General features: G+C 36.2%; 4 protein-coding genes across 8 annotated transcripts; 2 read left to right on the plus strand and 2 right to left on the minus strand.

Moving 5' to 3' along the window:
• Positions 10444–14148, plus strand: LOC18782925. The gene is made up of 6 exons (XM_007216152.2): positions 10444–10942; positions 11065–11115; positions 12222–12469; positions 13398–13520; positions 13613–13666; positions 13753–14148. Exons 1-6 carry the CDS (start codon positions 10768–10770, stop codon positions 13810–13812), a joined length of 711 nt encoding a protein of 236 aa, XP_007216214.2. The 5' UTR covers positions 10444–10767; the 3' UTR covers positions 13813–14148.
• LOC18782861 (histone chaperone ASF1B) lies at positions 14665–17419 on the minus strand. The gene is made up of 3 exons (XM_007214973.2): positions 17123–17419; positions 15582–15697; positions 14665–15483 (listed from the first exon to the last, which is right to left on the minus strand). Exons 1-3 carry the CDS (start codon positions 17229–17231, stop codon positions 15139–15141), a joined length of 570 nt encoding a protein of 189 aa, XP_007215035.1. The 5' UTR covers positions 17232–17419; the 3' UTR covers positions 14665–15138.
• On the minus strand, positions 18069–32026 carry LOC18781757 (DNA ligase 6). 5 transcript variants are annotated; one of them, XM_020559186.1, is made up of 19 exons: positions 29587–31991; positions 29370–29487; positions 29175–29256; positions 28427–28529; positions 28169–28265; positions 27127–27229; positions 26020–26148; positions 25789–25836; positions 24554–24651; positions 24384–24449; positions 23594–23753; positions 23358–23465; positions 23013–23062; positions 21726–21760; positions 21556–21617; positions 21287–21448; positions 21099–21187; positions 20743–20842; positions 18069–18591 (listed from the first exon to the last, which is right to left on the minus strand). In XM_020559186.1, the coding sequence occupies exons 1-19, from the start codon at positions 31805–31807 to the stop codon at positions 18286–18288; spliced, it is 4137 nt and encodes a 1378-aa protein (XP_020414775.1). In that variant the 5' UTR covers positions 31808–31991; the 3' UTR covers positions 18069–18285. The 5 variants fall into 5 exon arrangements, with proteins under 5 accessions (XP_020414775.1, XP_020414778.1, XP_020414776.1 ...); XM_020559189.1 differs by lacking the exons at positions 18069–18591; positions 20743–20842; positions 21099–21187; positions 21287–21448; positions 21556–21617 and adding an exon at positions 21852–21940 and having other exon boundaries at positions 29587–32024; XM_020559187.1 differs by lacking the exons at positions 18069–18591; positions 20743–20842; positions 21099–21187; ... (1 more) ...; positions 21556–21617; positions 21726–21760 and adding an exon at positions 21947–22375 and having other exon boundaries at positions 29587–32026.
• Positions 19277–20717, plus strand: LOC18783731. The gene has a single exon (XM_020559191.1). It carries the CDS (start codon positions 19385–19387, stop codon positions 19970–19972), a length of 588 nt encoding a protein of 195 aa, XP_020414780.1. The 5' UTR covers positions 19277–19384; the 3' UTR covers positions 19973–20717.

Consider the following 58029-nt stretch of genomic DNA (forward strand, 5'->3'; position numbering starts at 1 on the left):
CATATGTATTCCACGACTCAACCACCGTCGTTAAAAATTAATACCCTAACCCTTAAAACTAAATTATATAATTTAAAATTTTAAGTTTATAAAAGGTTTATGGTTTTACAGCCTAATATATACCCTAGACTACCCAAAAATTATACTTTAAAAATAAACCCCAATAAATAACAACCCTAATCTCTAAACCCTAGACTCTAAACCCTAAACCATAAAACTAGAAGTGATTTTATGACTCATCAAAACAATTTTATTTTGGATGGTCATTTTAAATTTTTGTTATTCAAAATGAATTTTTTCAAGGTTTAGGGGGAAGAAAATATATCAATGACTTCATAGGAGTTGACTTTGCATTTTTCTGATTTATTTTAAATTTATTTTGAATGCTTTGATATAAAAATAATAAAATATTCTTATCACAATAACAAACCACGTCGGGGGTTAAGAAATTGAAGACGTTGTAAATTATAATAGACGACTTACATATTAAAATGACGTCGTTTAAAGTAGAAACCATGTCGGATATTTTACTGCACGACGTAACATATTTATTCCACGACTCAACCACCGTCGTTAAAAATTAATACCCTAAACCCTTAAAACTAAATTATATAATTTAAAAATTTAAGTTTATAAAAGGGTTTATGGTTTTACAGCCTAATATATACCCTATACTACCCAAAAATTATACTTTAAAAATAAACCCCAATAAATAACAACCCTAATCTCTAAACCCTGGACTCTAAACCCTAAACCATAAAACTAGAAGTGATTTTATGACTCATCAAAACAATTTTGTTTTGGATGGTCATTTTAAATTTTTGTTATTCAAAATGAATTTTTTCAAGGTTTAGGGGGAAGAAAATATATCAATGACTTCATAGGAGTTGACTTTGCATTTTTCTGATTTATTTTAAATTTATTTTGAATATTTTGATATAAAAATAATAAAATATTCTTATCACAACAACAAACCACGTCGGTGTTAATAAATTGTAGACGTTGTAAATTGTAATACACGACTAAGTTGTTAAAATGACGTCGTTTAAATGAGAAACCATGGCGGATATTTAACTATGCGACGTAAAATATATATTCCACGACTTAACCGCTGTCGTTACAAAGTACTACCCTGAACCCTTAAGAAATTGAAGACGTTGTAAACCATAAACGACTCAATTGTTCAAAGAACGTCGTCTAAATATCCTTTTACGTCGGATTTGTTTAAAACGAAACAACAAAAAACGACGGTTTTTGACTTTATTAGGTCGTTGGAAAAGTATTACACGTCGGTTACGCAATTTGTATGTTTGTTTTTTTTTTTTAAATTTAAGAAAACCTCAACAAATTTTTACATTATATATTATAGACAAAATTTGTACATTATACATAAATATCAAGTGTTCAATAATTCCCCTACTCCAGGTGAAGGCAAACAAACTCTGCCCATTCATTCCGGACTTCATCAATTGCTTCTTGGGGGTATGGCGCTTCCTGTTTTCTCTTGGCATACTGCATAAACAATGACTATTAGGGTTTATAAATAAAAAGAAATTCAATCACAGACGACGATATTTTTCATAACCGACGTAGTATATCTATTCAACGACGGTAATTTTACATGACCGTCGTTGATAATACAAAAAACGACGTAAAATGTATGAAGGTAATTTCTTCTTACCTTCTTCTCAAACGCCAAGGAAGGATCCATGATGATGTCCCTCATGAAGCGCATCACATAATACCCGCATTCGACACTGCTGGGTTGCTTTGGTGTGCCTGACAGAGTTTTCCAAATTACTGCTTTACGGCCTGATCTGGCTATGTGAGAATTATATATTTTTATAGCACTGTTCACGATGTTTTTGGCCTCTTCATCGACCACACGATTTCCGGGCAGAGGATCTAGAAAATAGACGGTTTCCCTCTTTGCTCTCACAATCAGCAAGATCCAATGACGGCTGCACAAAATTAATATAAAAACGACGGTTATTTACAAAAACGACGTATTATAATATTTCACACGACGAAATAAAGTAGCAATCGACGACATTATATATCTATCACGACGATAAATAACTACCGACGTGGTTAGTAGTTTCAAACGACTCAATAAAATAAAACACCGACGTGGTTAGTTTATACGCTGTCATTTATTGAAAATCATAAAAACAAAATCCTGTTAAGGAGACTAACCCTGGATTGTAAGGCATCATGAAACTCTGTTCACCATCAGTCTTCTGAAGTCAAGCTGCTACCAATCGTGATCTGTCAGCTATTGACCCAGAGTTGGCACTAACTGTAGCAGGGTCGATAAAGCCAACCATGCTGCACATATTTGCTTGTTTCAAAAGATCATGTAAGTACCTAAATATATAAAATAATATAAACAAGTCAGCACAAAAAAACACACGACGGTTATGTATAACAAAATGACGTATTATAATATATTTATCACGACGGTACATACTAACGACATGGTTAGTTAGTTAAGACGACGCAATAAATAAACCAACGACGTATTATTTTAGAATGACAAACCTCATATATACAGCAACCACAGTAGCTCCTATTTCTTCCATACCTGCAAATTGTGTAATATCTTCAGGCAGGACGAAGGTATCGCGTTCTAGACCAAACACCTCCTTATCAATTGTAAAGTTCAGGGTCTTATCCTGAGGCACGAGTGTCGTTTCCGCATAACAAAAAACGTAAAATGATTTTGGCCAGAAAAAAGGTAAAAAGATTTTTCAAACAAAAAACGTATGAGCATGCAAAACAGCAACCAAAATAGTGAAAATGAAAGCTTACCTTTTGCGTGCAATGAAAGCAAGAGGAAGACGATGTTTAAGTTCAGAGACGACGAAGAAGACGAGAGGAAGACGATGAGATACTCTGACAGTGCTCTGACAAGGAAAAAAGTCAAAAAGTTTTCTCTGGGAGATTGAAATTTTTAATCGGGTTTGGAAACAGTGCATGTGTAAGTCAGGTAGACGAAAAGTTGCTTACATATAAAATCATTTCAAAAAAATAATACGGCGGTTACATATAACTACGACGTATAAATTACAAAATACGACGGTACATTTAACTTCGGACGTGGTAAATAAATACGACAGTAGTGTTGTAGGTACCGTCGTAGTAAACTCAAAAATTAAAGTACATAAGTAATAACTAGCGTCATGGTAGATTATTTAACACGTCGTTTTTATTAATGTACCGACGTGGATTTCTGTAATATACGTCGGTCATACCGACGTTGATTTTACAATTTAAACGGCAGTTTTTTTGTAAGGACCGCTGTTGGTTTTAAAAATTTATTCTATAAATTTGTCGCTTTCATTCATTTTCGGTTTACATTTAGGGTTCCAAGTTCTTCCTCTCTCAGAGACACTGTCTCTCACATCTCAAAGACAATAATTTGGATGTCTTTCTCAAAGAGAAATTGAGCTTACTCGCATCAAATATATGTCCACAACAAGAAGCTTGTCAACTAGCCTTCTCACTTCCTTGATCAAGCCTGATAGGACACTTAGTGCTTCTGAATACTCCTTGCTTTCCATCAAAAGAGATGCAAGCCTGGCCTCCACTCGCTGTCGAAGGAAAGTTCGCTTCTCAGGGAAATCTGAAGATCAGATGTGCCTGATCCTCTGCTTGATTTTCTTGGCTAAAAAGATCCGTCAGATTTGTGATAGCCTCTTCCTTTATCAGTAGAGCTTCAAAAGAAGAAGATGGGTTTCAAGAATGCGATAAAGAATAAAAATGGCTTCAGATGGCCTCTAAAGCATGAGCAATCGAATCAGTAGTTGCTGGGAGATATGATGAAGACATTGTCAATGCTTTGAACTATACAAGTCCTGCAGAAAGATAAAGGACCAAACTGTTAAAGAAACTGAAACAACGGCGGTTTTCTGTTCTACCGTCGTCTTTTCTCGTCGTCTATATTAAGGTAAGATGGCGGTAGATTTATAATTACCGACGTAGATTATTTTGTTAAACGTCGTTAAGTGTAATACAACCGACGTGGATTTTATTTTTAAATTATAAATAGAGTTTTTTTTCCCGAATTCTTTCAGTTTTAGTTTTCAATTACAAAGCGTGATAAATAGATTTTTCTTTCTTGAGGAAATTTAAAATTAGGGAAATTAATGTTCTAGAATTTGTAAACTAACACGACGCAATATTACTAACCCGAGGAAATTATAAATAGATTTTGCTTTCCCGAAGAAATTTTAAATTAATTCAGTTTGAAACAACGACGGTTTTTTGTTATGCCGTCGTTTTTAACTAACACGACGCAATATTTGTTTTACGACGTGGAATCTTTTCATTTAACGTCGTTAGGTTTAATATAACCGACGTGAATTTGAATTTTTAAATTATGAATAGAATTTTTTTTCCCGTGACCTTTCAGTTTATTTTTCAATTACAGTGCGTTATAAATAGAGTTTTTTTTTCCGGAGGAATTTTAAAATGAAGGAAATTAATGTTCTGGAATATGTAAAGTTTCTTTTTTGGATGACAGATTTAAATAAAATAAGAATATAAAAACAACGACTGTTTTTGTATTACTGTCGTCGTTTTTCGTCGTCTTAAGTAAGACTAAGACGACGTAATATATTTGTTGAGCGACGTTGATTTGTTTTTTAAACGTCGTTAGGTATAATATAACCGTCGTTGAAAATTGTCTCTCTGATTGCAAATTTGCAACGACGTTAGGTATAATATTTGTAGATACACAAACGCACACACATCATCAACTTCCAAAAAATTGTCTCTCTGATTGCAAATCTGTGTCATCTGTTAAGATTATGATGTGGAACAGAGTTCCATCTGGTAAGATTTCGTAACCCTTGGGATCTCAGACAAATCTGATTATGTCGGTGGTTTTCTATATAAACCGTCGTGGTTATTTCAATTCTTGTCATTAAGTAGATCTACCGACGTAGGATAAGAAAATCAAAGAAAAAAATTGTTAACAAAAATTCTTATTAAGACGACGGTTTAAATTAAAGGTACGACGTATAAAATGAATAAATACGACGTTAAATTTTATAGTACGATTTAAAGATAACGTCGTAGAACTATACGAGAATGACGTCGATATATTTATATTTTCCGTCGTTGTACATTAATTTAATACGGCGATATTTTGTATTTTAAAGCCGTGGATTTGTTTGTAATTATACGGCGTCTTATACGAAAACCTCGTCGTGTTATTTTATGAGTAAAAACGGCGGTTTTTATTGAAATCGTCGTCTTTACTTTCTACGTCAGTCGATTCATAACTTCTGCCGTTCTTTGTTGGCTTTGATTTTACACTGCGGAAATCTGTTTCAAATAGACGTCGGTTGTTTAATTAGGTACGTCGTTGTTTTTGAACAGCCATTTGAATCTCCATTTTTTAGTTGTCTAAGGTGGTATTACACGACGGTGTTTTTAGAACCGTCGTCTTTTTAAAAACCACGACGGTTTTCACTTAGACCGTCGTTGTTTTCTGGTCGTCTTTTTCACTTTTTGTAGTAGTGTAAGAACGAGGGGATGTTATGAGAAGAAGGTTTTTCCGTGACGATGCAACACGAATTGGTTAAATGATGAAAACCATTAAATTGTATTGATAGAGTTGCTATTTCTTAATTAATTGTATTGCTTGTCTTTTATTGAATAAAGAAAGCATTCAATAATATAGCTATTTATTTAAAACATTGCATATATCAAAACAAAGCATAATTCAATACAAAACACAAAGAAAGCATCATTCAAAACAAAACACAAACAAAACATAATGCAAAACTAAGCATTAAACTTGACTTCATTGATAGTGATTGTCTCTCGAAGCCCATAAGTGCTCCATCACGTCAACTTGACTTATTTCGTGAACATAAGAAGATTGCATTTCCATATAACGGTTAATCATACGGTTGTTGTAACGACCGTCCCTAATCAAGGGTTCGTGTTCCAGTGGTTGTCCATTTGCTCCCACGAGCCATTCATTTATTCTTGTCAATGTCGTGCTTATAGGATCGGGTTCGAACATCTTTGGTTCATCATAATCATACTCATCCTCCACAATCATGTTATGGAGGATGATGCACGTCATCATAATACTCCGAAGTACCTCTTCATCAAACATACACCCAGCACCCCTAATAATTGCCCACTGAGCTTGGAGGATACCAAAATACCTTTCCACATCTTTCCTATAACCCTCTTGATAGCAACAAAGTATTTTTCCTTCTTCGATTGGGGATGCAGAATTGTTTTGACGAATGTCGTCCACCTCGGGTAAATTTCGTCTGCTAGGTAGTACCTACCCGAATAGATGGTATTGTTGATTTTATACGTGATCTGAGGGGATTGACCTCTCAATACATTGTTGAACATCGAGGATTGATCGAGCACGTTAAGTTCATTTTGAGATCCCTCAACTCGAAAAAGGCATGCCAAACCCAAGTATTGAATGATGCAACGACTTCCAGAATGATACCTTTTTTGCCCTTCCTATTACCATAATCTCCTTGCTAGGCAATTGGCCAATTCTTCCACTGCTAGTGCATGCAGTCGATGCTTTCAATCATACCTGGGAAACCTCGATCCTCGGCTTTTTGTAGAAGCCTTTGGAGGTCCCTAGGCGTAGGTTTTCGGAGTTAATCCCTCATGTAGATAGTTTCAATTGCATCACATAATCTGCCTAAGTTATCTAGGATAGTGGATTTCCCCATCTTAGCAATCTCATCCACCTAGTATGCACATGCGCCAAATGCTAGCATCCTTAAATAAGCTATAAGTTTTTGCTCCAGAAGAAAACCCAAAACCCCAGTAGCATTGTACTTCTGAATGAAGTATGCATCGTAATTGCAAACATCATGCATGATTTTATTGAACAAATCAGGCTACATTCTATATCACTCTTGAAAATCAAAACTAGAGTATAAAGAAATTTGGGATAAAGTAATCTTCCAAGAGATTCTTACGTCGAGAATGCCTGTGTCTGTCCACATTCAGGCCATGGCCGGGTTGTGAACCACGGTGGTGTTAGCTTGATTGATCGAGCGTCCCACTGTCATGGCAACTTGATCATCATCTGTTTCCCACTCCCTTTCTTCTTCAACATGTTTGCACATTCTTTCTTCATTTTCTTGCTCGGCCCTCTCCAACAACCTTCTCGTGTAAGACATTGGAAGTATAATGTGTTTTGTAAAATCTAAGCGATTAAGTATATAGAGGATATGGATGATTGCTGTAAGTTGAGGGTGTGGTTTTATAGAGGGATTTAGAAGATAGAGATGACATGTGGCACAATTGTAGCACTAAAAGTCTTATCCGAAATATGAGATGTGAATTTTATAATAAATATGGACATGTGGCAACCGAAAATCTTATCCGAAATACAAATATGATATGTGAATTTTATAATAAATATTAACACGTGTTGATCAAAAATCTTATTCGAAAATCTTATCCAAATTAATCGTTTAAGTATAAAAAATTATTTGTTTAAAGTGAATAGTAATTGCCCTTTGCCATGGCAATGGGTGCCTTTTTCAAGGGCTGGCACTACAGCCCTCGCCTCTCTTTTCCCCTTGTCATGACAAATGGGTGAAAATGCTTTAATAGTTGGACTCTTGGAATTGGGTTTAGGTAATGAATGGTAAGGCTTGGTAATATACAAATATATAATAAAATATAAAATAATATTGCCACTAGTTTGGTTTTCTTAATGTTTCGATATCTAAAATTGGAACCAAAGCGATCTGAATCGGTCTGATTGGTTCTTGATCCTAGGTTGACTTTTTTTTTACTCAGTTAAGCTCAGTTCACCGATGCAAATACCTATACCTAATTCTTACTTCAATGAAACATGTTTTAATAATATATTATTTAATTTTAAGAAAAAAAATATTTTTAATTAATCTATTAATTATTAATGTGAGAAAATAATTAAAATTCTGAAAAGATAATTTTTATCAAATATTGTGTTGTGTTTATGTTGGTTTAAAAAATCGATTTTTAAACTAAAAATTTGTATACAAAATATTTTATTTAAAATAAGGGCATTTTGGTAATTAAATTGGTTTCAATTTTGATTGAGGGAAATTTAGCAAACAACTTATAAGAATCCATATCCTTCCCACTCATTCCAAATAGTTTAGTAAACAACTTTGACCCAAAAAAAAAATTTGCTATTATAAATATGAGTAATGCTATTTAGACACACAACATTGACCAACTTAGCTGACCACCATATGTGGCAGCTGATGTGTCATGCCATGTCAATTAATGAATGTTTCCATGTGTATTCTATTTTTTATTTATTCTCTTTTCAATAATCCTTATAAATAAATAAAAAAACTGAAAAAACAAATTAAAAAACCCTAACGTCCCTGGTAAGTGGCCGCACATCTGTTCTCAACTCTTCCTCATGTCTCCACAGCACTCCCTTCCTTCATTGTTGTTGCACTGTGATATGAGTATCGCTAGAATGTGGCTGTGATAGGAGTATCGTGTCTCCATAGCACTCCCTTCCTAATCTAGGTAGATCCTAGATTTTACCCAGGTATATAATATATATTATTGTGGTAATCCTTCCAAGGTCAGTCTCTTTGTCTCAACAATGGAGTTGTTAATCCTTCCAAGGTCAGTTGCTTTGTCTCAGCCATACAATACTAAATAGTAGGATGTAGAAAACCATGTTGCATGAGGGATTGCTTATTTAAACAACCAACCTTGTTCTTGTCTATCATAATTGTTCTTGTATAAGTGCTCTTAAATTACATACACATACATATATACAATCTTAAATTTATTGGTATTATACTGCATATGTATTACAGGAAGTTTATATTAATATTTGGAATTATTTAGGATGGAAGAATCTTCAAGAAGCCATTCAAATTTGGAGATAAGTGAAGAAAATGATGAGTTTGAGATTGGTGAGACTAGACTGGAGAATACAATGAATCTAGAAGAAACAACACAAGAACCTAAGGTAAATATGATTTTTAACACAGCTGATGAGGTTCTTGATTATTATAAAAGAAAAATATATGCAAATCGAGTAGGTTTCTCAATGAAGAAGAGATCATCGAAGAAAGGAGATTGTGGGGAGTTGAAATATGCAAGCTCAAAATGTCCTAAAGCCATATCCAAGCATAAAATGCAATTGCAAGGCTTAACTTAGGGTAGGTATATGCTTGGATGGAAGGTGGAAAGTGAACTTGGGTCAAACTTGATCATAATCATGGATTGAATCAGACAATGCTCGATATTTTCGAATGAATCGTGCAATAAGTTCGTATATGAAAAGGAAGATTGAAATGAATGATAGAGTTGGAATAAAAGTAAATAAGAATTATAATTCAATGGTAGTTGAAGCTGGAGGGATTGAGAATGTGCCATTCATGGAAAAGGATGGTAGAAATTACACTAACAAAGTTAGAAGATTACAGCTTAGGGAAGGAGTTGCAACTGCAATTCAAAAGTATTTCTTTAAGATGCAAGCTCAAAATGCAAATTTCTTTTATTCAATTAATCTAGATGAAAGTGGTCGATTACGGAATGTGTTTTGGGCAGATTCCAAGAGTAATTTGGTGATGCCATTACATTTGATACGACCTACTTGACAAATACTTTTGTAGGTGTCAATCATCACAGGCATTCAATTTTCCTTGGATCAGGACTAATTTCAAGTGAAGATACTGAGACATTTGTTTGGCTATTTAAAGTGTGGCTAGCATGCATGTCTGGGCATGCTCCATATGGGATAATTACCAATCAAGACAGGGCCATGAAAAATGCTATTGGGATTGTCTTTCCTAACACTAGGCATCGTTGGTGCTTATGGCATATAATGAAGAAGCTTCATAAAAAGCTTAAGAGTTACAAGCACTATGAATCTATTAAATTTGCCTTGGAGAACATCGTGTATGATTCATTGACCAATATTGAGTTTGAAGATCGTTGGAAAGAGATGATTGAGAAGTATGAGTTACAGAATAATGATTGATTACGAGTCCTATATGATGAAAGACGTCGTTGGGTGCCAAGCTTTGTGAAAGGAAGTTTTTGGACGGGCATGTCTACCACACAACGAAGTGAGAGCATAAATGCTTTTTTTTTTTTTTTTGGTCAAAATGGTTTTTTTTTATATACTCAGTTAAGCTCAGTTCACTGATGCAAATACCTATACTTAATTCTTACTTCATTGAAACATGTTTAAATAATATATTATTTAATTTTAAGAAAAAAATAATATTTTTATATGTGATTAAACAATAAAAATTCTGAAAATATAATTTTTATAAAATATTGTATTGTGTTTATGTTAGTTTTAAAAAATTGATTTTTTAAAACTAAAATTTTGTATGTAAAATATTTTATTTAAAATAAGGGCATTTTAGTTATTAAATTAGTTTCAATTTTGATTAAGGGAAACTTGGCAAACAACTTATCCTTCCCGCTCATTTCAAATAGTTTAATAAACAACTTTTACCCCAAAAAAAATGCTATTATAAATATATAAAAAAGCCTGTTGTCCAAAAAAATATTAACATTAATGCTTATGCCACATCATGTAGCTGACGGGGTTAGAAGTGTAATATTCAAGGATTTCTTCCTTTCTCATACCGCTAAGCCCTCCCTCCCTCCTTTCTCTCCGCTCAGCCGCCGTCACTCACTCTGTTCTCTCTCTTTCGGTCTCTGTCTGTCTCTTCTCTCTCCCTCTCTATCTATCTCTTTGCGTGCGCACAGTTACACTTGCGAAGCAAAATGATAAAGCGGCGATTCTACAAGCTAGAACATGGCGACAGAGATGGTCCCTCGAATTCATCTTCATCCTCCTCGGATTCTGAAATAGAACCAGAAGCCATAGAGGACTCAGATGATGATGATGATGTGGTTGAAGAACTCGAGGAGGATGCTCAGGCTTGCTCTACCTCCTCTGGTTTTTTCATCCTTTCCTGATGTTATAATTTGTTGAAATTTATATGATTTTATTTATTTGTTTATCTGGGTATTGGTTAATATTGCTGAATTGAGTTTTTCTGTTCTTTTCTTGGCTTCCAGGATATCAAAGTGAGGATAGCTCAGCAAATGAAGTTCCTGATGACTCGTTAGGTAGGGATTGTCTGAAAGCAAATAACTCTTTGTAGATTGTATCAGTGAATTTTGATTTGTTTGCATTGCTATACAGCTACCAATTTTCCTTTTTCATTGTGTTTCTGAACCTCTTATTTAAGTTAGAGACTATTGTATCTTTCCTTCTGATCCTCTTATTTAAGTTAGAGACTTTTGTATCTTTCCTAATTACCTCTACCCATGTTATTTATTTTAGGTCTTCCTCCTCCGGGGAAAAATAGAAAGAAAATAAAAAGAAAACAATAGTTTAAAAAAGGTGGAGAAAAAACAGGTCTTTATATACTCCTGCATTGATATGTTGTTGAACATGAAAATTATGTGACCCGTGGTTAGGATCAGCATAAAGTTGATATGGAAAAATGGGTTCCAATCACATAGCAGGCAACTTGTTACGCCTTTTTGCGTTGCTTAAAAGATTGGTGGAGACAACATATGTCGGGCACTCTAGTACTTTCAAGAGCTTCTTCACAAGTTAGAGGGGGTGATTGCATAGAACAGTCCTCTCTCTTCTTTATTATCTCATAAATGATCTCTTGCAGAGAAATTTTTTTTTTTCCCATAATTAGTTATCTTTTACCTCCTCATAATTTGATATAGTACTTTCACGGTTGTGATAATGGTCATGAGTGAGAGATAGGATCCAAATGGAGATTTATCAGATGTGGCTCACCAAGTTTGATGTTCTGCTAGTCTTATCATTGTGATACTAAGCACACACATCATTTGCAGTTCTTGAAATCATGGAAGCTTTTCTGCTTTAGTTGTTACAAGGTTATAGTTGGGCAATATAGTTATTTCTACCCTTCATAGCACAATGGTATATGATCACTCTCTGGAGGTTAAAAAGTGGAGGCCTTATTTGAAGTTGCTACATTTACCTCATGATCATTTGTGGAATTATGGAATCATGCAAGATACTGTTATCCTTGCAAATTAAACAAGGAAATTTTCGTTCATAAAATAATTATATTCACCTTGATTTTATTGTTGAGTGCATTTTATATCTTAATGTTTGAAAAGATGCATACTCCTATGCATCTGGAGGACTGCATTTCCTGGATATATGACATCATTTTTCATATCAGATCTGCCAATCTATGAAGATGATGCTAAAACCGGAAATGAAAGACAAGTTCCTTTGGCCAATCAGTTGTTTGGTAAAAGTGGTTCGGAAATACTAGAGGAACAATCTAACATCGTGGCCAACGAGGAATCTTTACCAGTTGATTTCCCAGACTGCGTTGTCAAATGCAAATCAGCTTTTAAATGCAGGATATGCCCTAGAGTTGTCTGTTTGAATGAGGAGACTTTAAGGGCTCATTTGAAATCCAAGGTAAGATGTGTGGCATAATTATCTTTCTCTAGAAAAAAATCATCATTTGCTGTTTGTAACTTCAATTGTTTGCCATCAAGATATGACACCTTGCCACTTTAAAAAAGAAAACGAAAGAAAATAAAATACTTGGATTGGATTGGATTGAATTGTTTATTTTCTTGTTTTATAGTTATGAAAATATGATGATACTGTCAGCCCAAAAAAAAAAAAGTTTATAATACTCCTTTTTCTTCCTTTCAACTGTTTTGAATTTGAGATTATTTCTGATATTTAAACTGGTAATGCAAAATGACAAGGAAATACATGTGATGCGACAAGTAGACTTGGAATAGGATAGAGAAAGTGGTGACCAACTATTGGTTTATTATGTACTAAAAGAATATTAAAATATTGAAAGAGAAGTTCTACAAAACTATTAACAGGTCATCTACTCTTTATCGCACAGAATGTTGGGCATTAAAGTAAAAGCAAGAGCAACACATCCATTTAGTGGGAAGGGAAAGTGAAAATGGATGATAGGAGTGAGTAGAAAGGTACAGTTAAAATAACTCTATGAGAAAAGCATTGAGATTTCACTCTATGATGGACCCCAATTTGGAATTTTTAAGTGTAGACTTTGTTTTTGACCTGCATGTAATGGGGGCTCATCTCCAAATCTTAGGGCATATATGCAGAAGCATAGAATCTGTAAGTATGCTCAGCAATTTTTGATATCTCATCAAAGTGATATGCAATCAATCCCACAAAATGTGGAGGTTCTTGAAGGGTTCCAAACTATTAGGGGTTTTGTAAGCAACAGATTAATACAGCTTTATTATTGTGTGCTAGCTGCCATTTAATTGAGGAGGTGCCAGTATTTTGTTGTGGTCTTATCAAGACCATTCACTGTTATTAATGACTAATGATATTGTTGGCATTATTGTAGAGACATGCTCGGTCTGAGAAATTATTGGACGAAGGTAGGTTGAAGACCATGCTGAACACTGATGGGAAAATTGAAGAAGAGGAGACCCCTGCTTTATATGCTAGAATTTTAGCTAATTCGCAGGTTGGTTTTTCTTATATTGCTAAAATAAACCAGCAGATTGATTATCACTTGTGTGTGCAGGAAACTAATCCATCTCTGCTACTTTATTCCAGGGTATGCCGAGAAAGAAAAGTAAAAGAGAAGAGAAGAAGGTGTCAAGAAAGAAGGTAAAAAACACCATGCCACAATGCTTGAATGAATTTAGGCTCTAAATGTATAAAAAGTCTGTTAACACACATCTTCCATTGTGCAGAGAATGAGATATGGTGCTAAGAAATCCAAAGAGAACCCAGCCAAGAGAAGTCGTAAATGAAGTACTGAGAACGTTACATTTGTTTGCCGTCCTGCGAGAAAGCAAATGCGGATTTTGCTGGTTTGTACTGAAATACTGCAGCCCCTTTGAAGATTTTCATCACTTTTGAGTAATGTAGCTAAACAATCATTTCATAATTAATTACTTTACTCTGTTGTTTTGTTGTCGCGAAATTTTGGGGTTAGCATGAAATTTTTTCCTTGCGAAGTTTTGGTATCCAGTTGCAGAGGTTTTTGTTATCAGGAGAAGACAATCAGGTTTTGCATTCCTGAAGTTGTTTATTTAGGCTACGTGGAATTTATAATAGAATGCGTTTGGATACTACAAGTTATGATACGGTCAATCTTCCATATCGCACACGAGCGGTTTCTATCCGTTATCTCTGAGACCCACAATTGACCATAGTCAGATATTATTAGCCATGCAGGCATATGACATTAGCAAATTCCGGATAATATTTCGACCCATCCCACCGGCCATTCCCTGAAACTCACAAGATTTAGATTAACTTTAACAATAGTCACAACTAAAACCATGAACAACTTGTTGGGAGACATTTTCTTGAATCAGTGAATCCACAAGCTAAAATGTAGGCTTGGTTCTTCAGTTACATCCTTAACCGGTTTTAGGGTTGTTTAAATCTACCATTATTTTTGTTAATCTATCTTATGAGCGTATCCAATTTCATATAATCCAGTAAAAGTGCCTAGAAGTTGCAGAGGTAAACATCGTCGTTTGTCTTGCGATTTTACTTTACTCTGGCATTCTGCTGACGATGCCATAACTCAAACATTACACGCTACATCTTAATATCTTAATAGAACTGAGTTCAGACCCGGAAGAAAAAAAATAGAGGCAGAAAAGATCCAAACCATTGCATTTTAGTAACCTAGTTTTTCTTTGCCAGGTCAGCACCATAAGCTCCAGCTTACTTGATTAAGCAAACATAAACTAAAGAAAAAACTGAAAAAGTGATGAAGTCCAAAAAGTTACAATCATTCACATGATGTCAAGTTAACAAAGTGAAAATCTGTCCTATTACTACAAATTTGAGAATTCCAGTCAGAGCACAGAAAGTATAAAAGTAGAAACTAAACAGATTTCCAATCACCAAAAGTCAGAATGGCTTCCTGAACCAATATTTGCCACAGCTCCAGGGCAGAAGTTGTAAACTTCAAACCCCTTCCTTGGTATGGTCAAGCCTTGGTATCATTCTCTTAATTTTTTTGGCAAAGACACAGTAAAATAGTATGCATAATGTATCCCTTGAAAGAGAATACTGGAAGTCCAAAAGGAATAAGAAGCCTGTGAGTTCAATACTTAAGGTCATTGCTCCTCTGAAGGGTTTACAGGCGCAACAAGCAAGTCTCCACTTCCATCTGCCTCGTTAGGCTGATCAGGTGCCGGTTGTTCTCCATTCTCAGTATTCTCTGGGTGGAAATTGATGGGGAACTTTGTGACCCTGGGTTTATCAGACAAAATGTTTCTTTGAACCCTATCAATTAAGACCTTTGGAGGAGGTTCTTCTCGCAGCTGTTCATCATCATAATCATTGTTAACATAGTAGCCCACTCGGATAAATTCCTGACCAAGATAAGAGCAGGTCAACAAAAGCACTGTCACTCCAATAATGTCTTCATCACGAATCTTGGATGGGTCAGGAGGATCTGCCTGCAAAATGTTCATAAAAACTTAGCGTTGATTCATATTCAAATGCACCATGTGGATCAGGTATAAAGAAACGGTACAAGAATTCGGTGGAAGCTTGCCTGTAGTACAAAACGATAGTTTCCAACATTGACAGGCCCAACAAGTACACTCTCCAATAGTTGGTCATAAGTCTCATCCTCAGCAGATCCCACATAGATGAGCTTCCATTCCAAATCTGTATTGGGATGAGAAACTGATTACTTACTTCTAACAATTAATGTTAGTCCCACACAGAACTAGCAAAAGTATTTGAAACTTGGTTCCACTTGTGCAATCTCACTTAAGAGAAATTCAGCTCCCAATTCTATTCAGATATCATACAAACAATCATCACCACCCGTGAGGGGATGACTCAACAACCTGGAATCCAAATTACCCTAAAAGTCCTCACATTTAATTTAGACTCTTTACATGGTTTAATTAAATAGGATATTACTAGTATGATTTCCAAAACATTTAAAGGAATGGCAAGAATATCTCCATGATTATTTACTTGTCTGTTTTCCTCAAAATGAGTCAATGTCCTCGCCAGAAATGAGTCCATGTTTTTCAAGTTGGTGCTACTTGTGGGTTAAAACAAAATCTGCCAATCAAACTTTCAAATTAGTACGTTCTAAATCTTCTCTTCTTTTTTTTTCTTTTTTTTTAAAAACCGCATAGTGCTACATTTTCACTCTTTGACAGAGCCTTTTTTGTTTTCTCTTAAGGGTGCTATATAGACCTCAGCATTACTAAGGCCAATGATCACTCACTAACCGGAGCACCTCATCCAGGTGCCATAATTACAGCTCGTGGATGTAAAATGTCAGGTTACATTCCATCACCAGCTGAAGTACCTCAATTTAACATCCAATGAGGCCACTTTATCTCATTCAGCAGAGGCAACTATATATATATATATATATATATGTATGTATCTATTATTTCTAACTAAATTTATTTCTGTTCCAAAATCCATTATATACATCACATTCTTGAAATGCAGACACATTACATTTTATTAGCTAAGCTGATAAATCAAACAAAGACAATGATAGAAAAGATGTCATCAATCTTTTTTCTTTTTCTTTTAGATAAGTCAGAAAAATAACTACCCAATTACAAATGCAGAAACATTACAAAACACAGTTGATTTCCTTCAGCATCACAGAATCTCCACAACATTCTCTTATATCAATTTTTTCTTATTTATATCAAGAATCCAACGGGCAACACCTTCAAACACACCACCAAATGTCCCTTTTTGCAAGTTCAAACTACATTCTGAAAAAATAAAGGTGACACTCATTCGGAAACCCCAACAACAAACACAATCAACTAGTGTATGTTCTCAGTGTCTCCCATCAACAAAACAGAATATCCTGAGCTCTCGTATATGAGCTCTTGGACACCATTTCCTTGCAAGGCAAGGAAATCTGGGTTTTGCAAGGACAAGCTATACCCATAGGCCATTACATCAAACACTTGCATTTCCTTATGTTATAATATTCTCGTGAACCAAACAGAGAAAACCCTAATTGAAATTCAAACAGTCCCAAAACAAAAACAAGAACAAGAGAAAGACCGAAAAAAGAAAAAAAGCAGAAGAGTGAATTGGTACCGTCTTTGAGAGGGGTCAAGCACTCATAAGAAATCTCGAACTGGAAAGGTGCGAGAAACAAAGCCGGATTGTCAAGCACAGCGACGTTGGTGATGTTCACCGCGCTCATTGTAACGAAGCCCCGGAGAAGAAAAACACAGTGGGTTTGTTCGCATAGGAGGATTTCGTGAACGGACCGGTTGAAACCCTAGGCTCCAGCACCTTCATCGAAATGAAGCAAACCCCAAGAATCACAAACTGTTTTTTCTTTCTCTTTCCTTTTCTGATTTTAGGGCTTTTGCGAGATTTTGATTGTTGGGTTTGGGGAAATTGATTTGTTTTCCTTTTAAAGAGCAAAAGAAAAAATCAAAACAAAATAGTTACCGGATGGGTACGGGCGATAGCCGGTTTCGATTTGGCGGGAGTTTTTTGGGTGGTTGGGTGAGAAACTGTCATTTACCGGTGGGGGTAACTTGGGGCGGGAAGAGGCATATTTTAGAGCCAAAAGAAGAAGAAAATGGATGCGATGCAATGGCAACACGTGCTATCCACGTGTCCTAAGTTGCCATGGACTTGGATAATTTTGATATTTTTTGAATTAATAGGCAACAAAGTAGAGAAAGTGGTATTCCATAAAAATTAGAAAGGAAAAAAAAAAAAAAGAAAGTGGAAGTTAACTTTTATTTGCTTCTTTTTTTTTCTTTTCTTTTTTTTTTTTTAAAAAAAAATGTACAAATAATAATCTAAACTACATAAAGAGTAGATTTTTCACACACACTACCACAGTACTACAGGGGTTCAAACCTGTTAGCACTAATCTTCAAGTCGATGTCCTTTCCATTTGCTTGTTTTACAAACAAAATTTGGTGCTTTTTTTTTTTTTTGACTTCAAATGTTCATAATTTTCTTGAATAAATTTGTTTTTATTTTCTTTATATAATATTGTCAACTGGGGCACACATTCAAATATGGTTTTAACTTTATCATTGATATTGTTGCCTAAGCTGAAATGGAGATCCTGTCTTTACAAGAGCACAAAGACAAGAAGCAAAGGGATGATTGTTGTAGTTTAGATCCCCTAACTTTTAAGCTATACATTCAAAACATTTTTCACACAAAAATATATGTACATTACAAAACTTTGGGCAGTGAAAGCAGTTTATGCACAAAACAGGAGAAAATTTTCAATCTTCAGCAATGTCCATCTTCCTTGTCTGGGAACAAAACATCGCAGCTATATCTTCAGATGTGCTACATTCATCTGGTTTTCTATCAGCCAGAGTGCGAACGTATCTTGGGAATCTGATTGAAATTCCACGTGATGGATGAACTAAACCTACGGCAGCCTGGTGAACAGGAGACACAGTAAAGTCTGCACCTCTTATTTCCCATACAAGTTCCGGAGGAAACCACATATCAGGCGCCTCAGCGGTTTTATAATAAGGTGGTTTTCTGGACAAGATCTTGTCTCCAGAAAAGAAACTTTTCATCTGCAGTTAAAAACAGAAGCGAAACCTCTTACCATGATGAGCTCGAAGGATGCATTGACTTTCAACAAGGAAAACAACTCGCACAATTTACAGCACTAATGTAAAATTCAAAGATCAGTAGCATATACTGTGGTACGGTTACATTTCTTTAATAAGAATTCACTGGTTCTAGGTATGAGATGCCAAAGTGGCTTAGGACAAGAGTGCTGAAGTGCAACACCGTCAAGCAACATGTAATAATACAAAATTGTAACACTAGTCTATATTGCCAATGAGAAGCCAATGCCAGTATAATTTTCAGAAGGTAGACATGGAGAAATGGAAAACGCACAAACAACTTTTATCCCATAAGAAAGGGGTTTTCATAACTCAAGGATTCTGAACATGAATCTGTTTTCTGTCACTGAGCCCTAAACAAAGCCTTACTACAATGTGGACATTGCTTTCCGTAACATATCAAATAGCAGTACAACCAAAGGAATAGGCACGTTACGTGTGAGCCAGTGCAAATTAAAATCCTAGATCTTGTTTTTATTAAGACAATCGTAGATCGTTTTTACTTGACCAAAAAAACTAAACCCCAATGTCTGCATCAGAAAGTGCATTTCACATTGTGAGTACTGCAAAGAAATGAACCTTGGAAGTACTCTGCAATTGGCACTTGATTTCAAATGGAAGTTAAAAATTTCACGTGAGCAACCAAATAACTTTAATCAACATCTTGACAAAATTTTATAAAATTGGAGACCACTTAGCTTCATACAGCCACGGTTCATCTTCAATTAGTCACAATATGCTTGTGGGTAAAGCAAAATCCTTTGGAGGGTTAGGGGTGGGTTCTTTGAAGGCTAGGAGTGCGGCTTTGCGGGCCAAATGGTTGTGGCGGTTTCCCAATGAACCTCACGCCCTTTGGCATAAAGTGATCAGAAGCATTTATGGAATGGATACAAATGAGTGGGATGCTAAACCCGTGATTCGAGGGTCTTGCCGTAGCCCTTGGAGAGACATTTCTAGTGGCTATAATTTGTTCCTTCAAGGCTATGTTTTCGTGGTAGGATGTGGAGTTAGGGTCAGATTTTGGGAGGACAATTGGAGCCGGGGTGGTGTTTTAAAAGAGGTGTTTCCAAGACTTTTCAATTTGTCCAGGAAGCAAAATCACAATATTTCCTCATATGTGGACTCGGATGGGTTCCCCCTCAGCTGGGATTTTGGTTTCAGGAGGAATCTCAATGATTTGGAGATTGCGGAGATGGCGGAGGTGGCTAGATTGTTGGACTTATTGGGGGGGATGAGGTTGGTCACTTCCAGATTGGATAAGAGAAGATGGACGCTAGACCCCTCCGGTCTATTCTCCTATCATTCTCTCTGTTCCCATATTTAGAATGTTGGTGAAGGGGAGGTTCTCTCCTTACACTCAAATTTGGAAGGCCAAGACTCCTTCGAAAGTTAAGATTTTTGTGTGGCAAGCGGTGTTGGGAAAACTAAATACAGATGATACATTACAGAGACACTGCACCTATATGTACCTTAGCCCTCACTGGTGTGCTCTCTGTAATAAGGCAGGGGAAAGTGCAGAACACCTCCTCCTTCATTGCCCTTTCTCTCTAAAGTTGTGGTAGACGTTACTGAAGGAAGTTAACACTCTGGGTAATACCGAAAGGCTGTTTCGAACTTTTTTCCATCAAATTTGATGCTTTGGGAAGGGGAAAGAAAGCTAAAATTCTCTGGGGCAGTCTGATGCAGGCAGTGATATGGAACCTTTGGCTGGAATGTAACAGGAGAATCTTCGAGGATTATAAGGGAGTGGGAGTGGTAGAGTCATGGGATAGAGTGAAGTTTTGGGCTGCCCTTTGGGCATCAACTTCCCTTGCTTTTAAGGATATATCCTATCCTACAATTATGCACAATCTGCTGGCTGTAGTATATTAAGGGATTGCCTTTTGATTGGCTGTTTTGTTTTCTGTGTTGCGTGGCCTTGCATTTGTTTCACTGGCTATTGCTTCATTCTTTTTGTCTGTGTTCTAAATGTCCTACTTTTTTATCCTTTCTAATTTTGAATACAAAATGTTTCTATTAAAAAATATATATATATATATATATATATATGTTCCCAAAATGACACGTTACTTTGCACATCAGAGATACACTTACCTCAGTGTAAAATGAATCTGAGAACCCAGACATGACGCGGCAGACGCTTTGGAAATCCTCAGTATCAGGGTTATAACATGCCATAAGAAATGGACTGTGCCTGCAACATAAATAGCATGCTGTAGAAATGGACTTTACATGCACCATCTATGCATATTTCATGTACCAAACAGAAAGAAAATACATCAGCTATAAATCAAGACTCTTATTTTATTTTTTTTCTCTTAAACAGGATTTGTGACCCCAATGACTTCAAACATATAAAAGTACTTTCTGATTTTGTGCATCTGTGATATAGATACTAGGTAATCACACACAAAGGAAAAGGTAAGCGGCAATGAAAATGAAGTAATTACCAGCCTGCCTTTCTCCCATTTCCATGCCAAGCTCCAATTGGGACTAAATCAAGAGAGTCATTTGATCCTTCCATGTAGTCTCGCTTGACCTAACAAAGGAACAAAAAGGTTTATACCACAGGTCAACGTTTCTCCTATGGTTTACTATATCAGGGTGTTTAATATAATAAACTTGAAGGGCATTAAACCTTTAACCATGTATCTGTACGCTTTGATGGAGAATATCCAGCGTCAACATCTAAAGATTTAACCATAATCCCTTCACATGAGGAGAGGAATGCATTTTCGAGAAAACAGTTGATCTTCGTTAACGTCGCTTCACTGGTTAAACAAGCATCATCTGCTTCGACCTACAAGCAGACAGGTTGTACAAATCAGAAATTCAAGAAAGATCCTTAATGTGAAAAGCTAAAGTTAAAGCACTAATTACATAGATAAGTAAACCAGAAGCACTTACTGTCATTTCCTTGGCATACTCAAAATAACCCAACTTCTCATCATAAAACATATCTTTCAAATCTGCAGGTTTTTGAGCACCAAAGTTTTACAATATAATTCCAGGAGAAAAGAGGTGCTCTATCAAAAAAGACAAAGAGAGACTGCAAAATAGGGTGTGGAGATGAATACATTTTCGTCTTTTCCGTAGAGGAAAGCCCAACAACCTGTGATAAAGTTTGATTAGATCCCCACATTCCTCTTAAGATAAGCAACCCGTTACAATAAATAAAAACAAAGACAGATATTATATCTTACAACTCTAGTGTGTCAACCCTGGGATATCACAAAAACTATATGAAGACTTTTAAAATGCTTGAAGATCTTTAACTCTTTTGATTTTATACCTATAATGTTTGAAAGATAGATTGTAGATTAGCAGAAGTTAACCAAATGCAGAAACCATAAAAATGTTCTAGATAAAGATCAACTGTAAAAGTTGCAAGTACATACGCTTTACAGTGCACAAAAATAATGTACACAAGGTTCAGGATAATTTACAATAGACAAAAGGACAAGTACATTTAGCAGTTGGCATTTCCAACATTGCCCTTTTTCTTGGTGCAGGGAGGGGGCGGTCAAGGCCCTCCAAACCCGACTTATAAAGATGAATCAGTGTCAATTTATATGTAACAATATTCTTTTCATGAAGTTGACTGCACAAGGACGTTGATATGGGGGTAAGGTGTTCCCAGGAACCTTCCACCATTAAGGTTATTTGACGCCCTTTATGTAGAGCCTCAGCTGACGAGAGAACTTTTTGTACTCTCTCTGATTTCTTGCTACATGGATATTAGAAGGAGAGAAGCAAGGAACCTTTTCAGAATGCACTGCAGATTAAAAAGCAAAAGCAAAAACAATACAACGCCCAGCACACAAGAAGTGTATAATTTCTGGAGTCATAGGTGCATGAAATACTTGTTCAGTTATTCAAGTTTACATACGTACAAAAATCAAGTCCAACCAACATCTTTACATCTGCACAGCACTAGCATTACAGGAAGATGTCTAAAATCAGCATGACGTTATACATGCCAAAATGCACAAAAACATTTTCAATTACCATTGTAAAAAATATGCCTTCATATACACTACCATGTATCCAAGATCATTATTATACAGCACCAAACAGATTAATTGACACTAATTTCGCTTGTTGACAAACAATATTGGAGGAAATTAGGAACATAATCTACTGAAATACTAGTAATGCTGTCCTTGACTTGGTGAACATTAAATTTCTACAGGTTATGTAGATCGATTCATTAGAACAGTGTAGATCAGGGTTTTTATCCTATTTTCGCTGCACAAAAATATACTAAATTAGTAATAAATTCGATCTGAAAGCATCTCTACACAGAAGATAAAAGCATATCGAGAAGATTGAGAAAAACTACTTAAGGAGCTATAGATGCTTACTGCTGTCCATTGGCGAACATGATATCAAAGACAAATACACAAATGTCAACCTGCACATAAAGAAAATATTTGTAAACAAATTCAACATTTCAGCAAAACAGTAGAAGCCAATAGATATCAGATTAAAATACTTCTACCCAGACAAATTTACACTGTTTTTATGTGAAGTTTTCTTTATCCAGTACGTATACCTACACAGATAATGTATCAACATTTTTATTAGACCTGCTATTTCAATAAATTACACCTTTATATTAAACATAATATGTCAGAAAGACTTTAGCATGAACATCTTATATTTCCCATACAGAAATTCATCACAAAGCATCACAATAACTCATAAACCTTTATGCTATCCAATGTAATTGATGTATCTCTGCTCCCTCTCCCGCGTGAAGACAACTCTTGGAAAGACATTAGCTTCAGACCATTCTTCCTATCAATTGCAACCACCTAAAACCAGAAAAGAAACAGAGCAAAGACTTGGTGAACTATATTTGTTCCCCCACCAAAAGAAGATAATATAAATCAACTTCAGAACCTGTGTGTGTTGTGTGGGTACGATGGTGAGGAGTTTTTACCTCCGCATCTAGTATGAAAGTGACTGCATCAGGCTTACAAGATTCATTAATTATCTTGATCAGATCTGGAAATCTTGACGTTGATTCGTCCCCATTTCGTGAGAAAACACGCACAGACCCATCAACTAATTTGTGAATTTGGGCACGCTGACCATCATATCTGAAATTATGGCCAATAGCAGGTATATAATTACTGGTTTCAAATGCAAAGGTTCAGCTTACTCTTGTAACTTTACATGAGGCAAAGTTTGTTGAATGAGCAGAGCCGCTTGAGCACATATTGCAGAGTTACTTAAAAATTAAATTGAAAGGAACAGTTGGAGCCTCTATAGCTAGAAGGGAAAAAACAAGAAGACAGACCAACACCCAATTAATACCTTTTTGGGAATAAAGTACTACAATGTAACCAACAAAAAACAAAGAAAAAGAAGAGCAACTCAACCAGCCAGTCTCACAAGAAAACTCTGACGTGAAACCTTGAAAGTAAAAACCCTAAAATATTTTATCACAAGAAGAGTTGTCAGAACAAATCATAGGTTACACAGAACAAAAGTCTCCAACAACTTTCAGGCTTGACACGTCTGACACTCTAAATTCCAACAGAAATATAATGCGTATTGCATATTTACACATAGCTCTCATTATAAGACTGAAAATTTTAAAATCTTTGATCATGGATTTGAACATAAATAGTTTCGATAAGCCTAAATATAAGATGATTCACTAAGATTTGAAGAGGGCACAAAGAAAGAACAAAACAAATGCATCTACAGGTAAGAGAAGACCGTACTTGTATTCACAGGTAAAAGCTTTATTTCCTAAGAGCTTTAGTGCTTGCTGAACACCATTTGTGATTCTGGCACAGGAAACAAACGTTAAAAACAATGAGCTCCAGCATTAGTTTCCATTCTACTTAAATTCTTCAATACAAAGTAGGAAACATCTTCAAAAAGCATATACTTTGCAAGCATTGGCTTAATAGGTATTCCTGGAACCATTGACAAAGTTGATGAAGAGAATCCAATGCCTTTGTCCATGAGAGAAGGAACGACCAAATCCTGCTTACAATTAATCACACAGCACATTCTGACAGCTAGAGATAATAAAACCAGGATGACAAACATGTTTGCCTTGAAAATAAATAAACTTCACAAAAGGAAAACACTAAATAAAACAAATTCTAGCTCTCTTATGTGAAATGGGATACTAATTTTGGGTTCAAATTGTGCTTGAAAATCAAGACAAAATCTAATAGAATAAATACCAAAAATATATAAGTATTATATATGATTGGATCTCTTTCCCGACTGTGGATCTAGGCTTAGGCTGATTCTTTCCTGATTATGTAGTCCAGATTTACAGTTTGGCAACATAAAATGCTTACGTTAACATCTTGCGTTGGTATCCCACATCCTACTTGAATTAGCATTGACATCTAACTTGAATTAGTTAGTAACCATGCATGATTTTTATATTTATTTGTCAAAAGCATGGGCATCGGAAGATGAAGAAAATCAACCATATACAAAAGAAAAGATCCTCATAGACATGTTGATAAATAACCTCATACAATGTGGTGATAAAAGGGTGCTCTGATTTTCTTTGTTCTGACTCCGTGGTATGGGGATCGGGGAAGCGCGCTTCAACCTTATGGGGCTGTTTGGTCCACTCTGTTTTCTGGAACATTTGGATGGAGCGTAATAGGAGAATCTTTGAAGACTATAAGGGAGTGGGAGTGAGTGATCTTTGGGATAGAGTTAAGTACTGGGCAGCTTTGTGGGCTTCTGTTACAAAAGATTTTAAAGACTACTCTTATTCCACAATTATGAGGGATATGGCAGCTGCGGTTAAATGAGGGTTGGGGGGTGTGTTGTTCTGTGGTTTTTCGGTTTTGTTCCTCCCTGTTTGTTTGGGAGGGGTTGGTGCTGTTTGTTTCTTTCTGTGTTGTTTTTGTTCTTCGGTTGTGGTTGCCTTATCCACCTCCGTGTTCTTTTGCTTAATAAATTTCGTTTCTTCCCAAAAAAAAAAAAAAAAAAGACCAGGACCAGGACCTGGATTGATAAAACCCCTCAAATATCTTAGACTGGTCCACACAATTGAGAATCATAACTCATACTGTGAATGTCGCTGAAAACTTAGCTTCTAAAGACAAAAGAGCCAACTTAAAGTTTGGTAGAAAACAGATAAGCACTTACCAAATTGGGCAGTACATTGTATGCTTCGACCACAGCTGCTGAATGGAGCTGGAAATTTAAGAGAAAACCAAGAAAAACAAACATGAACTTGTAATAAATTAAATATTCTAAAAAATAAGTATTATCTCGATAAACAAAAAAATTTACAACAAACTTTTCTAATAAAAAAATTGAGATATGTTTTCCCACAATTAAGGAACTCCTCACTGCAAAATAAATAAAAATTAAAACCTGAAGCCTATCTTTCAAACTTTGTAATGCTCCTTCATGATTGAAGTTATGAGAGGAATTCATGACAACAGCTTGAGCCAGAGCAGGTAGAACAGTTTTCATCATTGCTCCAATCCGCAAATTCCTAACCTATACAGAATAATGTACGGAAATGGATAGTGACAAATAACACTTGAAGATCTAAATTTAATCTCATTTTAAAGAAGATGTCAAGCATCCCTCCATTCATCATACACATTTCAAAAGTCGGTGAAATTGACAGGAGAAAAAGAAAGAAAGAAAAAATAAACCATATTAAGATACCTTAACAATGTTAAATGTAAAACCAAATTCATATAAGGTACACATAGTAATGGCATCTTACACCAGAGAATATCCCAAATTATCAACTGTCATTTCCCACTCTCAGACCAACTGTTGTCTTTTTCCTCCTCTCCATGATATGCTTTTCCATATACTGAACTATAAGAGCCTCTCAGGCCCTCCTACCCTGTATCTTAATCTAGAGGAAAACACTCTACTATAATTCATATCAAATGACCCAAGGTGCACTGAAAGTCATCATTCAAAATAACAAAATTGAAAACCCAAAATACCATGTTCCTTAACCATATAAAACTTATTCCACTCCAAATGATATTTAAACTCTTGTTGTAACGCCAAGGAAAGAGAAAAGGAAGAAAGAAAAAAAAAACAAAAACTATAATTCTACTCCTATTACACAGGAATTCACTTCCATTCACTCGATAGACAAAGCTTTTGGTTTGTCTATTTAACAGAGGGCTGAGCTTTTGGTTTTTCATGTTGTCAAACTGTATAAAGATGATTTTTTTCAAGTTCACGAAGAGTGAACTATGAAAACAGAAGGAAATTGCCTGCCTGAATTGATCGGTCATGCAATACTCCTCAAGAACAAAAACACCAAACCACAAAAAACAAAAAAACAAACAAACAAACAAATGCAAACACAACCTCTAGATTTGAAGTAGGTATCAGTTTTCTAACTCTTCCCTTCTCCCATTTGAAACAGCCAGGTCATCCAAATAATATATGCATGTGTACCCAAAATAAATAAAAATATATAATTAAAGTGCTCTGTTGTGTTACCAAAGTTCTAACAAGAAACTTCATTTCTTTCTCTCTACAAGAGCGCATGAGATTCAGAATGAGGCTTTTCTTTCGACCAGTGCTCCCACTACCTGTTTGTACACTGATGAATACTACATTAGAATAGTGATGAGGAGCAAGTAATTTAAGAAGATAAAACCATAAATTAACAAGCAAAAACAAAAGGAATAAGTGTACAGTTTCCATTATATAAACCATATAGCACAGAAAACAAAAAAATCTTTTCATTTAAAAGTGGTCATGTACCTACTAGCACAATTAAAGGCATCTTATATTCATGCATAACAATTAAACCTCTAAAGGATTCTCTCTTCAGAACACACTTCCAACGACGCAACCATCTACCCACCAATAAGTGCACCCGCTATGGTTGTTTTGTTTACACAGGCTACAGAACTGAACTCCGTTAAGTGCAGACTTAACAAAAGTGAGTTTTAGGCCCGTTCTATTAAAATCTCAAGAGGCGAGGCGAGGCGGGGGTGGGAGTGAATATTCGGGAAAGAGAACATGCAATCATAAAACTCCAAATCACCAAGAAGTGGCCTCAGTGCCAACTAATCCAATACAATTCCCTTTGTTTTGCAAATGTTTAATGGGGTGAGTTCTTTTAATTTTGACAAACTTGTAGAACATGAAAATTAAGGAACAACTATGGTGTACATTTTTAAGCATAACAAAAGAAGTCAAGAAATTCAACTTATTTGTGGCAGAAAAAATTTGGCATCCGGGTTCAAGTTTAAGGTGGAAAATATACAAACAGTGTCAGACAGTCAAATAACTGCTAGGTTCTTTTTCTTCAGTCAAACAATGCAGAAAAGTTAAGGGGGGTCATCAGCCAACTTCTTGCAACGTAAACCTCATTTAAAATGAAACAAGCATCACTAACATGAAAATTAATTCTAATTCAGTCAAATCCTTCACAGACTAAACCCGTGCACCACCAGTACAGGTCGTCTGATTAATGTATCAGTCGAGCTGATATGTTTGTCCATGAAGCAAAAGCAATTTAGACTATCCATACCTTATCTTTTGGAGTGCGAAAAATACGTCTTTTATTAGAAGCGGTGAAGGAGGGGCAAGTAGCTTCTGTGTCTGCCGGCATGCTTGAGCCACATCACCTTTAAGCATAATAGAATATTTTAAAAATTATTCAGAGACCATGGCGAGCACCATCACCCCTCCCCCTGCCCCCAAAAGAAATTAAAAAAAAATAAATAAAGTAAAGATAAATGCTTAGAAGAGCAAAAGGACAGTTATGAGAAGAATGGCCCATTCCTACCTAGATCACCCAACTCATTGTACATCTCCCTTATTTTGGATCGGCTTGTGCCACATGCATCTTCCAGTGCTGATGTGACCAAACTTCCACCAATGTTTAGCTCCTGTATCATTCTTACAGATGAGAATCCATTTTTGTTAATTTCCTTGTGTTTCTTCCTACATTGGCCATTGGCCAGCCAAATTAAGAAAACAAATAGTATATTGCCGCTACAGTGGCCAGAAAACCCCACTTCCACTTCACGAAGCCACATTGAGCAGAAACACCACACTTATTAGACATAAAAAGATTGCAGTACAGCACTAAATGGTCCAAATGCAAACAGAAACTGCCTAATCAAATATAGTAATAAGAAACTATTCCCTTTTCTCGTTTAAATAATAAACTACAACCCCGTCTAGGCATGCTAGAAGTAAAATATAACAAAATATATAATTCATGTATTCTGATCAGTAATTTAAGTTAAAGTTCAATCTGACAATACAAAGGATGACAGGTCAAAAAACTTTGCAGATGTAAGGGATACAAGGTGAAAGCTACAAAATAGAACATAAAAAGTTATAGTCACAGCTGAACTGAAAAAAAATTAACCAATCAACTAATATAAGCTCTTATATGAAAATTTTCATATAAATTCGACATAATTAAAGACACAAATTCCCTTTAGTATATAGGAAACAACGGTTGCAAACATAAACCAAGGCATGCAAAAAATATATATAAAGGATTACGAAGAAATTCAACTAACCACATTTTCATGGTCTGCAGCAATCTTATTTGTGCACAAATACACTGAAGGCAGCACATCCTCAGGAGACAAGGCAAGCAAACTGTATAAAAATAAACATCTCCAGCAATCATGGACCACATAAACCAAAGTGGAAAATGCAACCCCAATACTAAATAAAAGACCAGATACATCACAGTGGATCATACAGCAAACCTTCTGAACATATTGCAGAGCATAGAAGTAGCTTTTATCTTGCCTTTTTCATCCTCAAGTAAGTCAAAAGTTCGTGCAAGATGTAAATATGGAGCGCGCTGTCCACGGCTCCAGCACGCTGCACGTGTTATCTCCATGTTATCCAAGATTCAAAAACTATTAACAATTATAGCATATAATACAAAAGAGTTCTCTAAATTGAACAACTTATTCTAACCATCTTCTGTAGGATTGTATTTTTCTGGTGGTAATGACAGAACAGTTGTTTTTACATTCTCTTGTAATGATACCTCCACAGATGAATCAGCTGTTGGCTTCATTTTCCCTGAATCAACCACCAACCCTGCTTCATTTTTACCAGACCTAACCTCGCGATTACAGTAATATATATTCAGCGCCTCATTGATATCTCCATTTGTCTTCCTCAGAATGGTGGCAGCATAGCTTTCTAATGATTCAGTACCATCTATTATCTGAAGAAACTGATCTATCTCATCTCTGTATGATTTGGTGTCATCATGCGGCAAACTTTCATCTTTAAGGTTTTGTTCATCCATTGATCCAATCTCCAGAGTTTCTTGAACATCAGGCAAAACTTTACTAAAATACTTTGTTATTGCCAGTTGCTTTGGCCCACGTGAATCCAATTTGGAATTTAATTTAACCCTTTTGTTTACCTTATTATTAGTGTTTCTCGCCCTTTTTCCAGGAGAAATTCCACTTTTAATTACATTCCTTGGCTTCAGTGAGATATATTCTTGACTTGAAGGAACGTCAGTACTTCCATATGGACTGCTCGTAACAGAACCTCCTTTTGGGAGTGATCCAGAGTCACAAAGTGAGCTGGTCTGGGATTCAGAAACAGCATTTGTAGAAGAAATAACTTGATCATGAAATTCTGTTTCGCGTTCGTAAAACTTGGAAACTGATTCAACAATGTCCCCTCCTGAGCTTCCAATCAGATCTAACATCTGCTCTTGAGTGACCCATGTGGGCAAACAATCACGAAGTTCTTGAATGATTTTCTCTACTTCTTCATCATCTAATACCATTGGATTTTGTGGATCAGGTTCTTGTAGAGAAGATGATAATTCCATGTGCACAGTATCCTTATCAGATGGCATTGTCTCTTTCTCTTGATCCAGCCCTTCAATAGGACCATTGTTGGACTCATTTTCAACATTGTCACCAACTTCTGTGGATCCAAGAAGAAAGCCCCTCAAGAACTCTTTCTTGTTTGCCATTTCATCGACTAACCCAGCAAAATGCTTTTGCATTTTATTGGCATGCTTACTATCAAGCTTTTCAACATCCAAGCCCACCGTAGGAATAACATGCTTTGGTTTCAAAAACCTCACATATTCCCTAAGTTCATCATAGTTAGAATGTTCACTATACGGTACAAGATGGATCTCAAACGAATCCTTTGACCTCACTGAAAACTTGTTACGCTTCACTTCATAAGTCCAACCAGTAGGAACAAATCCCACAACCTTAGAGTACCCTTTCTCAACCATAATCTCCTTCATTTTCACAAAATTAGGCCTAAAATATGGCCAAGTCTCGCCCAAGACATTCCACCCAACAACATGTACATCACTTTCGCACTCATCCTCCGTAAATACCCCACTCTCTCCGTAGCCCAAAACACGCAACACCGCCATTTTTCGAGCATCCACATGTACTTTACGATTACACCTACGAGCAATTTCCAGCAAAATCTTCTCTTTCCCAATAACATAAGTAGCTACAAGAAACAAAACATTTTTCATAGAACTTTTATATTCACCCCCTACTGTTTCTATCAAACTAGCAATATAATTAACAGATTCTTCTTGCAGTGGAAACACAAACTTCGGATTACAATAGGTGGTGTCCAAGAAAATCGCATCCGAACCCACAAATTCACACAAAAAAGGGTCTGACTTCATCGAACCAGAAAACCGAAAATCGCCAGTATGAACGTACCTCTCAAACTTTCCATTAAAACCCGGAACTTTAAACAAGAATTGAACCGCACCCGGACAGTGATTCGCGTCAATAAGCACAACCTCACAGCCATCTATTACCACTGCTTCGTCGAGCGGCAAAGCGACCACGAAAAGCGAAGAGATTTTGAGCACCTCGTTGAGAAGACGAGCGGTGGTCTGTGAACAAAAGACAACGCCTTTAGCCCAATTGGGGGAGAGGCCGCCATAGTGATCGGAGTGGAAATGGGAGAGGAAGTAGGAGACGGAGTGATCGCCTGCGTGGCGAAATGCATCGACGGAGAAACGGGTTTTGGGGATGAGTTTGGAGTGAGGGAATGTGGAGGGAATTGGAGGGAAGGAGAGCTGGGGGGGGTTGGGTTGGTGGGAAAAGGTGGCGAGGGCAGTGAGGAAGAGGCGGGTGGAATCTAGGGTTTGGGTTTTGGTTGTGGAGGAGGAGGAGGAGGCCATGGAGATGGGACATGGAAGGGAAGGTCAAGAAGAAAGCATTGTCGGGAATGGAATGAACGGACCGGTGCTTGATTACTGGGTTTGGATTTTGCGGATTTACAAGTTGTGAGCAGGTTTTGAAGGCGGCAAAGACCAAATAATTGTATATTGTATTATATTTCACGGTCGATTATACTTTGCCATTCACATGTATTTTTTTCTCTATAAAACTCGGAGGTTTTGTTTTTCAAAAATTCCGTGGTTCGTTCATTGTACCGGTGCAGTCACTTATCCAAAGGTTTAAATTGGATTTTAAAAATTAAGGGATGAGATTAAATGACCTGATGACTTCTTCATCCATTTGTTATTAAGCGCGTGAGTCATATATGACTGTGAGAAAGACAAATCAAGACGCAGGCTCTGGAGGTCGTCCACGACAAAACCCAAGACGGCGCTCGCACTCTGCCTCATCCAATCCTTAGCGAGGTCCTCCAACTCTTTTCTCTACTTGCCCAAAACTCATATGCAAAAAGCTAATGCTCACCGAATTGAGGGTGGCTCCGTGGCTCCGTCCCCCAAGATCTAATGCTCACCAAACTAAGAGGTATTTAGTTTGATTTGTTCGAATTGTCAACCGCAACTCTGATATAGAACTTCAATCTCAAACATTGAAGGGTGGCATCGGCCTAATCGGAGATCACCCGTTTTGCGATCTTTATACAAGCTTTGAAGCCCATTCCAGTAGGTACTCCATTAAATCGATCTACGAGACTCAGTCCCGAACTCGAGAAACAAGAGAGGACGAATGCCCGAAGAGTTTGACCATTGATGACATCATCGGGAATTGATTTGTAATAGCAGTGTCATCGTAAAGATTTCGAAGATTTACAACCTCCTTGACTTTGAATGACGACATTGCTTCCTCATTTGAGTTGGTGGCGAAACGAATTTGAAGGAGGAGGCATTGAATGTTTGGAAACATCAAGTAAGATTCAAACGACCATCTTTTTCTGGTTTAGGAGTTGAATGTATTTTGGGTCATAAGTTCATGTTTTTGGTTGCGAAACAGTTATTCGTATGTGCAATTATTGTTGTGACTATGTGAAATTGCATGTTGAGATTATTCATTTGTTTGTATTGAAGAGAAAGTATGTTAGCACTTAGATTATAATGTAATTTTAGTTTGAATTTATGTTTCGCAGGCATGGAGAGGTCTGCTAAGATGGACAGGGACATAGAGATATCAAAGGGGGGTTGTAGTGATTCGAGGTATCTAGTGGTTGTGAAAGGTCGAGTCACGGGTGTTGCATATGTCGATCGAACATCTGGTTTTCAAAGTAGTGATTATAATGGTGTTGACGTACTGAGGAGAGAAGATGTTACAAGGAAAAAGTTTAAAACTATAAAATTAGGGGAATAATATTATATGAGTTATGCAAAGGGAATTGGATTTAGCGTGAGAAATGACATATTGGTTTGTAACACAAAAGGGAAAGTAAGTAGGAGACGGTGGTGTTGTTCTAAAGAAGGTTTGAGAAATGAGAAGTTTAATAAGGTACCAGATAGGATTCCGCTACCGAAGCCAATTACAAGAGAAAATTGTTTGAGCAATTTTTTGGTAGGTTACAAGAAGAAACGTGATACTTACATTGTTAAGAATTTTGAACCACATCACAATCATGAACTAGTTACTCCACTTCAATCGCCATATCTTCGATGTAATTGTGTTATTCGAAATTCCAATTTAGCACACGCAGTGAGAATGTGAAAAGCATTGGTCAGAACATGTCATACATGACATATGAGTATATGGTTGACCAATGTGGCAGATATTTAAATGTTGGTTTTCAAATCAAGGATCTGTACAATAAGTTTGATGCATCACGTGGAGAAATCTTGCTCGACGGTGACACAAAAGCCGCACTCTCTTACTTGAAAGCGAAGAAGCAAGCGATCCTAAATTCTTTTGTAAGTTTAGTGTTAACGAGGAAAATAGGCTTGCTAATTTATTTTGAAGGGACTCCACTTCATTTTTGGATTACATTGCATATAGAGTTATAGAGACATCCTCATATTCGACAGCATGTACAAAACAAATATGTATGACAAGCCCCTAGTGTTGTTTGTTGGTTCGAACAACCATTGTTCCACTATAATGTTCGCTAGCGCATTATTACTTGACGATACATTTGAAACTTACAATTGGGTATTGGAGACATTCATGGCGTTCATGAAAGATAAAACCCCAATATCAATATTGACGGATGGTGATGAGGCGATGCGAAAAGCCGTTGATGATGTGTTTCCCATGTCTAACCATCAATTGTGTTCATGGCATGTGTCAAGGAATGCACATAATAACTTGAAAGATAATGAACTGCTAAGAGATTTTTATGCATGTATTTGGGAACCATTTATGTTGGATGAGTTTGAGAAGAAATGAGAGGTTTTGAGAGAAAGAGCCAGTACTCTGAAACATAGCGAATGGTTAGAAATGATGTATGCAAAAAAAGACTCATGGGCAGAATCATGTCTTAGAGGAAAGTTTTTCAGTGGTATATGCACCACTCAACGCGTGGAGTATATGAACAAGTATGTGAATGATTACTTGAGAAAATGCATTAAGTTGTTTAATAGGGCCATGTTATGTCATTGGAACACCATGGCCAAAGGTGGTTTCAAACGCAAAGTACTCAACACCAGTCCTTAAAACCGCATTAACAAAACTCAAGCAAAAAGCTTTTCTAATTTACACGCATAGGTGCTTTGTATTGGTACATCTTGAGACCGAAGCTTGTTTACACTCACCCATGATAAGGTTATGTATAATTTTGGAGGTCATGTATACATATTGTCAAAATATGGTGAACAGCATAATAATTGGACTTGTGTGTACCACGGTGGGGGAAATATGCGGATAAAGTGTGGATGCTGAAAATATGAAAGTGAAGGGATCCCGTGTTTCACCTGTTTTATGTAATGAAGTGCGAGAACCTTACTGAAATTCATGCATCACTCATAATGAAGAGATGGACAAAGAGTGCCCAAAGTGATGCTTCTAGCAAATTTATGGGCGAAGGCGAAGGCACTAGCTAGGAAGTTGTAGAAATGGCGAGGTACGGAAGTTTAAGTGCTATATCAAACAAAGTTTGTTTTTATGCATCGAAGAGTGCATATGGTTATGCCATATTGACGAATGAGTTTAGTAAATGGGAGGGAATATGTGAAGGCTTAAGCAAAAGGAAGAAGAGACAAGTCTTAAATTGGGTAGTGCTGGGCAATGTCCTCCAAATTTTGTGAAAGATCCAAACATCATTAAGACAAAAGGCACTCAAGCAAGCCAGAGTGGAACCCGCAAGCGTCGACAATGTCATTTTTGTCCCAGATATGGACATACAAAGCGTAATTGTTCTAAAAGAAACTTGCATCCGAGTAGAAACGCAACTATGAATATGCTTTCAAGTAGTCAAAGCTATCAATACAGTAACCAGAATAGGCCGTCGCCGGACATAAGCTACAGTTATACTAGTGAAACGGTTTCTCAATCTAGAGCCAACTATGTGGTTGATTTGCCCGGTTTTGATGGTTTTTCCACTAGAGGTTGAGAGCCAACAGACAAGCCAGAGGCAGTAAGATTGGGAGTCGAGAGAGAGAGAGAGAGAGAGAGAGAGAGAGAGAAAGAGAATGTGAGACTAAGAGTGTAACACTTCCAATTTTCGCAGATTTTGAATACAGTAAACTCAATTCAGGTTGATTGACATTAGTTTGGGTTTTAAAGTGAAAAGCTAATACAATAAACCCAAGGGAACTTCAAAAAAACCTAACATTGTATTGGATTTGGGCTTTTTAAACAAAATTAAAATTGAATTCGGTTTGGGCTTTACGGTAAAAATTGAATTGGGTTTGGGATTTAGAGTTAAAATTGTATTGGGTTTGGGCTTTTGGATTAAATTTGAGTTGGGTTTGGGCTTTAAGGTTAAAACTGTATTGGGTTCAAGGTTTACGGTTTAAGGTTATTAGAAATGCAAATCCATAAATTTTTTAAAATTTAGATATTCTAGAAATTAGTTTTGAAAATGAGACTTATATCAATGTGTGTTGTCCAAGGGTAAGTTAGATTGCATCAACTACACCTCATTCATTGCTTATATGATTGCATCAACCACCAACCACACCCTTCATTGCTTGTATAATTGAATCAACTATTCTCTTTATTGCTTCTGCATATTTCTATAAAACAACTCCTTCTGTCCACAATTTTTCGATCATCCTATCATACACACTCCAACTTATTTATCTTCACCAAGTTAACGGAAAAAAAATAAGTGTGTTGTGAAGAAAGAGTTTAGGGGTGATGTACCTTGTAATGTGAAAACCACTACACGTAGTTCATTTAATGGTGCGAAGAAAACCATACACATGGATCCTGATATGAACAATGCATGCAGTCAGTTCCCGTGGTGCATTCTGTGCCAGAAATAATGGCACGATTACATCCTCTAAAGGAAAATAATCCGCCACGTCGTCATTCAGTGGAATCGCATCCGCCAATGATTGGCACGATTACGCCATCCAAAAGGTAAAATGTTTCCATTTCATCAATAACAACAAAAAAATGGTTGTAATGAAACAATAGAATTCAATTACATGATGTGCAATTGACAGTCATCTAATGCAATTCCACTAACTATTAGGGGTGGACATTGGAACCGCAAAACCGAACAAATCCAATCCGGAAAAAATCTTGTTGACCAAAAAAGTCAAAAATCGAGACAAATTCGAACCTGATCGATTTAGATTGGTTTCGGTTTCAGTTTTCCACCCTAAGGAACCGGTCTAATCTGAACCGATCCAATAGAATTAATTTATATATTTTTTAATATTATACATATTTATATTTGAAATTGTATATATATTTTAATACATGGCTAAGTTTGATTGGTTGTGTATGCTTCTACCATAGGCGGTACACATAGGATCACAGAAAAATTCTAACGCGCTGACTTAGGTTTTTTTCTTTCTGCGTTTTCCTCTCCTCCCATTTCGATTCTTCTTCTCTCCTCTCTCAGCAGCCCTCAAAACCCTTCTCTATACCAAACCTCTCTCTCAACCGTTGCTCTTCTCTCAGCCTCAACCTCTCTTAGTCACCACCATCAAGCAGGTCAAATTCTCTCTCTATTTTTTCTTTTTTTCCCCATTCAATTTTCTGACAACTCTCTATGTCCTTTAGCAAATCGGAGATCCCGCAATTCACAACTTCCACATCTTCATCTCGTATAGCTATCTATGTCTCTCTCTCTCTCTCTCTCTCTCTCTCTCTCTCTCTCTCTCAACCATTGAAAATTTGCATATATTATTGATGGCAAAATATTTTTGGCAGGTCTGTTTTGTTGATTTGCTGTGTTTATTTGTTGAAAATGATCAAAATTTGAGTATATTATTGATGACAAAATATATTGGACAGGTCTGTATTCTGTAAATTGTTGATAATCTGTGTTTTTGTTGTGTTTATTTGTTGATAATCTGTAAATTGAACAGTTTTTTTTATTGATGGTGAATAAACTAGTTGATAATAATGTTAATAGGGTTTTGCTTAATTAAATTATACAGTAATTTTCTTTTGCAGATTTTAATAGGGTTTTGCTTAGTTTCTCATACCAATGACTTTAATGTTATGAACTAATGAATGATCCTATTTGCTTGCTGTGAAAGTGGTTTGTTTATTTTCAAATTTAATCTAAGGGATTGAATAATGTTTTAAGATTTTGTTTAGTTTAGTTTAATTGGATTGTATAATGGTTTATCTTATTTTATTTTTTTAAATTGAGGTGTTGTTTTTGGTTAATATCATGTTTAAACTTTAAGTTGTTATTTTTTGTTTCTTAAAGAAGTCGTGAATGAGTTGAACCCATTTGGAGAGGTGCATGCCACTATGAAGTTGGTTCGCCATTTTCATCTGTATCCACATCCGCATCCGCATCTGCATTTGCATCAACACCTTTACCCATTTTACCCATCCCTCAAACACCAAGTCAAAGTGCACCTCATGCCCAAACACCACCTCCACCGAGTGGTCTTCCACCATTACCTCATTCCGGCCCAAAAAAGAACAATTGGAAGTATGGGATCACTTTGAGAGATATGAAGATGTAGTTGAGAGTGTGAATGAGGATGGGAGCAAATATGTAACAACTAAGAAGAGAGCTAAGTGCAAGTATTGCTTTATAAGCTATACGGCAGACTCCACTAGAAATTGGACCTCAAATTTGAGGAAGCATATTGAGAACTTATGTAAGAAATATCCGGGGAGGTTTCTAAAGATAAACAGCAAAGGCTCTTGTCTTTTGACCAAGAACATGAGGTTCATACATCAACATTGCATGGTAAAGAAGAGTGGTTAAAGGCATGTGTAGAGATGGTAGTAATGGATGAGATGCCTTTTAGTGTGGTTGAAGGAAAATAGTTTAGGCGGTTTTGTAATTCTTTGAACCCCCATTTCCAAGTGCCATCTTGTAGGACACTTGTGAGGTATTTCATGGTAATGTATGATATCATGAAATAAAAATTGAAGGAAGAATTAGCACCACATAAGAGTGTGCCCCACAACGGACGCTTGGACAAGTGTTCAAAACATAAATTACATGGTAATCATGGCACAATTCATAGATGGTGATTGGAACTTGCACAACAGAGTCTTGAACTTTTGTGTCATTTCCAATCATAAGGGGAACTTAATTGGTAAACTCCTCGAGTCATGTTTGCTTGATTGAGATATGAAGAAGATATTAACTATCACGGCCAATAATGCTTCTTCAAACATAAAGGTAATAGATTACTTGAAGATGAAAATGGGTCATTGGGGAAATGGTAGCCTTGTATTAGAAGGAAAGTACATGCACATTAGGTGTTGTCATCATATTGTGAATTTGATAGTTCGTGATGGGTTGAAGAAATTAGAGAAAAGCATATTGTGTATAAGAAATGCAGTGAAGTATGTAAGATCTTCTCCCAAAAGATTAAAGGACTTGTGTTAAGAATGAGCAAATTGAATGCAAAGGACTTGTGGTGTTGGATGTGCCATCTAAGTGGAATTCCACATATATGATGTTGGAAGCAGGTTTAACGTTTGAAAAAGCCTTTTGGAGAATGAAAGAAGATGATGAAGGCCCGTATATTTCTTGGTTTGGTGAAGATGAATCGGTTCTCGAAGATGGAGTAGTTATATCTCATTACTCTAAAAAGAGGGAAGGGCCACCAATAAATGAGGATTGGAACAATGCTCGTACCTTTGTGAATTTTTTAAAGGTATTTTATGATACTACATTGAAGATGAGTGTCACTTTACATCCCACTTCCCATACCACATTTCACAACTTGATTGCAATGGAATAAGAAATTGAGAATTTGTTGACGGAAGAGAATGAAATATTAAGTGAAATCCAAACCTCCAAGGTTTTGAAGGACATGGCACTTAACATGACGATGAAATTTAAAAAGTATTGGGGCGACCTTGATAAATTGAACCAAATTTTGATGGTTGCTTTTGTTCTTGACCCTCGATACAAGTTGGGGAACTTAGAGTTTATCTTGAAGGATGAAGGAACCATGTTGGGCCAACTTGTTCAGTTCTTCATCAACAACTTCTCGAGCAGATTCGGTTACTTCCTTTAGACGCATATTTTTTGGGTTCTTCACCAACGATAATGCAACACAAACTCGCTCACTTACATGTTGGAATTGAAAATAAAAAACAACTCATTAAACAAATGATGAACATAAATGTGACATGGAAGACAAAAATGTGAAACGATATATAGGCCAACTTATTTTGTTTGAACTATGTGATGTGCATTCAACATCTTCTAACCAATTCAAAACGAAGACACCACAATCCCATCCATTTGGTTGTTTGTAGCCCTTATCACTTCACACATTTTTAATTTTGCAAACTCTCATCCCTTTTGAAAATCCGTGACAATCTTGTCAATGTAAATGTGGTCAAGAGCAATCTACAAAACAATAAATTAAAATAAATTCTTAGTGAGAATGTTAGGAGAATCAAAAAAATCAAAATTAAGTCAATTAAACTTACAATTCGTTCTACTTATTTATAACAAGATGTGTTGTATTTAGCAGTTGTGAGGCTATCACATATTTCAACCTTTTGATCACCAACATGTACCACTACCAAATGCCAATGACTCCCGATTCGATCCAAAACGGGGATGAACATATAGGAGCATAATGAGTTACTTAGAAAGACATGCATATAAATAACCTAGCTAAAGATGTTGCCAAACACAACTTAAATTAATACCTTATTGCACTTTTTAAGGTCTACGGTGAACCGCTTTGAGTTTCCCCTTCTTATTTTGACACCCAAATAGTCCAACTTATCATTAATTGTATCAACTTGATCATATATTGAGATATAGTTTAAATTTATATTTATTTACTAAATAACAACTTATAACACTTTGAAAAATATAAACGCGTACTGATAGATATGTGGAGAAGTACCAACTCCTTGATCCCTTTTCTTGTAAATAACACACTTGCTCGTTAATCACTTGGTCATTAATCCACTTTTCCGGCCTTAGGCACATCAACTCACCTTGGGTCACATGATGTCCTCTTTCAATTTTCAATTATAACTTCCTCACTACACCAGAAGAAGAAATCAATTGTTATAATTAAATTGATGTAGACACATAGAAGGAATTTTGTTGATTTATTAATTCAAGAGTCGTAACTAATTACCTTGAAGTGTCGTTAGACCTAAAAATATAACTAAATAACTCAAAATCAGAATCTTCTAAATTACCGAGTTTTAATTTATATGACCTAATTTCTATCTTAGACCCTATCTTCTACACTGTCTTTCCTTTTCCAATTGTCGGTTCAACACATGGCTCTTTACAATGATGTCCTGGATGCCTTTCGATCATACGACATGTTTATATTCCACTTCGATCACCATGGGGCAACTTCGTGACTTCCTAGTTTCCACGCTAATTTTGAATTGTGCGGAAAAAATGAATTCAAATATTACATGTAGGAAAAAAATAATATTTAAGTATATTACAACTATCCAAATAAATGGATACTTAATAAATATAAACAATAACAAGAAACCAACTTATTGTCGATCTTCAAACTCCTAATCGCTCATCATACCTCAAGTTTAATGCAACTCTGTCCATCCAGTAATGGTGTTGATGAATTGTTCACGTCAACTACATATTTTTCATTTAATTTGCTACATTTTTCATCCTTCTTAGTCATAACATTCTCACCACCTTCCTAAGTTTTTTCAATGCCCCATCCCCTTTAATTTCATTTACATCTCTATATGTCCCACAAGAAGATGTTGTCTTGTGTCTTTCATGAAGGAGCTCACTTTACTCATTACCTTCTTAGTGAGTTCCAACACTAAGCGCTTGAGCTCGGCTTGTACTATTGATGCCAAAGTGATAGCAACCTCTTCAACAATTCTTTCAATGTTCACTCCTGAACATTTCATTCGTTGTATTGTGCCTTGAAATAACCTCAACTGTAGGACTATCAAACTCACCTTGCTTTCTAACCAATTTAATCAATTTACAAGCCAAATTACTGACCCGTGACACAATGTGATCTAAAGATTTATCAACATATACTACACCGTGAACAATTGAATCAAAATAGAATAGCTAGAGGAAAAGCAGTGACCCATTTACATATGCAACTTTAATCATTTTGAATGACCTAACAACTTCATGTAATAAGTTGAATGCATGGTCAACCCAATTCTTGCTCTCTATCTTCCCTGGAATCGTCAAGAAAGTTAAATAGTTCTGGTCATTGATAGTGAAGATGTGGGGCAAAGTACAATGTCAAGTGCAAACATCACAAACCGAACTTTAAAGTCATAATCCATATTTTCGAACTTTTCCAACTGTTCAGCTAAATCACTTACAAATACTATTTTACAATTTCCACATAAACTCTTCACTAACTCTTTCGAGTACCTAAAACCCCAAAAAATGAGGAGACGAATTTGAAAGATTGAATTGAGTTCAGGTCAAAACCCGACCCATTATCAAATCTATTCGAGTACCTAAAACCCATCGAGTAAAGCGTAGAGACTTTTATCAAACGGTTTTATCTGACCATTTTCGAAGCGCAGTTTTTACGCTACGTAAGTAATACCGAAAGCGAAAAGGAGGTGGACATAAAACCTTTTCTTTTCACCACTCTCCATCTAGTAACTATTTCACCTCCGATGGGTATTAATTAGTAAATACTAGACTAACCCACACGGCCAGTCTCGAAACTTCAGGTGAATCTTCGTGCGCCGCTGCCCCCGACCACATTCTCAGGTAAACTCGTCGACTCGTTCTCAGTTTTCAGTTCTGTTTGGGTTTTATTTCATGACTTTTGTTTGGGCAATTTCAGGTGATGATTATATTCTGTGCTTTTGTGGATTTTCTGGGTTATATTTGTAATATGATTGATGGAAACAAATAGAAATGGAATCTGTTTTTTGTATATGATTGAATTCGAATTGTATTGCTCTGTTTGTGTATCCATTGAATCTGTTTTCTGAACTGCATTGAACTCTTAGAGACTTTCATCAAACGGTTTTGTCTGACCATTTTCGAAGTGCAGTTCTTACAGTAGCAGCAGAGATCCCAACCTCAATTTCTCTCAAATTTGCCAATACCTAATGTAGGTCTGCTCTTTTTTTAAGAAGATTCAGCGTGGGAACTTCTTCTTCTTCTTCTTATGACCAAATGAGCCTTATAAAACAACTAAGGGAGAGAACTAGCGCTCTAATCAAAGACGTCAAGGATGCTCTCATTGATAGTAATTGGGACATTGGGTAAAACCCTTTCTCTCCATTTTATTCATTCTAATTTAGATTTCTTATTTGTGTTTTTGCCTTCCTAATAAAAATTTGGTTTCTTGAACGAAATGCAAAGGCTGGACAGAAGGAATTGAGAGGAGGGAAGGTTTTGGCGTCGAAAAAGTCATCTCGAATGGCTGCTGAGGGTTTGCTGGCACTGGCCCAGAATGAGAGCAAGGCTGCTGTTTGAACTTAACTGCGAGACTGACTTTGTTGCTCGAAATGATATCTTTCAGCACTTGGTTAGTGTGACTGATATGGTTCCTCTATATTTAGAGTTCCATGAGTTCCTCAATGGTGGATGGCAGCGAGGTACACGGGAATGATGTGATGCACCTGCCTAGTGATCTGTAAACTCGTGGGGTCAATTGGAGGCGGGGTTGACCATGAGGTCCTTAGTAGTCGACAATGACAAGGTTAGAGGAAAGTTGTACTATTATGGTACACTAACCTTCAAATCGCATGTGATCTCAACAGCGGGATGAGTAGTTTGAAGTAAAACCCATTGTACATAACGCTTCCTTTCTTCTTTACGATCATGTGTCATGATCTAGTTAAGGTTTGTAGCACCTGACTTTACCCCTTATCTGTTTATGCTTTCCAACATTGCCTTATACTCTATATAGTTTGTACAAGAAAAATTCAATTGGGTGTTTTGGAACTTCACCTTTAGTTCCAAATGAAAGGTTACTAAATTGATGAAGTAACGAGGAAAGAATAAGCGTGCCTGTTCTCAGTGGCGGACCTGCAGAGGTGCAAAAAGGTGCAGCTGTACCTCCCTTTGATGGAAAAAGGTTTGGAGTCGCCAGAGATTGCCATTCCGCTCTACCTTGGAGGTGCACACCAACTGTTTGAAAAAAAAAGCCTGAGAGACCCTTTGTTTCCTCTTATTTGCTGTGTTGCACGTCCATTTGTTTCTTTTCTTAAATCATGGCAAAAACAAAGTGTTTTGGGGCCAGGAAAAAAAAATGAAAAATGAAAAGAAACCGAAAGCAGCCTTTGCTTTGAAACTTGAGGAAGCCAGGACCAAGTTGGAATTAAATGGACGGTGGACCATGATGACCATTCCTTATGTTGGAAATTCAAGGCTTGAAGCCTTAATCTAATGTTTATATATAATTTTTTTTTTTTTTCCACTTTGGCTTTCTTTGGATTTGTACAGGGTTTAGGATTTAAAACTCAACTGCTCCAACACTTTTACACTCTACTATACGATGCTTTTATGACAAACTATTATATTGTAAAATAAGACGACAGTGTATAGAGAATTCGTCATCTATTACAATTATTGTTGTAGCAATTTTTTTATTTTTTGGAACTTTTAGCCTTTAAGATATTGTCTTTTCTTGAAAAATTCATGGATCTGTCAATGCCTGTTTTCCTTACCTCTCAATCTTTCCATGAGAAAAGATAATATGTGACCAAGGATTGGTAAATTGTCTCTCTAGTTTAGAAGGCTCCTTGCATTCCCTCTTGAACTACTAGCTACTTGATTGCTCAAAAATATTCATCCTGGCACATTTTAGTAATTTGATAGATAAAGAATATCAAAAAATGAAGATCATAGGAATGAGGAAAGAACCCAGACTTAGCGTCCTCCCTATTGCCTCTTAATATTTCCATGTTTGGTGTAGACACATCAAGCTACAAGAACATCAAGATTTAGAGGGTTTAGGGTTTAGTAATTCAAGAACATGGGAATTAGTAATTTAAACAAAAACGAAAAACTAGAGAGGAGACATTATTTCTCTTGAAAAGCCAAAATAGCACCCAGAATTGAAGTCAAAGGCCATAGAAATCATGGTCTTGATGAAGCTGCATAAGAAAACAGCATTCTCTTCATTGATCAAAAACCTCAGCAGCATCATTAATAGAGGTTTAATAGCTTGAGGAAAAACCCAATCAAAAGCCTCAACCAATACATTAGCGGCTACATCGACTCGACCTCGGAACCAAAGATTTGAAGGATACAAATTCTGGACATACAGCGCAAGATCGCCAAGACCTTTGTTTGGGGATCTTTGGGGACGATAAAAAAGACGTAACGATTAAAGGGAGGAAGGGCCGACCATGAGTTTCTTAGCGGTGGATGGACGACGTCAAGATACACAGGGATGGTGTGGTACACCCACCCCGTGATTTGTAAAGATCGTGAGGTCAAAGGTAGGTGGAGCTGCCCACGAGCTATAAAATTCAACTTAATTTCAAAAAATTCACAAACTTTCATGACATTGAACCCCAAATTTATTTAGTTATTTTTTCACACAAATGACACCAACTAAAAATACAAAATAAAATCAGGGGTTCACGAGTGTTAGGCTTGAGAGTACACCACAGTTGCGAGGTCGTGTTGTTGAAAAGTTAAGGGACCTAGTATGGGCTTATAAGGAGTTGAGCTACTCTCCTCATTACCTATTGGTTTTGGGGTGAAATCTCAACTTCCTTCATGGTCTTGATGACCTAATAAAAATTATTCCCAATAGCTTGATTTTATGCTAGTGTATGATCAAAGCCACTTCTCCATTAGGAATTTAAAAAATTATACTAATATTGTGTTTGTGTGTTGTGAATCGTGATTCTTGTAAAGGTAACTGATGCAACTCAACAATTTTGTTTATCTTAATTTGAATTTTGTGTATGGTTGTGTAGTGTTAATTGATTGAGGTGTGTAAATAATTGTCAACGTATTTTCTAGATTTGTTTCTTAATTCTTAGGTTCAATATCTGGAAAAGTTTTTCGGTAAATGGTTGGGGAGGAAAGAAGACGAAGGAGATCAAAGGTTTAAGAACGTAATAAAATAAATGACATCATTGACATAACATGACACTTCATTTGTCACATGTCCACAAAATTTGGTATCCCTAGCGTTATTGACTTGGAAATCATTCATCTTTTAGGTTCTCCTTCAAAGATTGTCCCAACAAAAATTTATGAAAATTGTATGTGGATTTGCTATTTGATTATCTTCATAACTTTTAAAGCCTTTTTTCTTCTCATCAAACTCACAATGTTCTTTTGGTTAGAAAATGCTTGAGAGTTATGGTGGCTTATTTAGTGGAACATTATTATGGAGTCTCTATGCTTTTACATTCTTATAACTTATGTAACGTTCTATTAATTTTGAGACTTTTGACTTTTGGGGTTTCCACCCTATTAATTTAGGGGTTATGATACGAGCCTATAAATAACACCACATTCTCCACCATTTCAATCATCCCTCATTATTATCTTGTATCTTCTTATTCCTCATATAATCTCACGACTTTTGGAGTTCCTATACATTTTAATTGGGTTGTTGTATCCTGGGAGAAACATGTCAAGAGATGTACTGTTGCATCGATTTATGGGCTTTGTCAAACCACATTCACTACTACAAAAAAGCAAAAAGACGACGGTAAATCACCGTCGTGTATTCGGTTTTTCAATAGTCGTGGAATCCACCGTCATCTTTTCCCTCATAAACCACGACGCTAAATCACCGTCGTTGTTACAATATACAACGTCATCAACAAATACAAAACGACGTCTGTGTACTGCAAAAAGATCTAAAAAAGCAGTCGAGGATGAGAATAGACGACCAACTCTCTAAACAAACCGTCGTTAAAAAGGAAAAATATGACACATTAACAGAACATGGCACATACAACGACGAAAATTAAAATAAGACGCCGTTAAATATCATTTTCACGACAATAAAAAATATGTCGTCTTTAAATACATTAGAAGACGACGTTATTGATACCTACTACGTCGCCTATATAAAAATAACCGTCGTAAAATATATTTTCCACTTCGATTTTTCTATAAAAGATGACGTGGAAATAGTTGTCAGTGTCATTATTTACGACGTATGTATTTATAGAGTAGACGTTGAACAATGAAACAACGTCGGTTACAAATATATGAGAGTCGTATTACAAAATTTATACGTCCTATTTTCTGAACAAACAACGACGATAAATATTAGACGTTGTTAAATAAAACAACGTCGAAAACAAATAAAAACAGACGTGTTTAGTCTGCTAAAGTTCTAAAAAATAGTCGAGGATGAGAATAGACGACCAACTTAAACAAATCACCATCGTTAAAAAGGAAAAATATGACACATATTAAAAGAACAAGGCCGCAAGATAGACATACAACGACGACAACTAAAACACTACGCCGTCAAATATAATTTTCACGACAAGAAAAAATATGACGTCTTTAAATACATGAGAAGACGACGTTATTGAAATATACTACGTCTCTTATTTACAAACAACCGTCGTGAAATAAATTTTCCACTTCGATTTTTCTAAAAAAGATGACGTGGAAATAGTTGTCAGTGTCATTATTTACGACGTATGTATTTATATAGTTGACGTTGAAATGCGATGAGAGAGCCGTATTACAAATAACGTCGTTTAATTGATATTAGACGGCGGTTATAATGAATTACCGTCGGAATTCATTTCGTTCCTCTTCGTTTATAAAAGAACTTGCGACGTGGAAAATGTATGATGACGTCGTATTTTTTAACGTTCAGATTATATATCTCGTTTTTTAGACGTCGGTATTATGGGATTGGAGTCGTGTTATTTTGAATTACATGGAGGTTCTTAATCCTTCCCCGACGTGATATCCTGAATAATTGCTTCACAATAGCGTCGTGGTTCTTCATTGTTACGTTGCTTTAAGACGTCGGTAAATATGCTGAATAACTGGTTCACAATAACGTCGTGTTTTATTTGAACGTAGAAAGTGAAGAAATCACATTACAATATATTACAAAATTAATGTCATACACTGCCAATTACATAAGCATCATTCAATCCATATATCTTCACACCCATCTCGAATATTTTGACCGCCTACTCACCCACTAGTTCATCAAATGTGTCAACATTTGGCATCCCTCTAGTAAATGGCTCACACTCAATTATCACATCACCTAAGACTTCATCACCAATAACATCATTATATTCTCTATTAGGCATTGATAACACTACCGACCAACCACGATGCATCGGGTCGTCAACAAAAAATATTTGTTTGACTTGAGAAGCCAAAACAAATTGGTCATTCCTATGTCCAATTTTACTCAAATCTACAAGGGTAAATCCAAGTTCGTCGACTACAAGACCAGAACTATCTATCCAATCACACCTAAAGACTGGGATTGTAAACTTTTGGTAGTCAAGGTCCCAAATTTCTTGAATGACACCATAGAAACCCATATTTGAGAGAATTGGGTTTTTATCCTTGGCACTAGCAACTTGCATGGTATGTGCAAGTAAATAAACTCCACTATTTTGAGTTGTCCGCACATCATCTTGTGCCTTGATATTGAATTTAATACCTTTAATAAGATAGCTCCTATATAATGGCACTGCCATGTTTGGACCAGCTGCTAGCCACCTTAAATTTTCTGATACGCCATGATTGTCTTCCTCAAGTTCACTTTGAACCTGCAAATTAATCATATATCTTAATTCAATCTAACATAGAAATAAGAAGAAAATTAAAAGAGAAATATGTTATTCAACAACATATACCTTGAAGCGTAGCCATTGAATGAAAGTGCTATTGTGCTTATCCTGCAGCCACTTTGTTCTCTTTCTAAATTTTGGATAAGCAGTCTTGATGTGGATCATATGTTGCCTACATGACACGAAAAATTCAAGCATTACGGTCCCAAATATAGAAGATAAACATAAGAAATAATTTAAAATCAATAAGTTAAAGAATAAAACTCATACGTACTCGATATAAGGTAGGACTTCCTCCGTATTCTCCAAGACATATAGATGTGCTTGATTCAACAGGTCCTGATCAACTACGCTCACTGTGCAACCTGATAATGGCTTTGAAAGTCCCATCTTTTGGCTTGAAGGCACTCCAACTGTACTAACATCAGATAAATGCTGAGTACAAAACTCTACCGCTTCTTCAGCTATATACCGCTCAGCAATGCAACCTTCGAGACGAGTACGATTCTGAACATACCCCTTCAGCACTTTCATATATCTTTCAAACGGATACATCCACCTAAAATATACTGGCCCACATAGACGAACTTCTCTGACAAGATGTACTACTAGATGAACCATGATATCAAAGAATGAAGGGGGAAAGTACTTCTCAAGCAAACACAGAGTAACTACTACATCTTCTTCCAACTTATCTAGCTTGGAAACATCAACAGTCTTTGCACATATAGCATTGAAGAAGAAGCACAAACGAGTTATTGCATACCTTGCAGGCTTCTCCAAAACAGAACGAATTGCCACAGGGAGCAATTGTTGCATTAAGGTATGACAATCATGTGATTTAAGGCCAAGAAGTCTTGAATCTTGTAAAGATACAAGATTTTTAATATTTGAAGAATAACCTTCAGGGACCTTCATACCATAGAAAGAATTGCAAACCTCTCTCTTCTCTGCTCTTGACAAATTCCAAGGCCCAGGAGGCAAACGAGTACGTCTTTCTCCATACTCGGGTTGCAAATCAGTTTTGACCCCCATGTTCAATAAATCTAATCGAGCAGCAATCCCATCTTTATTTTTTCCAGGGATCTCCAGCAATGTACCAATAATACTATCGCAAACATTCTTCTCAATGTGCATAACATCTAGGGCATGCCTCACAGGAAGGTATTTCCAATACTCGAGATCAAAGAATATTGATTTCTTCTTCCAACAATCTCTGTCACCATTTTCAACCATATGCAGCACTTCTTCTCCGGTTAATGGCTCGGGAGGTATGCCATATTCAGGTTTCCCATTAAAAGCTGCACGTTGCCTCCTATATGGATGATTGATTGGTAACCATTTTCTATGCCCAATGTAACAAATTTTGTGGCCATTTTTCAACCTGTGACTAGGTGTATCATCGCCGCATATTGGACAAGCTTTATATCCTTTAACAACACAACCAGATAAGTTTCCATAGGCGGGGAAATCATTAATTGTCCACATTAATGCAGCTCTGAGTGTAAAGTATTCTCCATTATGTGCATCATACACTCCTCTAATCCCATCCCACAAAGATTTTAAATCATCAATCAAAGGCTCCAAGTAGACGTCTATATCATTTCCGGGTTGTTTAGGACCGGAAATCAATAAGGTTAACATCATGAACTTTCGTTTCATGCACAGCCATGGAGGGAGATTATATGTAACTAAGATAACCGGCCAACAACTATATCTGCTACTTAGAGAACTGTGGGGATTGAATCCATCAGATGAAAGAGCCAATCTCAAGTTTCTCGGCTCATTACCAAACTCAGGCCATTTATCATCAAGAAGTTTCCAAGACGGGGAATCCGCCGGATGAGACATCTGACCGTCAATTGATTTTCTAGCAGCATGCCAAGTCAAACTCTTAGCTGTCTCATGTGATTGAAACATCCTTTTAAACCTTGGAATTGGAGGAAAATACCACACCACCTTCGCTGGCACACCCTCTTTCAAGATTGAATCTTTGGCTTCCTTCCACCTTGAGATACCACAAGTAGGACAATTAGTTGAATCCTCATACTCCTTCCTATACAAGATGCAATCATTGGGGCATGCGTGCATTTTCTCATAACTCAGCCCCAATGCACACAAAGTCTTTTTAGCCTCATACATAGAGGTTGGTATTGTATTTCCTTCTGGAAGCAAATCGCCTTGAAGTATCAATAATTCTGTAAAACAGACATCACTCATCCCATGTTTTGCCTTCAAATTATACAACTTCACTAATGCCGATAACTTCGTGTACTTTCTACAACCAGGGTACACTGGTTGATCTCCATCCCCAATCACATTGGCAAACTCATACGGATCGGAACCAAAATCACCAAAATCATTATCATCTATATCAATTTCTTCAGACACAAAACTGTACCTACTATGGCCATCATCTTCTTCAACATTTCTACTAGCATTAGTAGTTGCTTCCCAAGGTTCTCCGTGAAATGTCCAATTCTTATAGCTTTGGTCAATTCCATTAAAGTATAAGTGATCCCTTATAATTCCAACCCCAAACAACTTCAAATTAACACATTTAACACATGGACAACGGATATGTGTTGTAGTTAGAAGATTTTCTACAGCAAAGTTCAAAAATGCTTCCACCCCAAACTCATATGCCTTTGATCTTCTATCCGAGTGCATCCATGACTTATCCATCTCCGACACTATAACCTATTATCTATAATAAAGTGAAAATACAGGCAATGACCATCACTATAGCAGATTATACAAAGATCTAATAGCAAGTAATACACAACAGAGACGACGGGTTTTAAACAAAAACAGACGTATTTGGCATATATAGACGACGGATTTTCAACAGACGTCGTCTAATATAAGTAATACAAACGACGGTTTATGAAAAAACCGTCGTGTATAAGTAATACAACGACGGTTTTTTCATAAACCGTCGTGTAATCGTCGTCGTATGCCTAAAAAGGCGTCGTGTCTCAGTTTATTTTCAAGAACCCAAAACCCATTAAGAACACAACATATATATGAAACCAAGCAAGAAACCAACATATACATGAAACCAAGCATGAAAACAATAAATCCATTCCCAATTCAACATAACATAGGGTGATTAAAAGATCCGACAAAATTAAAACCATTCCCAATTCAACATAACAGATAATGTAATCCATGAACCCATTAAACATAAAATCCATGAACCCATTAAACAGAAAATCCATGAACCCATACCTATAAGCACATTATTAACAGATCGCAAAGCATATACCTAAAACCCTTTAACAAAACAAGCAAGAAACCAACATATACATGAAACCAAGCATGAAAACAATAAATCCATTCCCAATTCAACATAACATAGGGTGATTAAAAGATCCGACAAAATTAAAACCATTCCCAATTCAACATAACAGATAATGTAAACCATGAACCTATTAAACAGAAAATCCATGAACCCATTAAAGAGAAAATCCATGAACCCATACCTATAAGCACATTATTAACAGATCACAAAGCATATACCTAAAACCCTTTAACAAAACAACCTAATATCATTCAATGAATTTACAATGGGAAGATAGGGTTTGTACTTACAGGTTGGACGAGCTCACAGATTCGACGGAGCCTGGAGAGTGCAACTTTTAATTAGAGCAGAAGTGAGAGAGCGAATGTTATGTTGCGCGAAATCTGAAAATTTTAGGGTTCAGGGTTAGAAGTATAAGAATAAGAGCCAAATGTAAAAAAATTTAGGGCGCGCGAAAATTTTTAGAGCGCGCGCTCTTTAAAACGTCGAAAGAAAAACCATGGCGAAAGTTCTACAAGAACCGACGTAAATGTAATATTCCACGACGAAAACACTGAACGTAACGCCGTTTATTTTGACGTTCATTTTTCGGATTAATTTTAAATTTATTTTGAATATTTTGATATAAAGACGACTAAAAAACCACGTCGAAGTTAAGAAATTGAAAACGTTGTAAATTATAATAGACGATTTACATATTAAAATGACGTCGTTTAAAGTGGAAACCATGTCGGATATTTTACTGCACGACGTAACATATGTATTCCACGACTCAACCACCGTCGTTAACAATTAATACCCTAAACCCTTAAAACTAAATTATATAATTTTAAAAATTAAGTTTATAAAAGGGTTTATGGTTTTACAGCCTAATATATACCCTATACTACCCAAAAATTATACTTTAAAAATAAACCCCAATAAATAACAACCCTAATCTCTAAACCCTAGACTCTAAACCCTAAACCATAAAACTAGAAGTGATTTTATGACTCATCAAAACAATTTTGTTTTGGATGGTCATTTTAAATTTTTGTTATTCAAAATGAATTTTTTCAAGGTTTAGGGGGAAGAAAATATATCAATGACTTCATAGGAGTTGACTTTGCATTTTTCTGATTTATTTTAGATTTATTTTGAATATTTTGATATAAAAATAATAAAATATTCTTATCACAACAACAAACCACGTCAGTGTTAATAAATTTTAGACGTTGTAAATTGTAATAGACGACTAAGTTGCTAAAATGACGTCGTTTAATTGAGAAACCATGGCGGATATTTAACTATCCGACGTAAAATATATATTCCACGACTTAACCGCTTTCGTTACAAAGTACTACCCTGAACCCTTAAGAAATTGAAGACGTTGTAAACCATAAACGACTCAATTGTTCAAAGAACGTCGTCTAAATATTCTTTTACGTCGGATTTGGTTAAAACAAAACAACAAAAAACGACGGCTTTTGACTTAATTACGTCGTTGGAAAAGTATTACACGTCGGTTACGCAATTTGTATGTTTGTTTTTTTTTTAAAATTTAAGAAAACCTCAACAAATTTTTACATTATATATTATAGACAAAATTTGTACATTATACATAAATATCAAGTGTTCAATAATTCCCCTATTCCAGGTGAAGGCAAACAAACTCTGACCATTCATTCCGGACTTCATCAATTGCTTCTTGGGGGTATGGCGCTTCCTGTTTTCCCTTGGCATACTGCATAAACAATGACTATTAGGGTTTATAAATAAAAAGAAATTCAATCACAGACGACGATATTTTTCATAACCGACGTACTATATCTATTCAACGACGGTAATTTTACATGGCCGTCGTTGATAATACAAAAAACGACGTAAAATGTATGAAGGTAATTTCTTCTTACCTTCTTCTCAAACCCCAAGGAAGGATCCATGATGATGTCCCTCATGAAGCGCATCACATAATACCCGCATTCGACATTGCTGGGTTGCTTTGGTGTGCCTGACAGAGTTTTCCAAATGACTGCCTTACGGCCTGGTCTGGCTATGTGAGAATTATAAATTTTTATAGCACTGTTCACAATGTTTTTGGCCTCTTCATCGACCACACGATTTCCTGGCAGAGGATCCAGAAAATAGACGGTTTCTCTCTTAGCTCTTACAATCAGCAAGATCCAATGACGGCTGCACAAAACTAATATAAAAACGACGGTTATTTACAAAAACGACGTATTATAATATTTCACACGACGAAATAAAGTAGCAATCGACGACATTATATATTTATCACGACGATAAATAACTACCGACGTGGTTAGTAGTTTCAAATGACTCAATAAAATAAAACACCGACGTGGTTAGTTTATACGCTGTCATTTATTGAAAATCATAAAAACAAAATCCTGTTAAGGAGACTAACCCTGGATTGTAAGGCATCATGAAAATCTGTTCACCGTCAGTCCTCTGAAGTCGAGCTGCTACCAGTCGTGATCTGTCAGCTATTGTGCCAGAGTTGGCACTAACTGTAGCAGGGTCGATAAAGCCAACCATGCTGCACATATTTGCTTGTTTCAAAAGATCGTGTAAGTACCTAAATATATAAAATAATATAAACAAGTCAGCACAAAAAAACACACGACGGTTATGTATAACAAAACGACGTATTATAAAATTTCACACGACGTACTGAAATAGACAACGACGTTATGATATACTAACGACGTGGTTAGTTGGTTAAGACGACGCAATAAATACACCAACGACGTATTATTTTAGAATGACAAACCTCATATATACAGCAATGACAGTGGCTCCTATTTCTTCCATGCCTGCAAATTGTGTAATATCTTCAGGCAGGAGGAAGGTATCGCGCTCTAGACCAAACACCTCCTTATCAATTGTAAAGTGCAGGGTCTTATCCTGAGGCACGAGTGTCGTTTCCACATAACGACAAAGGGAGTTTAAAGAAGATGGCGCCTCCATATTTGAATAATCAACAACTTTAATAACCTGTTTAAAGAAATAAAAAAAATGACGTGGTAATTCAATAAAAACGACGGTTTAAGGAATAAAACGTCGTCTGAAAACAATTTAAACGTCGTCTGAAGAAACCGTCGTGGTGAATAATTTATTACGTCTTAAACAAAATTCCGCCGTCTAAGTTGTAAACAAACGACGGTTTAAAGAAAAATATCGACGTCTGGAATTTTGAAAAACAAATAAAAAAGGCAAAGTTATGTGAACATACCTGGTCGTCATCTTCTTTCTCCTTTTCATCATGTTTTTCTTCTGTCTTCCCTTCATCTATTACGTCGGGAATGATTAACTCCGTCGTCTAAAAACCACAAAGTTTTAAAATAACGACGTTTAATGGCGTGTAAAACAAGTAAACTAAATACGACGTGGTATTGAAATACAAACGATGGTTTATGTTTAAAATCGTCGTGGTATGTATTTCAAACGACGGTTTTATTAATAATAACGACGTCTAATGGTTTTTAAAAAAACAGAGAATTCAAAGTTCAGATATGTTACCTTTCCTTCCTGATGTTTTCCATTTTTGGCAGTATCATCCTCAAAATGCTGGGATCTCACATCACCTCCAGAGCAGCTTGTTTTGTCAGACATTGGATTTTTGGGACTTTGGCTAATTCTGGGTTTAAGCATGCTTGGATCAAAATTGGGAATTAATTGGGAAAGCTGACTCAGGAAATGCTCCCTCTCAGCCTCTACCAATTGTTTCGTTCTGGCCTCCATCCTTAAAGCCTCTTCCCTTGCCTTAGCCTCCATCTTTTTAGTCTCTTTTTGAAGGAGAACTCTTAAACTGTCCTTCAAACGGTCGTCAAAGCTCACTCTCTGTGGTTTGGGTAAATTGAAATATTGCCTTGGTGAGATCCCAGCACCTACTCCTCTGACTCTGCCTGGATGCTCGGGGCCCAAAGCCATGGTCAGCACATCATTGCTGCCAGAAACAGTGACTTTGCCTTCCGAGACTTGTTTTTGCAATTCATCCTAAAACAAAGATATATAAAAAAGTAAGAACAAAAACACACGACGGTTATTTATATACAAACGACGTATAATATAATTTCACACGACGCAATAACATATAAATCGACGTTATTATAATTTATCACGACGGTAGTTATACCGACGTGGTTATCTTTTTAAAACGACGAAATTAATAAACCACCGACGTCTTATACTTTATTTACAGATAACAGAGGGATGATTCAATAGTCACACCTTTAACGACGTTGTTTAAAACATTTCGACGTAGTAATTTACTACAGACGACGCGAAAATGAACCACCGACATCTTATGCTATAATTACAGAAAACAGAGTTGTGATTCCTGATTTAGACCTTTAACGACGTTTTTTAAAATATGTCGACGTGGTAATATCATTCACACGACGCAAAATATAACATAAGACGTAATAAGAATTATTCACAGTTTAATAAAAATTTAAAACAGAGTGAGTAGGCTTACAATTAATTTTGCTTTCTCTGCCACCTTTGGATCAGGGATGTTACCATGTTTGTCCTGTCTAGCTTTCTTCCATAAGGTAGATCGATCAATTTCTACCCCAGGCATGGTTTCCTCCAATTGATCCTCCAAACCAGCATATCCTTTTCGAGACAATCGATGATTGTACTCGAGTTTCTCCCTAATCTGTGCATGTTGAGAATGCACAGACTCAAAATCTTTGGATAACCTTGAAGCTACAAAGGCATCCCATTGTGCTTTCTCTATGAATTTATATGTTTCAGGGGGTTGGCTTAATCTCTCCCTGTCATTGGTGTATGGAAGGATATATTGCCTCGTTAGTGTAGACTTGAAATCCTTCCATTTCTTGGCAGCAGAAGCTAACACAGAGCTCTTGCCCCCTTGACCTACCACAAAAGCAAGGTCAACTGCTTCCCAAATCTGCTCCTTTATATCCTTGGGGATTTGAGCCCATTTCTTGTCCACAAGTGGAACTCTGGAGCGTGCCAACACACCAATGTAGGACTGCATCTCACTATGTGCTTGGCCAATTCCTTTCCCCCTTTTATTGTACTCAACAATTGGCCTCAGTTTCTGAAGTTTTCTCTTCACAACACGAGGCATTGTGCTCATACCTCGACCAGACTTTGAATCATCAGAGATTGTTGTCGTGCTGGTTCGTTCTGTCTCAGCATATGATGAAGCAAACTTCATCTTCTTCGAAGGCTTCACTTGAGGAGGTACCATTCCAAGGTCCTTACCTCCATTTTTCTTGGAGCCAGAATCCTTACTTTGGTCTTGGTGAGAAACCATTTTTACAGACAAAACTGCAAGTGAAAATATTTCAGGAAAAGATTAAGAACACAAACGACAGTTATTAATAAAATACGACGTATGATATGATTTTAAACGACGCAATGAAATAATCTCAGACGTAATAAATGTTTAAAACCAAGGTAATTAAACAACGACGAAATAATTAACTATAAACGACGTGATAATTAACTATACACGACGAAATATTTATATAACGTCGTGGTATTGATGTTCACACGACGTCAGTCGTAATATACCATCGTCTATATAAGGATCCAAAACCCTTCTTTCTTTCTCTGTGAATGTTTGATTGCAGATTTGATTTTTCTGAACCATGGTTTTTGTTTTCTAATTTGATAAAATACAAGGCCAAGAAAGAAAGTTTTGGAATCTTATATAGACGACGGTATTTTAATATGACGTCATGGTATTAACATTCACACGACGTAAAACAATAAGATACTGTCGTCTATATTAGATACCAACCCTACTTTCTTTTTCTTTATATTTTATCAAATTAGGGAAAAACAAAAATCATTGTTCAGAGAAATCAAACCTGCAATTAAACAAGCAAATAAAAAAAAGACTATAATTTTAAAAACAACTTTGTCAATTTTCAGACGACGCTAGAACGACTGACGAACCGTCGTGGTCTACATATTTAACCACGTACATAAGAAGCTACCGTCGTCTTATTTAGTTGAGGTAGTTGTCTTCAAAGTTGGAAACTTTCCCTCTTTGTCTGTATATTTTATCGAACTTGGAAAGAAGTAAAATGATTTTGGCCAGAAAAAAGGTAAAAAGATTTTTCAAACAAAAAACGTATGAGCATGCAAAACAGCAACCAAAATAGTGAAAATGAAAGCTTACCTTTTGCGTGCAATGAAAGCAAGAGGAAGATTATGTTTAAGTTCAGAGACGACGAAGAAGACGAGAGGAAGACGATGAGATACTCTGACAGTGCTCTGACAAGGAAAAAAGTCTAAAAGTTTTCTCTGGGAGATTGAACTTTTTAATCGGGTTTGGAAACAGCGCATGTGTATGTCAGGTAGACGAAAAGTTGCTTACATATAAAACCATTTCAAAAAAATAATACGGCGGTTACATATAACTACGACGTATAAATTACAAAATACGACGGTACATTTAACTTCGGACGTGGTAAATAAATACGACAGTAGTGTTGTACGTACCGTCGTAGTAAACTCAAAAATTAAAGTACATAAGTAATAACTCGCGTCATGGTAAATTATTTAACACGTCGTTTTTATTAATTTACCGACGTG

This window comes from Prunus persica, chromosome G3, assembly GCF_000346465.2.
Source record: "Prunus persica cultivar Lovell chromosome G3, Prunus_persica_NCBIv2, whole genome shotgun sequence".
Classification (NCBI taxonomy): domain Eukaryota; kingdom Viridiplantae; phylum Streptophyta; class Magnoliopsida; order Rosales; family Rosaceae; genus Prunus; species Prunus persica.

Bases quoted from the DNA above. Each gene is read 5' to 3' on its own strand.
- LOC18782925 (XM_007216152.2), top strand. From the start codon at position 10,768: ATGATAAAGCGGCGATTCTACAAGCTAGAACATGGCGACAGAGATGGT. The intron at 11,116-12,221 runs GTAGGGATTGTC...TTTTCATATCAG, and splicing joins AGTTCCTGATGACTCGTTAG to ATCTGCCAATCTATGAAGAT. The intron at 13,521-13,612 runs GTTGGTTTTTCT...ACTTTATTCCAG, and splicing joins GAATTTTAGCTAATTCGCAG to GGTATGCCGAGAAAGAAAAG.
- LOC18782861 (XM_007214973.2), bottom strand. From the start codon at position 17,231: ATGAGCGCGGTGAACATCACCAACGTCGCTGTGCTTGACAATCCGGCT. The intron at 15,698-17,122 runs GTACCAATTCAC...ATCCCAATACAG, and splicing joins CTTGACCCCTCTCAAAGACG to ATTTGGAATGGAAGCTCATC. The intron at 15,484-15,581 runs GCAAGCTTCCAC...AACATTTTGCAG, and splicing joins ACTATCGTTTTGTACTACAG to GCAGATCCTCCTGACCCATC.
- LOC18783731 (XM_020559191.1), top strand. From the start codon at position 19,385: ATGCTTGTGGGTAAAGCAAAATCCTTTGGAGGGTTAGGGGTGGGTTCT.
- LOC18781757 (XM_020559186.1), bottom strand. From the start codon at position 31,807: ATGGCCTCCTCCTCCTCCTCCACAACCAAAACCCAAACCCTAGATTCC. The intron at 28,530-29,174 runs GTTAGTTGAATT...AGAATGATACAG, and splicing joins CTGCAGACCATGAAAATGTG to GAGCTAAACATTGGTGGAAG. The intron at 26,149-27,126 runs GTAACACAACAG...TATTCTGTATAG, and splicing joins AGTTTCTTGTTAGAACTTTG to GTTAGGAATTTGCGGATTGG.